General features: G+C 33.2%; 1 protein-coding gene across 2 annotated transcripts; it reads right to left on the minus strand.

Annotated features, from left to right (window-relative positions):
• Positions 1-6,945: 6,945 nt before the first annotated feature.
• LOC134237572 (inhibitor of nuclear factor kappa-B kinase subunit epsilon-like) lies at positions 6,946-19,265 on the minus strand. 2 transcript variants are annotated; one of them, XR_009985845.1, is made up of 19 exons: positions 19,115-19,265; positions 16,985-17,113; positions 16,469-16,598; positions 16,102-16,192; positions 15,874-15,964; positions 15,591-15,748; positions 15,358-15,468; positions 15,052-15,231; positions 14,565-14,791; positions 14,047-14,203; positions 13,462-13,627; positions 12,971-13,080; positions 12,686-12,802; positions 12,449-12,547; positions 11,850-11,943; positions 11,661-11,743; positions 9,660-9,731; positions 7,142-8,058; positions 6,946-7,088 (listed from the first exon to the last, which is right to left on the minus strand). XR_009985845.1 is itself a non-coding variant. In XM_062719671.1 (18 exons), the coding sequence occupies exons 1-18, from the start codon at positions 19,208-19,210 to the stop codon at positions 8,007-8,009; spliced, it is 2,163 nt and encodes a 720-aa protein (XP_062575655.1). In that variant the 5' UTR covers positions 19,211-19,265; the 3' UTR covers positions 7,093-8,006. The 2 variants fall into 2 exon arrangements, 1 of the variants encoding a protein (XP_062575655.1); XM_062719671.1 differs by lacking the exon at positions 6,946-7,088 and having other exon boundaries at positions 7,093-8,058.
• Between the last annotated feature and the right edge of the window lie 37,302 nt (positions 19,266-56,567).

Genomic DNA, 56,567 nt, shown 5'->3' on the forward strand with positions numbered 1-56,567 from the left:
ATTCAAATTTCTAAAACGATTTAGAGTTTAATTCAAAATCCTAAATTTAGTTTAAGAATGTTAATCTAACAGTTCAAAGTTCTAAATTTCAAAAAACTCAAACTGATTTTTTATATTGACATTTAATATTTTAGTTCAAAAATCTAAAATTTCAAATTTCCATGAAAGTTTTAGAATTTAAATATTTTAGATTTTTACCTTAAATGGTCAAAATTCAAATTTCTTAAACGTTTGAGTTTTTAGTCTACCGTTTGCTCAGAAAGTTTACATTTAACAATCTATTGTTCAGTAATATTTTTCGTCTTTTGATTATTTAGAATTAGCTTCATACTTCTAAAACCCAACTCTGAAACGTTTTAGATTTTTAGAAATTTGGAATCTTGATTCGGATGTTCTAATTTCAAATAACCTAAACACTTTGAGTTTTAGAATTTTACTTTAAATATCCAAAATATTAAATTTCCAAATCCAATTTGAATTTTGAATATCAGATTAATATTCTAACTATCAAAAAGCCCTTTTGTATGGAACGCCATCACTGCCTTATAGCATACAACTATGCATTTATTATGTCAATTTATAATTACGTGATGTGAACATATCTTTACGTTATGTCCATTTTTTTAACATCATGTCAATGCTGCATATTACATGAAGTAAATACATCCTTTCATTATGTCAGCACTTCATAACTTGAAGTAAAAAATTCATTATGTGAAGTGATAATGTGTTTACATTGTGTTAAAACTTTATTACATGAAATGAATGTTTCTTTACATCATTTCATTTCTTTAATATGTGAGGTCAAAATTGCATTACGTCAAGTAAATTGTGTTTTATAATTAAACTTATTATTACATGAAGTCAAAAGCCCATTCCTTTTTGAGAGTGTATATTTCTATTATATCAAAGCATTATTACGTGATATGGATTTATCTTTATTTTACGGCGAGGGCATCATAATGAGAGGTGAACACATCTTACCTTTATGTCAGTGCTTTATTGCGTGGTGTAAAAAGTGTATAACATAATGTGAACATATCTTTATATTATATCAATACTATATTACATTATGTCAAAACTCCATTCCGTGATGTGGATATATAATAACGTTATGTCAACTCTTTCTTATGTGATTTAAAAATATCTTTATATTGTGTTTTAAAACTCTTTATTATGTTGATTCCAAAAGTTCATTACCTGATGTTAAAATACATTTACATTATCTCAAAGCTGTATATCTAGTATATAATGAATGTTGACGACCTGTGTTAATGACTGGTAAGAAGGGGGGAGGGGTTCTGATTGATTAGGCACATAATATCAACCCCCCTCTTTTCCCAGACATAACTTTACTATAGAAAATGCAATGTTCATTGAAACTGTACAGCCCCCCCACCCCCACTTCTTGTTGAAGTATAATCCACTAAGGGTATTGTAATATATCTGGAAAAAAATAAGACTGATCGAAGTTGGACCCCTCTCCCCGAAATAGGATTTTCGGGCTTGGACTTTTTTTTCTTGGCTTGTCAAGTTTTCTGGTTGACCTCCTCTTTCAAAAAAAGATGCTACGTCACTGGAGTTAGTAAATTTTTTTAAAATCATTCCAGGGCCAGAATTCTATTACAAAATTACAAAAATCTACCAGTCGCTCATCTAGATCAATTGAATATGCCTTAGTAAGCATGCATGGGCACATATCAGTATATGGTTGGAGACCAAGGACGGAAAGCGGAGAAGCTCTCAGGCTTTATAGTTTTATAGAAAAAAGTTTTCAACTTAATTCAGCTAAACTTAATGTGAAACTAATGCAATGTCCTACAAAGTTTAAGACTTTTATAAAAAAAAAAAAAAAAATTCAAAATAAAAAGAAGAAAAAAAGATTGCTGCACGACTCATAATATTTGATTTATTTAAATATCAGATTAAGGAAACACCATTGAATTTCGACGTGACTTTAATTCGCAGTGTAAAGGCTTTGCATGTTTCAAGATTGTCAATCATTTGTCGCTTAAAGTTTTCATTTAAAGATGTTATTCCGAAATCGCTGAGAATCTCTTCTACGACAGTTTTCTCTCCCGCCATTTTTAGTGCTTGCGGAACGCGGAAAATACGTTATGCTCATATATAAAGGCCGAGGATACCCGTGTTCGCATATCGACATAATGTAGAAGAGTGCGCACAGTAAGGCATGAACTTTTCACATCAGTTAATGAAAACTAAGATTGTCATGAAAAGTAAACATAACGAAATGCAAGTTGACGAAATAAAATTGTAGTATGTGTAAATGTCATAAAGAGTTGACTTAATGTGAAGGAAAGTTGACACGATGCAATAGTAGTTTTGGTTATGTCATAAAGAGTTGACATAATGTAATGGAAAGTTGACACAGTGCAATAGTAGTGTGGGTTAATGTCATAAAGAGTTGACATAATGTAATGAAAGGTTAACAATGCAATAGTAGTGTTCTGCTATAAGGCAGTGACGGCGTTCCATATGCTTAACCTAAAGTGTTTTTGAATTCAAACCAGGTTTGGAAATTGATATTTTGGATACTAGTATTTGGAAGTAAATATATAACCACCTGGCACGTAAAATATCAAAATCGTACAAAAAAAAAAACCTGGAAAACGTCAGATATTATACACCTGTTTACTGGCTATGAGGACAATAGCAAGTTTATCGTCCCCCAAGACAGCAAACTATTTCCCGAGGCGCAGCCGAGGGAAATAGTTTGCTGTCGAGGGGGACGATAAACTTGCTATTGTCCGAATAGTCAGTAAATAGGTGTTTTATTATACCGATGCTGACCTAACTTTTGTTAACTTTTTGGAGTCCAGGGTACACACAATTATGATATTCCATATTATACCGATGCTGACTTAACTTTTTGTTACGTCATAATACATACGCGTCACAATCCGTATAAAACCAGAAGTTTTCCGAGATGAAAAGCGAGGGAAACAGAATGCTGCCGGTGAATAGTTTGATGACTATTTCACCATGGGCAGATAGCACAAAAACTATTTCAGTAGGGGCTGTTTGGAAAAGATAGCATGTTTATTCGTCATGTTTTTATATTGAACAAATTCACAGAGGTATAATAATTCAGACTATTCCCAGACTAGTCCCGATTTTTTGTTGACTTCCATGATAACAGAAGACTTGTTTGGAGAGCAAAGGGGGGAAGATGTGCCGATTGTTGTATTTCTGAGCATAACCGACTTGTTGGAGGTTCGGAGATGATTTGGACAGGCATTAAGTGTTATCTCAAAACTGATCTGCACTTTATTCACTCTAAAAAAAGTTTTACTTGTTGTTTTTAAAATAAGATATTAGATTAAGAAAAACTAGTAATTATTAGTAATCCATTTAGTCAGAATAGCAAGTAAATGACTATCATGGTTAGTAATTGTAAACATAATTAGTAATAAGGATGAATTCATTTACCTTTAAAATGATTTACTAAGTATCAATAGAATTACTTAAACTATAGGAATTATATTACTTTAAGTTAGTAAATGAACTACTCATTTTTGTTAAATTATTATTACTTAATTTAGAGATAATATGCTTTCTATTTACTAAATTTTATGAATTATTACTAAGTAAATGTAATTCTGAAATTAATTAAAATCTAGAATATTATTACTCAAAAGAATACTAAGTAAATGAAAAACTGCAATGCAAGGTACCCAGCCTCTTATATGTGAGTACTACTCAAAGATTTCTTTATCAGAGATCCCTAACTGGGCCCTGTAGATAGTTTAATAGAAGAAATCTACTTATGATGGAAACAATAATACTTTCAATTTCTTTTGCCAATTTCTTTGTAATTCTTTTATTATATATTACAATAAAACATTTGATTCAAACTTCGAAAGCCTTAAAAATTGAATAAGTTGTATCTTTTTAAGGACCATTTTAAAAATGGTTAAACATTTGAAGTACTTAATATCGCATTTTTATTAGTGTGACTTTTTTTTCACATGAAGGAATATTTAGAAGAAAGATAACTCCTCCTCACAGACAATTAATATGACAGCCAAGAATTCAATCCCAATAGTGATAAGACTACCATATTTAAGTAATTACTGCTCTGAATTCTTGATTTAGTAAATAATTTTTTGTTTTAAGTAAATAAATTAAATACAATTTAAACAAGATGTGTTTGTGAAACACCTACGCCCCCGTATGGTAACATAGCAAAGGTTAAACTTTTCTTATATGCAAATTTAAATTATTGGTATTTCTTGATATCTCCAAGGTCAAAATGTCAAGGTTATTGGTATCTAATGAAAGGTCCTGTCACAAAAAATACATAATTATGTGAAATATGGAAACACTTGCATCAACCCTTCAGAAGTTATGGTCAAGGTTATCAATTCTGAAATGTAAGTGAAACTCCAAGGTCAAGGACAAAGGGACAGATTTGGTGATACCCAAAGAAAGGTCATGTCACAAGGATGAACTATGTAAAGTATGAATGCACTAACCCTAATCCTTTTAAAGTTACAGTCAAGGTTTGCTTTTTAAAAGTGGTCAAACTCCAAGGTCAAGGTCAAAGTTCTTGGTATCCTATGAATGGTCTTCTCAAAATGATTACATACATGTAAGTATGAAAGCACTATTTCTTATCGTTCAAAAGTTATGGCCCAGGTTAAGGTTTTTTTTACAAGGATGGAAATCTCCAAGGTCAAGGTCAAAAGTTCATAGTTGTTGGTATTCAATGAAGTTTCTTTCAATAAAAAATATATATGTGAAGTATAAATGTATATAAACTGGTATTTACTGTTCAAAAGATTTGGATAAAGAATAAGTTTGGATTTTTTGTGTATAAGTGAGTCAAACTTCAAGGTCAAGGTCAAATTTGGTGATACTCAGAGAAAGGTCTTGTCACAAGAAATACACATGTGAAATATGAAAGTCATAGCTCCGCTAAATCAAAAGTTATGGGCAAGGTTAAAGTTTCTGCGGATAAACAGACAAACAGAGAGACAGCTAGACAGGCAGCTAGACAGACAGACGGACACGACAAAAACTATATACAGTACTGTACCCCCGAAACTTCGTTTACGGGGGCATTAAAATATTAATTATATATATATAGTAAATAGTGGTAAAATGTAAGTAAAGACCAAGTAATGGTATTACTTATATACACAAATTTAAGTAAATATAAATTACTAAGTAAAACTTTTTAGTGTGTAAGTAAAACATTTCTTTAAAATAAAAAAATCAAGTAAAACATTTGAATCTAGTAATTGACATATATTTCAGTAATTGATTTAAAATTTTAAGTAAATGCTTAGTAATTATCTATTACTTATCTTTGTTATTTCAAGTAAAAAATGACTACTAAGTAAAAGTTTTTTAAGAGTGTTGGAAGCACCCTGGCAGCTTTAAAATACCGGGTTGATATTCTTCATCCTTTTGTTAGACCAATTGCAGGTACTGTGGGGGAGGATTGGATCTTAATGGACTCACAGAGCCCGAATCGAAATGAGGACCTGAAAAGTGAAAAAATTCAGTGCATGGACTTGCCAAGTCGTTCTCCAGATCTGAACCCAATTAACTATGCATGGGACATTCCTTAGCAACGCATTTCAGCTTGTTCAACAGTGAACACGTGCACTTCCGGCAAATCTACAAAATTAAATATATTTAATTTGATAATCCTGGACTTTTTTTGCATACAGTACAATGTATATTTTATAAGAAATTATTCCCTTCTTTTTGTGCTCAATATATATATGCAATATGAACGACTTTAGTTAAATTTTCATCTTCTATACAATCAGTTAGGCAAAAGGAAATTAATTAACTTTTAGTTGCATCAAACAATCCTACGGACCTACTTCCATTAATTCATAAAAAATCTATTAATATTTTTATACATTCTGCGAGGAATAATGTTCTTAGTGTTCATGCATTTATCAGGGTTCTGTCAAGAAATATACAATGGTATCTTATGCCTACATGTATCAACTAATTTTTATAATCCAGTGATTTTACTTTTATATTCTGCAAAGCAATACGAAAGTGAAAGGTACGATCGCATCCTTTAGAATTAACGTAAGGCATTTCAGATTGTGCATGCATGTACATAATGTATATCCCCTCATCTATCATTCTTTCATTGCACGAAACATATGTGTTTAATTCCATAAATCACAGTCAGCATCATGCAAACGTCCTAGGGAGTGTGTTTGAAATATTTAACGTAGACAGCGCTGTATCTCTTTCTCACATTTTGTAAGCTCATACGTATATAAGAAATAGCTTTAATTTTATTTTGAAAAAAAAAGGTTGAACTGTCATCTTCTGTAGAACATTCACTATACAAAATGATTGTTTCAGAAACATATTTTTTTTTTAAAGAGAAAGAACTTTATTTTCCTTTTGATTTTAGATGTCATTCTGGTTACAACAAGTCACTGAGACTTATGGAATTAATTCGCTATATCAGTAATTCGTTTTATCCGTATAAGGAATTTGTTAAATTTATATACATGAGGATCCAAGATGATTTCGCTATATCCGTGAATTCGCAATATCCGTGTGCGTACTAAACAAATTTTACTGTATAGCATTGTCTTTACTAGTACTGTAAGTAGCAAAAGAGCTTACATCTTTTAAGGTTGCATGGCCGTAAGGGGGGGGGGGGGGGGGGGGGGGGGGGGGGCAAGGGGCGTCCTCCAAATAATTTTGACGATATATAGAGTACTACAGAAAACACAGCTACTGTGTGCTTGTGCCCCCTTAGTAAAACGTTTGATGACTTTTTTTTGCTCGTTAAGCAATTTTTGGTACTTGAAAGCTGAAAATGTTTGGCTGTGCCCCTCCCCCCAAACTGAAATCAACCACACTCATCTAATAGTAACTTACATTAGTGCTAGATTATTATATTCTATGTTATATGCCAAAAAAAGGTCCTAAAATTACAAATCATTCACAAGAACAAGAACCTGATTGGTAAGATAAATGTGGATCATAGGTTTAAATGTTAAGTTTTATAAAAATATAGACTGAGAACTTGACCTGAAAGGCCAGGCAAGTAACCATGCAGTTACTAAAAATTGACAACCCTACTATGGAATGTCACATTGTCTGATTTTATTTTAATATATACATAACAAACTTTACTTGTAAAACAAAGTCCACAGTGGTAGTCATTAGGATTACATTTTATCATTCATAAAGTTTTATGCAAGCCGCACTTGTAAAACAGAGTTCCATCACATCATTTAGACCCACTATAAAAATATTAAAAAGAAAATCGGATTTTTTCCACATTATGTTAATTTTTTGGGGGTTTAATATTTTCATCTGGGAATTAAATAATGATATAAATGTACAAAAGCTACAGAACAGTTAATGTACTCTGGGCCAATGCTCAGTAATAAAACCTACACTCTTATGTGTATACACTAGTACAGTTACAGAAAGACACATATGGAGGGATAAACAGGAAGTTGACATCGAAGTTGTACAAAAATGAATCCCATCATATGGCATGCCTAAATAAAGACTGTGCTAAACCTTGAATTTGCAATTAGTAATTGCTGAGAAAAATGCAACAAAAATTTGTTATTTGGACAGACAGACAAAAACACAAGTGTAAAACAGTATCCCCCCTCCTTTGTGGAGTGGGTATAAAAATTACTATACAGTTTATCATGGTTCTGCACTTCTGTTATGTCATCCCTAAAGATTTCCCTCCTGTCCACACAACAACAGTCAGACAGGGGGAGCAGGGAATAAAAATTGTAAAAATTGATTCCACATACATGTGTACATACTGATTAAATCATAAAAATAATTGAAACAAAATGTAAATATATTGGTCCCTCAATGTGTATAAAATATAATTCTGAAGAGATTGAAAAAAAAAAATCATCATTCATTCTGTTAAAACATTGTATCACAGATTGTAAGGAAAGGTCTGAAAACTCAGCCTATTATAGACCTAAGTCAAACAAAATGGCTGGTTCAACAGATCGTGTTCAGCTAGACAGGTCAAATTCTCCATCAAATTCTTCCATCAAAGACTTTAAACTGTAAATAAATAAATTGAAAAAATACTCCAGCTGAAATTTTCATTCAATAAAAAATCACAAAACAATAACAAATTTTTGTGTTGACATTTTTTTTCTAAAAGATTAACCTAAATTTGGAGAAAATTATATTTCCAATGTATATTTACTGGGTTGAAAAGGCTTTGTGTACTTTTAGAAGGGTTTAATTTATATGTTTTCACATGAATAAATTATTGTTTCAAGATTTCTCATTACAAAAAGGTGTTTATATAATAAAGCAATATTAGCTGCAACTTGGACGTCAAAATTTTCTGTTGTGAAATTGTCATTAACTATTTCAAGGACAGAGAAAAAGAACATTTATAAACTTCTATTGTTCATATTTGTAAAAGTATTTACTGTAACAAGCTTTTAATGATGCAAAATTACATTATTGTCATCTTGTACAATATACTTTTCTTATATATTAAATACTTGATTGTACAGATGTCTTTCTTTTGAAACAAAATTACTTACAAAATTTAACATAATGACACATTTTAAAAGCAAAATAAAATTATAAAATTCTCAAAAATGCAGCTCATATTGTTTCACAATTTTGTCTGGTATAAAAAGTTCATTGAATAAAAACAACTAAAAAACAAGTTTTTAACTTGTGAACTGATAAAAGTTCAGTGATGCTAAGTATAGAATTGATGCACTACCTGAAGGTAGTTTCAGAAACTTTCAAAAATCTACTTCTACTAGTATAGTACCAACATCATCACTTTCCTTTTGCACGGTATCTCAAAATATATAAATACTCCCTGCTTTCTTATATCAAAAATGTAAACTTTACACATTGCAATTAGCCATAATCCATTGGACTGAATGAGGCCCAACAATATTGAAAAAATACCGATTGATGCAAATAGTTTTGGAAAAGCTATTTCACTTGCTACCAACTTCCACTCAGATGAACTTAACATTAGGTAATGTATAGTTTGGGGTGGGGTGCTGTAAATACTCATTGAAAGGCTGGTCCCCCAAAAAATGCACCTTTAACTCCCACCCCAACCCTCAAAACAAAATTTGATGTGAAGAAAATTTTCTCCTCCTGGGTGCCACTCAAAATTTTTTTCAGCCATCATTTCCCCCCCAGAATATGCCAACCCCCCTCCCTTTCCAAATTATTCCTATAAAAAAAAGCCCAACATCATTCCTCTTTTTTTCATAGGAAATAAAGTACATGTAGATTTTGAAAAATTAAATGACTATAACTGGACATTTTCATTTAACCTTGCTTTTCTCATTGTATTTGGCTAGGACTTCAGCAAATGTAAAGAAGTAAGATGGCATGAGCTTGTTTCATTTAATCATTGAATCATATTATACATGTAAAACAATTATTGCTGTATTTTCAGTAAATACGATGATTTACTAGTAGCTATTTTAGAAGTAAGTTATACGAAAATTGTACTCTTCAGGTGGCTAAATCATAGTATTGACCTCAAAACAACAATAATGATATAATATTAATTCTAACCTTCTAATCATAGAAATATAGGTGGTATTCATATATCACACTAAAACAATGAAAGTGTGACATGCAATTCTAGAGATATTAAATTAATTAATTACCTGTCCATGTGGCCCCTAGATTCCTGGGCTATCTGCTTTGTCTCATTCATGTCCTTACTAATGTCTGACACACTGGAAGTCAAATATAGAAGTTTCAATTCAAACATAATCCTGTCAATACAACAGAAGACCTCCAACTGTCTGTTTAAGGTTTATGCTCCTTTATTTTCTTTATTTTTATTACATACAAAAAATTTCTAAAATGGGCCAAGCTACTGATAAACAAGTTGATGATAGATGGATGTCAAAATCCCTTTTGAAGTCAACATTTAAAAGTTGCAAAATCTAAGGTGGATTCAATGACTTTGTTTGCCAAAAAAACCTTCAATGACCTTAAAAAAACTATCAAAATCTATCATAAGGTCAAATGTTGACTGACACCTTTCAAACAAATTGTTGCACCATTAATTTCCTATTTATTGTCTATTTTTCCATTCATCACATCATATCAAAGGACAACTTTGAATGTGTGACAGATAAACAAGGGATGCTCATTCCTCCCTGCAGGGCTTTCAAAAAGATTTGAACCAGGTGGTACTTTATCAAAAATAGGAGGTACCACTTGGCGAATGCCGAAGGCGTGAGCCTGCTAGGGGGGTCCGGGGGTATGCCCCCCTGGAAAAATTTTGAAATTTAGAAGCCACCAGACAGCATTTTCTGGTTTCTAGACACACAGAAGTATGCTGCTATCAGTGTTATTTTTATGCCATGTTTCAAAGTTTTTTTTTGGTCAATACACATTACATGTGAAGTTTAGCACTGGATGGGTGGAATTACATAGAAAAATTAGTTATTTGAGCAGAGTAACAATAAGATTTAGGTAAAACTTCTAAGTTCTATGCTATATTTGTTTATATAAATTTGTTCAAAAATATTTTGCAAGGTTTGAGTTGTAAGTGTTGTTTTAAATATAAAAAAAATTATTGAGTCACGAAAGGAAATGAAAATTCAAAATTTAATTTTAATAAAAGAGAAATGAAATTGTATTTGCATTAAATTAAATTCATTTCTGTTCTACAGTAAAGATCAGATTAAAAAAAAAATTAGAAGAAGCACTACATGATGCATAGCATGAACCAATAAATTCAGCATATTTTTCATGCACTGGTACATGTACATATAAAATAATATACATGTGTAAATTAGACAAAGATGACATCAAGACTGGAGACAAAATTTTTTTTAGATACGACTCCCTCACTTTACTGGATATGGTTACAATATTGGGAAGAAAGTAAACCTCCGCAAGGTAATTCTCTTGACCACTAGAAAACTGCTGAATCAAAGGATTAAATGTGTGGCAAAAGAAATAGTTTCTGTTTTATGTCCTTTTGTTTCATCATAAATTTGCAGATATTTAAGACTGTAAGTAATTTATATCGTCAGCTGCGGATTTTGACACTTAAATTTGAAGAGTTGAGGCTATTAAAATGTACAGAGGTGGTCAAAGAACTGTCTATATCTGTCGGGCAGTTGTGTTGAAGACTTTCCGCGGTCTAGTTCCTTGTGTCTTAAAATCTTTTGTGAAACTCATCACCGTTGCTTTAAATTGACACTTTCATTTCTGATACCTGGATTCCTATTTTTTATTTTTTTTTGGGCCGTATTTATTTAAAATATATTCATAGTCATTTTGTCAAAATCAGTGAGGATGGAATTTGATATCGAAATCTACTTTCGTTTTCGAAAAGATCTATAAGACGCGTTACGCAATCTCTTTTGTTTCATTTATTCAAACGCTTTAATGATCTTCTTGACTAACCAATCAAAAAGTTATTAGATACCATTACGGACTAAGAATAATACAAAGCTACGTAACCACAACTTTTGTAAAACATGGTAGGGCCTATCGTATTTTCACGCGATTTTTTTTCTCCACTGAATATTCTGGCCGGTACCGTGAATGAATCCAACCGGGTAAAAGTACCGGGTACCGGCAGATTTTGAAAGGCCTGTCCTAGGCAGCAGATCCCATGTAAATAATAATACATGTATAATTACCCTTTCTTCACTTGCTGTGCTAGATGTCTCTGTTTCATGGATGGCTTATATATGGAAGGCAGAGGTGGAGATTCCTTCAGTCCCTAGACAAAACAGATTAAACTTGATAATGAACTAAATAGATCAGAGTTAGAGAGATGTATATGCTGTTTTACTTTATGACACTAATCTCTTCAGAGTGAGACTGACCTTGACCTCACTAACCACTTCCTGTAGTTGTCTGGTAATGTCTGCCATAGCAGCGTCCACTTCTTCATGTTCCTCCAAAACTTTTATATAGGCACTGTCAAAATGTATAGATATGTCACAAGGAATGTGGAGTGGGCACATAATCTAGTGCACATTTTGAATAGTGATCATCTTAAAACTATCAACTATAACATCATAATAGCTGGGTTTTTATATCAGTTATTAAATTTGGCATTTCGCTTGCTCGAAGGTACATGTATGTGTTAAATGTGAAGAAGGACTAAAAAACAATAATATATACATTGAAAAAGCTCAAATCAGGAAAGACTTGTAATAAGTTATATAAATTGACTCACAAAGAGGAATTAAGTAAACTGATGAAAGTTATCTTTCCTGCAATTATATTAGCATAAAGAATGTTGCACTTTTGTAGACTACTAAGAAACTGCTAGAACTTTAAGTGCTATAAAAATGTAATTTATCCAAAATTAGCACCCTGCTAAAAAAATTCCACCATACAATATTTTGCAAGTTCCATACTTGATGCACATATACATATATAGTTGTATACTAATTTACTAAAGAGATATGATATAAACCTGTGCCATCTTCTAAATGTTGTAAATGTGGCAGCCATGGAATGCTGAACTTTCTTTAAGTAAGACACAGCTCGCTGGTAATGAAAGGATATTGATGTCCTGTCCCAAAAAAATTGTTTATAGATATTTATAGGATGTGATATACACATAACCTGATAAAATGAATATCAAAATAATGTTCCAAAAACTTTTTATTTCTTTTCAAAATTAAATGTTATTAATAATGATGACCCTCACTTGTCAAATGTGTAGAGTTTCTTGTCGTGGTAATTTAGTCGCGGTAATTTACGGTAATCCGAGAACTTCTGCAATATCTCCATCATTTGTTTGAATGTTCTCTCAACCATTGCCTTTCTGTACACAGAAGAAAAGTTTCTCTCAGTCTCAGATACAATAACATATAAATATATATAGTGTTCAATTGCAAGGAATTTGTTCAAGCTTTATTAATTTCAAAAGCAACTTCTGAGAAATATATCCAGTTAAAAATTACTTTGATTCAAGTAAAGAAATCATGCTCACATATTTTCCTGAGTAATGGAATTCATGATTTTGGTCAACTCATCCAGTTTCTTGTGTTTTTCTTTACAAACTTCCAGCAAAGATGTACAGGAATCTAGCTTATTGCTGATCTGAGAGACATAATGATCTTTTAACTTATTCTATGTCAAAATTGATAAAAAATTGAATCAAAATAATTGCACATTTTGTCCTTTTCATTGAAAATTACAAGAAATCCAAATAGTTCATGATCGATATCTCATAGCTGAAAAATGTATTTTCTTTGCTTCCAACCTGTATTTCATTAATTCAGATAATTCAATTTATACAGTTGGCTCATTTCAATTGACTATTGTGGGCATATAAAGGGAGAAATCTTTATCATTAATTTTACATTCATCAATGTTTGAAATGTTTGAATTTCAATTTTCAGTTTAAAAAAGTTGCTACATGCACTCGTACTATTTTATGCATGAAGGTTAAATGTATAGGTAAAACCATGAAGAACAAACCTGTTCAAAGTTGTCGTCAGCGATATCTCCGTCCTCTGTAATGGTAGTAAATAACGCTGTTGATTTCTTGTGATCCGTGTCTACGATTTGTTTGATGTCTGTGTATCGGTCCTCTAAGGTCCTCACACTGCTCCTCAGGGACTTATACTTCTGTCGTACTTCATATCTATAAAAAAAAAATACTTTTAATTCTATCATCAAAAGATATGTTTTCTTTGCTTAAAAACATCAACATTTCAAATATATGCAAAGCTTTGAAAGCAGTGCTTAAATTTTTCAAAACAAATATTGTATACTATATACATATACATGTACAATTTTTGTTGTTTTTTCAAATTGTGAATCACCTTAGATTTGTCTTATTACAAAAATTAAGGGAATTATTTTTTTGGTATTACTTTCATTAAAAACTTCTCTCACTATCGCCACAACCAAATATTCCATTCACTATCCCATATCAAATTTCCCGATTCACTTCTCTGGAAAAATGTTGATCAAATCTTTGCATAAGTTTTTCAAAAACCAAAGCTCACAGACATACATGCAGATTTAGTTACAATGATATAAGGAGTCCCCCTCCAATACCTGCAGTCCCGTGACGTACTGCTCAGCAGCTGAAGAGCAGATGCAGCCTGTGTTACAGCTTTATATATCATGGCCGTGGTGACACACATAGAGCGAGCTGTACGGTAGTCATCATCTCGAGTCGACACGTCATCACTCGCGAACTCCACAGTCAGTTCTGTAATAAATGTAAAACTTTAATATTTTAGGTCTGAGAGACAAAAGTTTGTGTTATATACATGTATGTTTCTATGGATATGTCTAAGGAACACAAGACTTATGCTTCTTAAATGTAAGAAATTAATGTATTTCTCTGCATACACGGTTCTCACTAAAACAATCCTCTGAAATAAGTTGTAAATTAAAATGAAGTATAAGATTTATGGATATGTCTAAGGAACACAAGACATGCTTCTTAAATGTAAGAAATTAATGTATTTCTCTGCATACACGGTACTCACTAAAACAATCCTCTGAAATAAGTTGTAAATTAAAGTATAAGATTTATTTGGCCCATACAAGATATTTACATTAATTACCTTCAACAAGAGACACAATGAAGTCGGTGGGCGTTTTTGTAGTGAGGGATGTCCCCTCCTGTAGGGGGAGGGCTATTATTGGTTCATCAGCTGATGTCGCGGGATAGGACTCTACAGGGTCATCTAATGAGATGGATTCTCCCAGATCATGGTTATGAAGAAGAAAATAGGGTGATTTGATTTGTGTAAACGTCTGCTCCTGGCAACATTTCTGTAAGTCATCGAATCTGCAATAATTCAGGAAAAGTATTTGAATCAATAAATTTGAGTGTAAGTAAACTACAGTCAAACCTGGCTCTCTCATACTAGATGGGATTAAGAAATTTGTTTTTTGATAGACAATAAATTTGAGATATTGAGAGTAAAACAATTTAAAGAAAACATGCTTGGGACATCCGAATCACTTCAAGATATGTATTGTATTGACAATGTTTAAACTGTATATACAGTACATGTGTAATGTTAAAATCCCACAAGAACTCTTTACTTGCTATCTGGGTTCATGTAGATATGATAAAGCTGTGAGTCCACCACAGAGAACAGATGTAGCTTATGTTTCTGGAGGAGATCATCTGCAGCAACAAAAAATCCATCAAACGTCCACATCCTGTGTGTCTGGCACTCCAGAAGTCTCACTAGATACTCTGTCAATGTGTCCTTGAGGTATCTGTAAAAAAGTATGGCGGCACTCATGCAATGGGCTAAGAAAAGTTTCAACTTATAAATAATACTGCTACTCAAAAATATTTTTTGGCAGATGGAGTCAAAGTGACCTTTAATATAATAAACTCACTTTGAAAACAAGCAGGTTTTGGGCAGTTCTTTGAACCAGATAATGGACCCAGTTGCTGAGATCTGCTCTCCAGCAATAACACCCGGGTCCTTCTTTGAGATCATCTGAAACCTAAAAGCACAATAATGCTCATCAGTCTCAAAATTTATTTTTTCTTACTTTGTTAAAAATTAGTGAAATATGCAAGAATTAAGACAAAAATTTCTTTTAGAAGGAAATGTTGGTAAGCTTACATGGTATGTTTGTCCCCGCGCCCATGGTAGGGTTGGAAGGGGACCTTCCCAGTGGCGGCATGATACAGGGTGGCTCCCAGACTCCACAAATCAACAGAGATATCAAACTCTCGTGGACGATAGCGATCAATGAAGGCAGCTTTAAAAATGTCAGGATGCTGAAAAGTTTATCAAAACTATCAATTTAAGTTTCATTACACTGAACTTTGCAAAAATAATTCAAATTTCTCATCTAGTAAATCAATACATAAATACAACAGGATTAATTCTTGATTATCCATACCAGATACTCCTCCGTTCCTACGAGAGACTGGAAGAAATCTCCATCCTTCAGAGGTTTAGCAGTCCCAAAGTCTGATAGCTTGTAGACATGACTACAACAGGAAATGAATGAGCATAGAAGAATGTTAGCAGTCATACTTTTATCAAATATTAAGGTTTATAATATAATGATTTTAGACTAAATGCCTGAAGAATCTGTTAACCTTGATTAAATTTCATATACCATTACCTGCCATCGTCTGCAACATACACCAGAATGTTGCCTGGTTTTATGTCTCGGTGGGAAAATCCATTCTGGCGAAGATGTTTCATTCCAGACACTGAAATTTATTTTACAGGTTTATTGACAGATTGTGACTGAGAATATTTTATTAATCTCCTCTTTTGAATCAATATGATAGAACTTTGTTTGACTTCCTCAGCTTTTTCTTTTATGTCCATGCTAGCTCAAAAGTATTAAAATTTTATTACTCTTATTTGATTTTAACTAATTAAATTAAGCTTCCTATGACAGAACAAAGAATAAAATGAACATAAATAACACAAATTAATGTTAAAATTCTGCAATTATTCAGAATTAACTGAATAAAACAAACCCAGATGACGAAAAAATCGGAGGAATTCGTCCTCCTCCAGACCGTAGGAGTTAGCGGGGTCTCGCAGCAGCTCCAGGAGGTTCCCCTTCTCACACAGCTCCATAACAAGGATTGGTTTGGATGTCTCCTTCTGTTAGAAAAGTAACAAACTGTTATAATTATACAATGTAGCTTTACAAAATTAGTATTTCATTGACTACCCCTGTTCACTACTTTGCCTATTGTTACTAAAGCTAAAAGGAGATATTTAGCAATTTAAATAATGGGTGTGACCAGCAAAACTCAGTTAAAATTTGTTTTCCTTAATATTTAGATTTTGCTTTATTCTAAAATTGGTTAAACCATTTTAGAAAGAAAGCAAAAATGTTCAAAAATTTACCAACAACACATAATGAATAATTTAGTACAGATAGCAAATGTCATCTAGGGGAGTCAGGTGTCCTAATCATTGTATTAATGCCTTCTAAGGGGGTGGGGTGTTCTAACATTCAGTGTCTTTAGTTTGTTTGTCCTTACGTCGTGCTCCAGCTGATGGAACTTTGTGATGTTGGGATGCTGTAGCTGTCTCATGGCCTCTACCTCTCTCTGTAGCTGCTGGGTATAGCGGGGATCACACAGTTTTAACGCGCATTGTTCTCCAGTTACCTGTCAACATAAAAACATGAACATTACAAAAATCAGAAAAATTTGATATATTGTTGTACACTGTATCAAGCCGGGGTCCTGACTCCTGAGTCAACACGTTGTCATTTGACCCCTGGTACATTTCATTCAATATTCAAGGGCTGACTGTATAGGGGTGTGGCTAAAACGCAGAACGGAAAACGGAACGGAAAGCGGAACGGAAAATGGAAAATTTTTGTCAAACAAATAACATAGATTCGATATAAATCAGATAAAAGAGCAATATTCTTGTTGTAAAAATCATTTTTGATAAAAATTTATTGTAAACTATTATATATTCATGAGTCATACACAACTTCCGTGGAAAAAATGGTACTGAAAGAAATTCGACCCCCCCCCCCCCAACACACACGCACGAAATAGGATTTTCGTGTTTGGGCAAAGGACATATCCCCTTTTTTTGGTTTGTCAAATTTGTTGAATGTTGGAAAATTTTTACTGAGCCCCCCCCCCCCCCCTTCTTTCAGTTTGTTTCCAATGTCAATGTCTGTAAAGACAAAAATAACTATTTATGATATTCAGATTATGCATGTGCAGTGTCGAATTCGCAAATCATGAAAGGGGGAGTGGCAGTTTTGGGTCTATGTAGGGGCCCACAGTCACATTAAAAATTGATTTATTAAACCTTATGTATATTTTTGACACAAAAAGGGGGGCATACCTATTAGAACTTCTCAGACCTTTCCGATGAGTGGGAAAACAAACTCATTTTTTACGGGGTCATTCGGGGTCATTCATATACACCCCCCCCCCCCCCCAAACATACACACATATGTACCGCAAACAAAATTTAACTTCATTGAATGACATGAAAGTTTTCCAACTTTGTCTTTCCAGAATTTAAATATATAGAAAATGTCTCTATTTTGAATAAAATTTTAACAACCAGTGTGTATAAGAGATGTTTCTTCGAGCTTGCCGTAAAGGTTTGCCCTAAACGTATTATCTTAATAATTTTTTTTACATTTTATTTCTCTTTCATGGTTCATTTAGATATCAAATATTTGGTCCCCCAGTCATAACCTTTTTACTATGGAAATGTTCGTTTAAGTTGACATCCTCACACTTTTTGTGAATGTAATTAATGTAGTAAGTTATTGTAAAAAAATAGTACTGAAAGATGTTGGAATTGGAACCTATCCCCCCCCCCCGAATCAAACAATTGTTTTCTTTTTATGTGTTATCCCCCCCCCCCCCCCCTCCGGAATCAAACAATTGTTTCTTTTTGTTTTTTTTGCTTGTCAAATACTTTTCAAGTTCGTTTATCACCCCTTTTCAAATTCGATTCTAGGTGACTGCTATATGTTAGTGATTTTCGTAAAAAAAGAGACTGAGCATGATAAAATCAACTTGTATTTAATAGGGGGGATTGAATATGTACAAAATATATCGTTTATGATAAATTTTGTGTATTTTAAGTGCTTTAATCCAAAATAATATATTCCGTTTTCCGTTCCGTTCCGCTTTCCGTTCCGTTTTCCGTTCCGCGTTTTAACAACACCAACTGTATAGTGACGTCTTTTGGAAAAATTACAAATCTTGATTGTTTTTCTTATCTCTCAACCAATCAATTCAATCCATTCTATGATAAACAATTTATAACATGTGCATTTAAGCCAATAAGGTGTCAACTGAATCCTTATTTAACTATTTTTGAAAGTGCTTCTCAATGAGAGAAGCAAGCCCATAGTTATTTTATGATATATGCCAGGGGACCTCTGGCATTGCAAGGATGGGGTGTCCTATATTGTGGAGAGGAGTGCTTGTGAATATCCATTCAAACCTGACTATATATATATAGCCATCAATGGAGAATAAAATTCTCGAAAATTGAAGTAAATGTCCTTTTTTTTTTTATAAGTCTCCTATCTACATTGTCAAAGTATTTTATTATACCACGGTTCAGATTTCACATAAATGAAAATGAAAGTAGAATCAGAGAATCATCTGACTGGTCCCTACCTTATGGACTCCCCTGTACACATCCCCTGTGGCACCCCGTCCAAGACATTCATCTGTTTTATATACATAATTCTCAGTAGCACGATACACATTCATTTTATCATAATTTAAAGGTATAATTCAGTCTTAAATTGTCTGTCCTCCATCTTTCAATAAAGGGAAATTACTTCTACCGATAATGTCTTAAAATAGAAAGTGGGGATTTCCCAAAATTGCGATGAGATTTATAGTACTAAATTTTAAAACGATTTCTGCGATTATATTAAAGGCTGAGGTTAATTTACACCCTCCACGACATACGTAAAACTGCAAATTCTTCTTCGATTGTTTTCAAGCCTTTATTTTTTGGAATAAAAATGGAATAAAAAATTAATTTAAGGTCTCATTTTAAACATGTAAAATGATATCCTGAAGAGAATGGTGGAGAAGACAAAGTTTTGTTGACGCCCTTTCTTCCAAATTTCCTTTACATCTCAGTTGACATTAACTCGGGGATGGGTGATGTATGTAGATGAATATTTTCCCAACTACCCCCCCCCCCCCCGAATCTCGATCTAAGTCTCTTTAAATATTTTGAATTGAATTGAATTAAAAGTAGAATCCCCCCAATAGGGAAAATATCACTATAAAGTCATTTTTCCCCCTTTCTTGCTTGTGTAGCATTTCCCTTTTTTATGAATGCTAAAATCATATAATTAAAAGACAATATTTTGGCTGAAAGTTGTTCCTTTGTAATTTGAAAAGTTTGAAAAGATGCTCATAATTTTTTCATTGCTTGTCCTAATCCCTGTTGAGATTCTGCTAGGCCGTCGCAGTCCAAATATCTAGCCTAGCAGAATCTCAACAGGGATTATGCTTGTCCGAAATATACTTCTCTAATTAATGTACTTTTCCAAACAATACAAAATATTATTGATTGTGATCAGATTGATGAACTTGATTTATTTTTCTATGGTAGTCCTAATCATGGACTAGGTATGAATATTCAAATATTTGATGCAGTACAGGCATGAGGCGCCGTTTTGGTACTAGTTTTACTGGAAAAATGTGATATCACCTATTCGAATTGTTGATATCCCCATTTCATTTCCAGATTTTTATCAGAATTTTACCAGAACTAATTGTAGGTTTGAAAATATTTGAAGTCTTTAACAGAATAAATATGTGCACAAGATATGGTACATGCAAAAGGGAACTGAAGACGATTTCAATATTTGGTGTCTCCACTATCACTGATAAAATCAAAAAAAACTTTACAGTCCATGATTTTATAAAGAAAAGTGTTTTTTTTTTCGAGATACCATATCTCCATTGAGCATATTCTCTTTCAAAGTTTGAGTAGCCTTTGTTTGAGAGGCCATTTTAAAAAGGTATCGTTGGACTGCGTATCACTCTGATTAGGTGAATAGAATTCAGTATCACAAAGATATTGACGACTAGCTCTCAAGGCTTTTTGATTTACAATGAATTGCATGAAGACTTATATAGTAAAAGCCTGTGCTAATTGACGTTTACTGAGAATTTGCATAAAATCATTGAGTAGAAGGTTAGGGGGAGATAACTTGATTATCTATTATAGTAAGGATATGAAAATCTTGAGAGTATTGATCATTTCTCTAACGTAAGCTGCACATAATCATTTGTAAAAGAATTTTACCAGAGAACTAATTGTAGGTTTGTACATATTAGAAGAGTTAACAGATTAAATATGTGCACAAGATATGGTACATGCAAAAGGGAACTGAAGACGATTTCAATATTTCAAACTAGTCATTCGATAATAAAATTATCAATGCATAACTTTGTCGAAAGAGTCCTTCGACATAGTTCCTTGATTTGCATGAAAGAGAAATAGTCATTATATTAGTTAAATTTGAATGAAATATTTCATTCAATCTGTTCTTAATTTCCTTTCAATACACCAAATAAAAGAAGGTTTATAATCATATTTTCAATTCATTCTATTGCAACAAATTGACTACCCTTACCAAAGTAAAATTATTGCAGCAATATTACTGCTATATTGCGGCAACATTGCAGCAACACATTTTTGTCACCAGAAACAATTAAGCTTTTTGGGTTAGTGAAATATCACCGCTAGCTGCAACAACTTCTGGTGACATTCTGGCAATACTGCCAGAAAAAAAGACTTTCTGGCAGTATTGCCAGAATGTCACCAGAAGATCTAGGATTACCTATTAGGCATTTGTGAGCATGCTCAGTCATTTATCAGTCTTTTTAAATAAAATGGAGGGAATTCAAAGGTAAGCATGTTTTGCTTCATTATTGAATGGTATCAAGTTAATTGGAGTTGTTATTTGTGTACAATAGGATTATAGACATGATGACTAGTAAGACTGAATAATGTGGAATAGCCAGAAAAAAAGAATTTCAGCAGTTTCCATGGCATGACCTTTTGAAAGAATTTTAGGAATGTCTAACTCTGTTTTCATGGTATATATATCAGACTTGGTGAGTCAAAACCATATTCTTTTTTAGGTGAATGATTCTGTGGAGATAAAATAGGAAACATTATATTTATTTCAACTAGTGCTTGTGATGCATGTATACTATACTTGTATGTCTATATATATATATATCATACCATGATTGTTGCAGGAAAAGATGAATGCATGTTATCAATTAAATGCATGAACATGTATAATTAATTTATTGCATAAATTTGAATACCTGCAAGAAAATAATGATTCTATAGATATGTTAAAATTACAAACAAGCTACATATTATACATTATACTGATTGGCATTGGGGAATATGTGATGGGCAGCTAATTAAGGTTATTTGAAAAATAATGCAGTGTTGCTGGACATTTTCACAGTGGCATATTAATATTTTTTATATACACATTTTTTATGTGCCCGGATTGATAGATTGGGGATGCATATTGTTTTTGTCCTCTCTGTTTGTAAACTTTAACCTTCGCCATAAGTGATAACTTTTGAACCAATGAGAGGTAGAGACTTCATATTTGGTATGCATACTCCACTTATTAAGACCTTTTCAAATGACACCAAGGCCAATGACCTTGTGACCTTGACTGTGACCTATATGCTAAAAATAGCTTTTTTTTGAATATTCACCATAATTTAAGAACCATGAGAAAGAGAAACTATATATTTAGTATGCATACTCAACTAATTTAGGTCTTTAAAATTACACCAAGGTCTTTGACCTTGTTCCCTTGGCTATGACCCATAACTTATAAAGCTTAAAACAGATTTTTTTAACCTTCGATCGACATAACTTTTGAACCATGAAAGATGGAGACTTCATATTTGGTATGCATACTCCACTAATTAAGTTCTTTTAAATGATACCAAGGTCAATGACCTTGTGACTTTTTCTGTGACCTATATGCTAAAAAAAGCTTTTACTAACTTTCGCCATAACTTTTCAACCATAAGAGATAGAGACTTCATATTTGGTATGCATACTCCATTAATTAAAATCTTTCAAATGACACCAAGATCAATGACCTTGAGACCTTGACTGTGACTTATATGCTAAAAATGGTTTTTCAAACTTTGTTTCCGCTGGGGGCAGAGTGTTTCAAAAACACATCTTTTTTCAACAATTTTTTTCTTATCTTTCCAAAGAATAGCATAACCTTAAGTAGCTATTTCTTATTGACTCTGTAGCTTATTATGCTATTGATTTTTATGTTTCTCAGCACAGTTTGTTAATTGTTAGATTGATAGATCATTATTTCTATTAAATACCAATTTATATAGGTAGTACTGCAGTGTTGCCCCAATATTGCTGCAGCAAAACCTGAAATAATACATGTACTGCAATTGCTTTGCAGAAACATTGCCGAAGCACCTTTCTGGCAATATTGCCGCAAATCTAATTCACAAACGAAAAACGATATTGCTGCAATATACTGCCAGAATGTTGCTACAATACATACAATTGCCGCAACACTTTTCTGGCAATATTGCTGCAAATCTAATTTACATACAAAAAACGATATTACCGCAATATTGCTGCAATGTATTGCCAGAATGTTGCTGCAGTATTGCAGCAATAATGCCAGAAGATGATGCCAGAAGGTGAGTATTTTGGTAAGGGTAAGCTTATTTTGTTTGGATAACTTGCTAGGCACCACAATGTGTTGCAATGCTAGGCACCACAATGTGTTGCACTGCATTGCAGCAGAGTGCATTATGGTGCAGTTATACTTGTATTTCAACAAGCACAAATATTTTACTACTCAATGCTTTAGAAACATTCCCCACCATCCAGCCTCCAAAGTTACCCTTTATATACAATTTTCTCTTGCGGCTGATTCTAAGTGGCAAAATTTGCATAATATAAGTTTATTACAAAGTTCGATAATCAAATTATGCCCCTTTGAACAACGTAGACAAAACGATTATGCAAATGTTCAGGCAAAATTAACGAATAACAGGCTTGTATACTATATAAGACTAGAGAGTCACTCACTCATTAGCAATGTCGCATATTAAGTTAGGTCTTACAATATTTTAGTGAGTTTATCTCACTAAACAAGTACTGCTAACTGGCTAAGCGGTACAGAACAGCACCTTCGATTGTTCTACGGGGTATTTATTGAGCGCTTTGTTTGATTAAGTTTCAGACTGTTCACTCATTTGGCAAACAGGAAAAGTCGTTTTTTTTCTTAAAGTTGAATTTAATAAAAATAGACCATGTATGTTTTATGGAGACAGTACGTTAAGCAATTACAATGAGATGCATTGCAGTGTAATAATTTTATGTCAGAGCATTCAGTTTCTTTTCATAGATTTAAAAAAAAATTCTAAAAGGTTTTTCTTTTCAACCTTATCTGTAATTCAAAAAAAAAAGTAAAACAAAATTGCACTTATTAATCTTTGATTGACATTACATTGTGGTGCAATATAAGAGTAGGTAAATTCTTAATATTGAGATAAGAAGCATTAATATGTGTGCAAATAAAAATCAAATGACTCAACAGTCACATAGGAGTTCATTTCTTTCAAATATTTTTCGCGTACCCAAACTAGTCGCTCGATAAAAAATTATCAATACGTAGCTTTATCGAAAGAGTCCTCCCACATACATGTAGCTGCTGAAGTGTTAATTGAGATTTGTATGAAAGAGTACAGTCACATATAAATTAAATGTAAATAAAATATTTCATCCCCTTTGTTTTTTTTGTTTTTAAAGATATTCAAGATACTAACTGAAATGAAAATTCGAGGATTTTTTTTTGTGCATACCCAAACTCGTCATTCGATAATAAAATTATCAATGCCCTACTTTGTCGAAAGAATCCTTCGACATACACGTAAGTGCTGGAGTGTTTATTGAGATTTGTATGAAAGATAACAGTCACATATCAATTAAATGTTAATAAAATATTTCAGCCAGTTTGTTTTGTTTTCTAAAAAAAGATATATTCAAGGCACTAATTGAAAAGGAAATTTAAGGATTTTTTGTGCATACCCAAACTAGTCATTCGATAATAAAATTATCAATGCGTAACTTTATCGAAAGAGTCCTTCGACATAATTCCTTGATTTGCATGAAAGAGAAATAGTCAAATATTAGTCAAATATTAGTTCAATTTGAATGAAATATTTCATTACACTCTTCTTAATTTCCTTTCAATACACTAAATAAAAGGTTTATAATCATATTTTCAATTCATTCTATTGCAACAAATTGACCAAGCTTATTTTGGTTGGGTAACTTGCTAGGCACCACAAATAGTTGCACTGCTAAGCACCACAATGTGTTGCACTGCATTGCAGCAGAGTGCATTATGGTGCAGTTATACTTGTATTTCAACAAGCACAAATATTTTACTACTCAATGCTTTAGAAACATTCCCCACCATCCATCCTCCAAAGTTACCCTTTATATACAATTTTCTCTTGCGGCTGATTCTAAGTGGCAAAATTTGCATAATATAAGTTTATTACAAAGTTCGATAATCAAATTATGCCCCTTTGAACAACGTAGACAAAACGATTATGCAAATGTTCAGGCAAAATTAACGAATAACAGGCTTGTATACTATATAAGACTAGAGAGTCACTCACTCATTAGCAATGTCGCATATTAAGTTAGGTCTTACAATATTTTAGTGAGTTTATCTCACTAAACAAGTACTGCTAACTGGCTAAGCGGTACAGAACAGCACCTTCGATTGTTCTACGGGGTATTTATTGAGCGCTTTGTTTGATTAAGTTTCAGACTGTTCACTCATTTGGCAAACAGGAAAAGTCGTTTTTTTTCTTAAAGTTGAATTTAATAAAAATAGACCATGTATGTTTTATGGAGACAGTACGTTAAGCAATTACAATGAGATGCATTGCAGTGTAATAATTTTATGTCAGAGCATTCAGTTTCTTTTCATAGATTTAAAAAAAAATTCTAAAAGGTTTTTCTTTTCAACCTTATCTGTAATTCAAAAAAAAAGTAAAACAAAATTGCACTTATTAATCTTTGATTGACATTACATTGTGGTGCAATATAAGTGTAGGTAAATTCTTAATATTGAGATAAGAAGCATTAATATGTGTGCAAATAAAAATCAAATGACTCAACAGTCACATAGGAGTTCATTTCTTTCAAATATTTTTCGCGTACCCAAACTAGTCGCTCGATAAAAAATTATCAATACGTAGCTTTATCGAAAGAGTCCTCCCACATACATGTAGCTGCTGAAGTGTTAATTGAGATTTGTATGAAAGAGTACAGTCACATATAAATTAAATGTAAATAAAATATTTCATCCCCTTTGTTATGTTCCCCAAACGAAGTTGGGGAACATATTGTTTTTACTCTGTTTCTTATTATTATTATTAAGGTCTTCCGTCTTCACGGAAGACCTTATAGTGATTCTATTGTTTCTTATTATTATTATTATTCTTTTTTTTTCGACAAAATTTTGTGCAGACGATTTCTCGTAAACTATTCGGTGGATTTCAATGAAAATTTCAGGAATTATAGGTCATTATATGAATTTTATATAAAATTCCGTTTGTTGGAAAATTCGCTACAAGTGCCAAGTTATGGGCAATTTCCTGATTTTAAAATGCATTTTTGTCTTCGAATGTTCTCGAAAACGGCTCAAGATATTAACTGGAGACTTGTTAGAGATGATAGACCATGAGTTATAGATGTGCAATTTTGCCTTCCTTTGCGTCGTCAGTACTTCCGGTCGCTACAGGAAGTGAATTTAAAATGTGCACTTTTTCAACTTTTTTTGTTTTTCAATATTTTTCTTTGATATAATTAATGGTAATTAAGATCCTACTGGAAAGGCCAAATATATAATTTATTTAAGAATTGATCAATCCACACACTAGATATTCGCATTTAAAAATCTGAAGCGTGTCCAAGATGGCGGCGGTCTCCGTCAACTCCGCCATTAAGCAAGTCGGGTTCTAGAAGGTCAGCTGAGCGTTTAGATGAACCAAACTTCTACCAAAAAGATTTATGAAATGTATAGGATTCTTTAGATTGCTACATCGCAATTACGTTGCATTGAGTATAATTTTAATATGAGGTTTCCACAAACTTCTATTGAAATTGCTATTGTCTGCATCTCATAGTAGAATACAGCATGACTTCAAGTGGAAATACGATGACTACAGTCTTTTGTTTTGCACCAGGGAAAACTTATCCTAAACCATGGTTATAAGTAATAGCTTTTCAAGAAACTTGCCTGACTTAATATTCACTATGTTTCTGAAGTATTACTTGACTTCTGTTTATTTTACCTCGCACGCTTATGACATATTAAATGAATAGAAAAGACAAAAATAAGAAAAACATTTTTTTTTTTAAAGTTTGTTTATTAAAGGTTATATTGATATTCTTGTAATAAATGCAAGTTATCGAACATGAAGAGTATCAGATTCCTCGACCGTCGGAGGGCGAGTGATTTTTTTTTTTCAGTGAATACATTCCAGTCTTTTCTTGAACGTATAACTCATCCCCACTTTGGGGGTAAACAGGATACAAAATTCGTGGAAAATCTTACCGAATTCACAGCTTTAGTGTTACTTGGCCGTATACGATATTATATTTGTATAATGTGATAAATATACTTTCTTACGCTCGAAATTCCGGTTATAAGAACTTACATTTCTAATTTTCATTGAAGCTATCAGATCCATTAAATAGATCAAACATTTCAAAGGAATAGCGTGAACAACTACTTGTGACCTTTGGCACGAAATAATGTATCATGGCCGACTTCAGTAGTAGACAAATGGCGACAATAGTGCAGAAATATATAACATTGGCATGCCTGTATGTGGTTTTGCATGGAATAAAAAGTTGAATACATATCGAATAAAGGAAAGAAAACAGTATCATCTGTTCATCCCTAATAGATTATCTATCCTAAAAATTACTGTTAAAACTCAAGTAACAAATTCCGATGTGATCATCTTGAGCAAGTTTGGCGCGAAGATTTACTCGTGGCGTTTAACGCAAAATTATGAATAGTGACCGCCTTTCATTATTCTAAGACAGAAGAATTGTTTCAGAAGTAATATACAACTAGATTTATAGATGTGGTCCCAATAGCGTAACAGTAAGCGCTTTGTATTTCCATGCTGGCGACCCGGGTTCAATCTCCTTTGTTTCCATAAAAAGTTTTATCACTTTTTCAGCTCGATTTTGCGGGTTTTTTTTTCAGAATCGGACGGAAGACCTCTCGTTGCTCGCAACGAGTTTCTTTTCTAGTTATTATTATTTTTCTTCTTCTTCTTCTTCTTCCTGGGTACTTTTTTGTCCGGGAATGATCTCGTAAACTATACATCCGACTAAGGTGAAATGTTTTTAGGGTCAGTAGACATGTTATGTAGATTTGCGGAACGAAGGTCATTTTGCGCGCACGTGCTTGCAAGAGCGTGCACGTGCAACATGTGAAATGACCGATTTAATTGATATAGGCGTAACTTTTTAAATTTTTGATGAAATGTTTTGAAACTTATAATATGAGGATATATTAGAAGCATAGACAATATGACATAGTCAAAATAGCAAGATCTCACGCGCATGCACGTGCGCTTTGCTCTGATTGGCTGAAACTAAAGTCTCAATATCTTTCTTATTTTTTGATGAAATCTTTTGAAATTTTGAAAATTGCCATGCATTAGGATATCCTACAACAAGATATATAGCAATTATCATGAAAACACGTGCATGCACGTGCGCTGCAATCTGATTGGCTTACACTTTAAATAGCTATAACTCCCTTGATTTTCAACCAAACAGGATGGGATTTGGAACATATATAGATATACTAGACTACTACAAGAAAATATGGTCACCATGCACATGCATACACGTGCATGTTCATGCGCTGCAATCTGATTGGCTGAAACTTTAAACAGCTATAACTCCCTTGGTTTTCAACCAAACGGGGTGGGATTTAGAACATAGATAGATGTAACGGACATCTACAAGACGATATGGTCACCTTGCTCATGTATGCACGTGCGTGCACGTGAAATGAGCAAAATCAAAAACACACTTGAATGAGCGTATCTTTTTAATAGTTTTGGATTAAATGCTTTAATATTTAGTATATAAAAATATATAGATTGTGTAGACAAGATGATATGGTCATTATGCACATGCATTCACATGCGCACGCAAAATTTGAATGAAATTTGTACACTTCTGGGTAAACGTTATTAAAGTCTCAAATGCATCGAGTTTGTCTTATTTAATGAAGCTTACAGGGAATATGGCACCAAAAGGGAGTTGGGGAGCGTTTGGGGAACATCTGTAACGGTCCCCGTTACAATTAGCACTAGTTTTTTTTGTTTTTAAAGATATTCAAGATACTAACTGAAATGAAAATTCGAGGATTTTTTTTTGTGCATACCCAAACTCGTCATTCGATAATAAAATTATCAATGCCCTACTTTGTCGAAAGAATCCTTCGACATACACGTAAGTGCTGGAGTGTTTATTGAGATTTGTATGAAAGATAACAGTCACATATCAATTAAATGTTAATAAAATATTTCAGCCAGTTTGTTTTGTTTTCTAAAAAAAGATATATTCAAGGCACTAATTGAAAAGGAAATTTAAGGATTTTTTGTGCATACCCAAACTAGTCATTCGATAATAAAATTATCAATGCGTAACTTTGTCGAAAGAGTCCTTCGACATAATTCCTTGATTTGCATGAAAGAGAAATAGTCATTATATTAGTTAAATTTGAATGAAATATTTCATTCAATCTGTTCTTAATTTCCTTTCAATACACTAAATAAAAGAAGCTTTATAATCATATTTTCAATTCATTCTATTGCAACAAATTGACCAAGCTTATTTTGGTTGGGTAACTTGCTAGGCACCACAAATAGTTGCACTGCTAAGCACCACAATGTGTTGCACTGCATTGCAGCAGAGTGCATTATGGTGCAGTTATACTTGTATTTCAACAAGCACAAATATTTTACTACTCAATGCTTTAGAAACATTCCCCACCATCCACCCTCCAAAGTTACCCTTTATATACAATTTTCTCTTGCGGCTGATTCTAAGTGGCAAAATTTGCATAATATAAGTTTATTACAAAGTTCGATAATCAAATTATGCCCCTTTGAACAACGTAGACAAAACGATTATGCAAATGTTCAGGCAAAATTAACGAATAACAGGCTTGTATACTATATAAGACTAGAGAGTCACTCACTCATTAGCAATGTCGCATATTAAGTTAGGTCTTACAATATTTTAGTGAGTTTATCTCACTAAACAAGTACTGCTAACTGGCTAAGCGGTACAGAACAGCACCTTCGATTGTTCTACGGGGTATTTATTGAGCGCTTTGTTTGATTAAGTTTCAGACTGTTCACTCATTTGGCAAACAGGAAAAGTCGTTTTTTTTCTTAAAGTTGAATTTAATAAAAATAGACCATGTATGTTTTATTGAGACAGTACGTTAAGCAATTAAAATGAGATGCATTGCAGTGTAATAATTTTATGTCAGAGCATTCAGTTTCTTTTCATAGATTAAAAAAAAAATTCTAAAAGGTTTTTCTTTTCAACCTTATCTGTAATTCAAAAAAAAAAAGTAAAACAAAATTGCACTTATTAATCTTTGATTGACATTACATTGTGGTGCAATATAAGTGTAGGTAAATTCTTAATATTGAGATAAGAAGCATTAATATGTGTGCAAATAAAAATCAAATGACTCAACAGTCACATAGGAGTTCATTTCTTTCAAATATTTTTCGCGTACCCAAACTAGTCGCTCGATAAAAAATTATCAATACGTAGCTTTATCGAAAGAGTCCTCCCACATACACGTAGCTGCTGAAGTGTTAATTGAGATTTGTATGAAAGAGTACAGTCACATATAAATTAAATGTAAATAAAATATTTCATCCCCTTTGTTGTCCCCCGCTTGAAAAGTGGGGGATATTAATTTGGGTTTGTCCGTCCGTCCGTCCGTCCGTCCGTCCGTCTTTCTGTCTGTCTGTAACGTTTTCGTTTCCACACGATATCTCGAGAACCCTTTGAGCTTTTGCAATGAAATTTAGCATAGCAACTCCCTATGGACTAAAGAAGACCCCTATTGATTTTGAGGTCAAAAGGTCAAAGGTCAAGGTCAGAAATAAGCAAATTCTGTCTGTTAAAACACTTTCGTTTCCACACGATATCTCTAGAACCATTTGAGCTATCGCAATGAAATTTTACATAACAACTCCCTGTGGCCTAAAGAAGACCCCTATTGATTTTGAGGTCAAAAGGTCAAAGTTCAAGGTCGTAAATTTATACATTCTGTCTGTGTGTAACACTATCATTTCCGGGCGATATTTCAAGAAGATTTTGAGCTTATGCAATGTAATTTTATACCAAAACTCCCTAGGACGTCTCTCGCCCCTCTCAAAGTGCCCCGCCCCGTTTGTTTTATTAGTATTTATAGTATTACATGTCGCTATTTTTAGCGCAGGGGCATGAGGAGAGTTATTGCGTATAAAACAGGTTCTCGGCGGACTTTATGTTCTTATTACATCTATTATAACTGTTTAATAAAGGCTAAATAAATCAAACACCATGGATTGTGTAAAATTTTGAGAATACCGAACATGAAAACATGAATATATACATGTATGTGACTTCAGTTCTGCATATACTTCACTTCGTGTAAAGCGACTCCGTGGTCTAGTGGTTATGTCTCTCGCTTCCGGTGTGAAAGGTCCCGGGATCGAATCTCGGTCGAACCTTACTTTTTTTTTCAAATACTTTTTTTTTACTAAATGATAGTATTCAGCATGTGAAATGAAAAATTTATGAGGTTATAAAATCATCATTACAGTGTGATAAACATTCCATATAAAAAAATCTTCTATACACATAATAAAGAATAAGCAATCAAATCTTTATATGCATATTGACATACATGTATTTTATTTCCTTCAGTATACATGTATACATTTAATAATTCTACAAATTCAGTCAGGGGGAGCCGACTTTTTCCCTAAGCGGGGGACACGAATTCTCTGAATTAGCTTGTTTTTTTTGTTTTTAAAGATATTCAAGATACTAACTGAAATGAAAATTCGAGGATTTTTTTTTGTGCATACCCAAACTAGTCATTCGATAATAAAATTATCAATGCCCTACTTTGTCGAAAGAATCCTTCGACATACACGTAAGTGCTGGAGTGTTTATTGAGATTTGTATGAAAGATAACAGTCACATATCAATTAAATGTTAATAAAATATTTCAGCCAGTTTGTTTTGTTTTCTAAAAAAAGATATATTCAAGGCACTAATTGAAAAGAAAATTTAAGGATTTTTTGTGCATACCCAAACTAGTCATTCGATAATAAAATTATCAGTGCGTAACTTTGTCGAAAGAGTCCTTCGACATAATTCCTTGATTTGCATGAAAGAGAAATAGTCATTATATTAGTTAAATTTGAATGAAATATTTCATTCAATCTGTTCTTAATTTCCTTTCAATACACTAAATAAAAGAAGCTTTATAATCATATTTTCAATTCATTCTATTGCAACAAATTGACCAAGCTTATTTTGGTTGGGTAACTTGCTAGGCACCACAAATAGTAGCACTGCTAAGCACCACAATGTGTCGCACAGCATTGCAGCAGAGTGCATTATGGTGCAGTTATACTTGTATTTCAACAAGCACAAATTTTTTTTTTGAATAAAATATTTATTGCACATATACATAATACAAATTATGTAAATTTATAAATAAATAGATATGAAATTAACAATGTTACTTTGTGACAAAGTATAAAATAAGGTTAAAAATCTGATAAAAACAAACGTGACACTTACTGACCTCTACAATCTACAACACAGAAAAACATGAATGAAACAAAAACCGGTTTGACAACGTAGAGTACGGAGTACGACACAGACAATACAAGGAATTTACACACTGATGTTAAGGTTAAGGTCACCGTTATCAATGGAGCAAAACAGGTGCGTGGAAGCCCAGTATTTGTGAAATTTATTTACATTAAATCGGTGAAAATCAGCTTGTATTCTTTGAATTAATTTATTGATGTACGTTTAAATCATTCTGTTAGAGTTTATATCTTTCTTTTCAAACTTAATAACACATCGTACTTGCCAAATAATAGAACACATTAATGAAATTAAATATAGACACAAGGAATCAGTTTCCGTACTTAAAAACGTTATTGGAAAATCATGAAAGCGAATATGTGACAAGTTAAATCTTGAAAACTTATTGTTTGTTATAATATTTAACCAGTTTTTAACAATGGAAATCAAAGGCTTCACAAAAGTACATTCATAAAAAAGATGACTTATAGTTTCCACATGAATTTTACAAAGTGCACATTTATTATTTTTGTAAAAACCAATATTATGCATATAATAGGATACAGGTATAATTTCGTGTATAATTCTGAACATTATATCTATAACATTTTTATCTATAAAATCATCATTCAATCTTTGAAAAACTAATTCAAAATTGACACTAGGAAATATATTGATAACACGTGGAGTTGTAACAATATTTTCTAATAAAATTGTATAATAAAATTTTGTTGTCATGTTACCAAAGGAATACAAATAATTATCATTTTTAATCTGTAAAAAATGTCTTAAATCTTTTAAACATTCCTGATAAAATTCTGGTATAACCTCTGAATGGGGCCTATTATTTCTAGCAAAACTTGGTTGAAATGTTCGTAAACTCAAACCAACCCAATAAACAGTAAAGAAAACATATTTTGAAACATCATTTTCTAAAATGTTTTGCAAATGCTTTAACCTTAAAGACTGTAATTTTAAACCAATATTAACAATTTCCAAACCTCCGTTTTTTCTATAATTATAACAAACAGTTCTTCTTAATGGTTCCGCCGTACTGGGCCATAAAAATCTAAAAATAGCTTTTTCGAATTGTTTTAAGTAATGATCCGGTAAAAGACAGACAGATCCTACATACCATATTTTAGAACAGGCTAAAACTTTTACGACAATTGACTTTTCTACAAAAGACAAATACCTCTGTTTCCATAAATTTAAAGTTTTAATAAATTTCTTACGAACCGGTTGCCAAATTTCATCAGAAGTAAGATTATTCCCAAATTTAACCCCTAAAAGTTTACAATTTTCAACCCATGATATGCCGAAAGGATGGTCTGACCTATTTTTCCATTTCCCTAACCAAATACCTTTTGTCTTTTGTAGATTGAGCCTTGCACCCGAGGCGCGTCCATACAGCGAGCACCAATACAGTACTCGCTCTACTCACAGGTACAAATAGCCAAACTATCATCTGCATATAAAGATAATTTACTAGTTTTAGAAGATCCTGGTAGCTTGATGCCTGAAATTTGTTCGTCTTCCCTAATTTTGATGGCGAACGGCTCTAAAACTAAAACATATAATAATGGGCTCAGGCTGCACCCCTGGCGCACCCCCCTATGTAACAAAATAGGTTCCGAAATGTGATTATTAACTATAACTGAGGAACATACATCAGTATATAAAGTTTTAATCCATCGAATGAGAGAAGGCCCAAAATTATAAGCCGAAAGTGCTTGAAACAAAAAGTCATAATTAACACGATCAAAAGCCTTCTCTTGATCTAAAGAAATAAAAGCCACCGGGGCTTGTTTTTGCTCACAGTAATCAATAATCACTGTATACAAAGTGCTAATCGAAAATCTACTTGATTTGGATCACTAGCTATATTTGTTTGGGTCATTCGAAGTTTCTGTCTGCACATTTAGACAAAAAATGTGCTTTTATATACGTTTTCTTACTGATAATAAAACTACTTCAACCAATATGAGACTTCTTCTTGGTATATTTAAAGATAATCATATTTTTGTTTCATCTACCCCTCCTTAAACATCTGTAGCACGCGTTTTTCACGCATCTAATGGTCATTTTTCGACTAATCATCCTCTGGAATGGACTGTTGACATTATTTCAATAAAACATTTATTTTAATGTTTAATATAAATCTTTATCAAACGTAAGCTATCAAATTCGACCACAAGGTCTTCTTTATAACCTGGCAGTTACATCAAATATGCACCTACCCAATTTTTCCAGAACTATATTATGTTTGCGTAGAAAATATCCAGAAAGCTATCTTTGTTGTCATGACAGCTATACTTTTTTCGAGTATACATATAGCATTTAGGCCTAGTGCAATTAGTAAAATAATTTATTGACGTTACTTTGTGTTTACAACAGTACAATATTTTCTTCCCAAGACTCCTCTTACATTTCAACAATGGCCCAGTCCGTAGGAGGTCCATGTGTCATATGCTCACCTTAAGCATTTTATGCTCAATCGGTGAGTGTGATACATATGTATTTATATAAATTATAGAAAAAGTAGTGTGGCCTCTTGGTAAGTTACTTAGGAGAGTACAAACACACAGGCACCTGACGTTACTTATTTTTCTTTTAATAAAATAAATTATACCCCTATCTGTAACATTTTGAACCTTTCGTGACAGTATCTTTTTTTTTTAATTTCTAATGGAAGCAACTGTAATGGCGTTTTTATTTCGTTAATTTATATGTTTAGTTCCATTTTTTTCATTCCGGAATAAAGGATTGCTCAAGCATAAATTTCTTCGGGAAACGGGAGGGGGTTACATTGTTGTCCATAACACTAAAAGATCCCAACACAAAAATCCTATTTTATGGTTGGGGATGGAGTCGGCTTAATAGAGAAACACCGACATCTTACGAACGAACGTAACTCTCCCTAACTTCCCGTATCTCGTTAGTTTTCTCGGGACCACTTGATTGTACCCATATAAAGTTTAAAATCGGAAGAAATAAGTATATGTGTAAATATAGAACGGATAGTGTTTTAACTACCTTGTATTTGAAAATTGCTCATATAAAATTTTTTTGTAATCACTTACAATGTTTTAAAAAAGCGAACAAATAGAAGAAAATATACCATAATACTTTAGACGGATTAGGAAACACGTTTGTCATGCGTCAGTGATTAAACGTATTCAAACTACTCGTAGTAGAGAAACACCGACATCTCACAAACGAACGTAACTCTCCCTAACTTTCCGTATCTCGATAGTTTTCTCGGGACCAGTGATTGTACCCATATAAAGTTTAAAATCGGAAGAAATAAGTATATGTGTAAATATAGAACGGATAGTGTTTTAACTACCTTGTATTTGAAAATTGCTCATATAAAATTTTTTTGTAATCACTTACAATGTTTTAAAAAAGCGAACAAATAGAAGAAAATACACCATAATACTTTAGACGGATTAGGAAACCCGTTTGTCATGCGTCAGTGATTAAACGTATACAAACTACTCGTAGTGTGCGCCTTGTTCATATGGGGAATTCCGAAAGGTTACTTTTTAAAGCTTGAAAAAAACCCCAATAAATCCGTGCAATCAAGTAAATAGGTAGTGCGCTTTATAAAATGTCGTGTAGAGAGAGAGAGAGAGAGAAGAGATTCTTTTTTAAATTTATTAATATCACTTCAAAGAAATAAACGAGCATTCATGGTAGACGGTATCTTCTTAATTAGATGATGTATTAAATTATCTTGGGCTGCTTAATTTTATTATATATATACATGTAAGTAACAGGTCTGAAGCAAACAATTTCAGTTGGGGGGGGGGGCACAACCAAAAGTTTAGGGTCACTACCAAAGAATTCCTTGGGGACCGAAATGAAAGCTTTTTTTGTTGAGGGGGCACAAGTATACAGTAGCTAAGTTTTCTATAATATAACATTGTTTATTTATCGACTTCATTATGGGGGGGGGGGGGGGGGCTTATCCCCAACCCCTCAACCCTGTTCCTATATACGACCGTGTGTACATGTATAGCTGTTTATATGTGTGGATTATAACAAAGGCTGAAAATATGCATTTATGTAGGGTGGTGCATTTTTCTTAGTAAAGTTCTTTTCTTTGTCTTAAAGTTGTGCTCCACTATTTCATTGTTTGTTAACCATGCATTATTTGTCAAAATATAAAATTAGAAGATACACTTTGTACTTTTGACCACACACAGAGTTAATTTGACCGAAGATCCAATATGCATATAAAAACTATAACCGATATTATAACTGGCTTCATTTGTAAGCAAAAATATATTCACTATCCTGCAGTTGTCAAACAAAAAAAAAAGATTGATTCCAGAATACCAACAATAATATACGGACTTTTAAAAGTGTGAATAATATAAAATCGTAGTTGTCACTTAGTTGTCATGGCATCCTTCAAAAGTATGTGCACACATATGCTTATCACAAGTGCTTGTAAACCAAACAACTTTCCCACCCCCACCCCCACTCCCGCCCCCAATATACATACCGGGTCCCAAGATATTCATATTTGTCTTCTTTCATAAATTAACCGTCTAGTACATATTTACAATGTATTTCATATGAAAAATCCAAAAAGTACATAAAATTCACTTTTGTTTTAAAAAAAAATCATGCCCGTAGTATCTTAAATCACCTCTGACTTTTTAACTGCAGGTATCAATTTTGTATGTTGTAAATTGTAAATGTTATTAATGAAAGAAAGCCAAAAAAATGTCTTTGGACCCGGACTTACATATATTCCAGGGGTTGGGGGAGGGTGCATTATGATGGCATGCTAATATGGAACTTGCTCTCATATATCTTAAATTATGTCAAAAACATATTTTACTAAACTTCCATATGCCCCCCCCCCCCAACGTTGGGTATATTAACATTGCCGTCGGTCTTTTTGTAATTCTGTCCGTCTGTTACACTTTTGTTTCCAATGTCCAAAGTTGAGCTTTTATATAAATAAAAAATAGCTTTGCGGCTGATGTTAAGGAAGGGGGGGGGGGGCAAAATTTGAGAATTATATGAAGATTTTTACAAAGTTCGATAATCAGAAGCTTTATCAACCCGAATTTTGAACAACGTAAGACAATACTGTGTATTTATGCCATTTTAATTTTATTTTTCGCAGCAAAATTAACAAGATTTTTAAAAACAGGCTTGGGTTTTTGCAATTTAATTTTAGACCGTAACTCCTATTCGTCGACCGCCCCTCTTATACTCATTAGCAATGATCCGCACATACTATTATTTTTTATTTGATGCTACAGAATGTTTTAGTAAATTTATCCTTTCATTTCCCTTCTCGAACCCCTGGCTAAGCAGTACAGTATTGTAGCGTCACGGTAGCAACTACGACAATACGAGGCTTTGAGGTATCTTGTGGGGCTTTGTTTGACTGAGTTTTCAGACTGTTCAACCATGAATACAAGTACAAACAGGACAATGACTGATCCCCGCTTTGGTTACGTTTTCGTAAGAGTCGGTGAATCGGTGGACAAGCTACATTCTTCCATATATACCATGTATTTCCTATCAACTTATGACAGTCATTCATCAACAAAAACATACCAAATTAAGAATTTTCATTGCTCACCAATTTACATGTATTTTAAAATTTTAAAGATCGATTTCTTTTCATAAATTTAAAAATAGTTTTGTAAATATTTAGTGGTATATTTTTCAAAGTTTTGGTTTGATAATTTAATGAAAAAACCGCATTCAAAACAAATCTTAATGCCGCTTCGTTCATTTACTAATTTCAATTACCATTGAAGAGATTGCAATATAAGTGTAGGTAAATTCTCAAAGAATTGAGATAAGAAGCATAACATATCCGTGCAAAATCAGTGAACTTCCGTAAATGATTCTTTCAACAGACTGACTGTTAAGAGTTCGTTTCTTGGGAAAATATTTTCGCGTTACCAAAACTAAGTTTTAGTGAATTTGAATAAATTATCAGTACGTAACCTTTATCCGCTTTTCTGGATCTGTCACATATATAGCTGCTGCAAATTTTAATTAAACTTTTATCTTCATAGATTCTGAACTTAGTTTTAAGTTCTGATGTCTGATGATAGTTGAAAATGTGAAATAAAAAAGTTGCATTATAAACTCTTTGTTTTGTTTTTTTTAAGAGAAAAAAAAAGTATACAAGGCGAGGACAATTGAAATGAAAATTTGAGGAATTTTTTTTGCGTTATGTCATCTTCAACATATTAGATTCATATATTGTTCTGAAAGGCATATTGATTGAAAATTGTTTTTAGACTTATTTAGTCGAAAATGGGTACGTTTATATTACAATTCTAAAGCTATAAAGATTTATTTTTGAAAGAGACCAATATTCGAGGTATTGTGTTTAAATTACGGAAATGAAATAGTGTGTTTTTTTAATGGCGTCTGAACCCATTTCCTAAAAGTTGAATATTTCCGAAATGAAAAAAAGTGAGGAATGAGTTTATAATCAGCATGAGCAATTCAAACATGTGGGCAGGGCTATATGGCGGAAACAAATTGACTAAGCTTATTTTGTCGATCGGTAACTGCCGTGCACCACAATGTGTTGTAGTGAACTAAGCACCACAATGTGTTGCACTGCATTGCAGCAGAGTGCATTATGGTGACCCAAGATAAATTAAATGATAGGTTGAAAAACCTTATTTGTCTCAACAAATCAATTCTTTTTAAGCAAACTAACACACAAACAACTTTAAGAAATTTTCACCGTAGCATATTGTGGTAAACGCATTTAGTCTTATGAGCTTTGGAAAAAATTCGATTACTTTGTGAAGCGCTTTTTTCCGTTGTTACATACCTTTAAAACATAAGTAAATATATTACGTGTATTCATCAATAAGTTATTTAATGACACAAACTTGAGACAGTGTCTTTGGATTATACTCCCCCTATATACGCCTTCATTCTTCAAGAAGTATTCTACTCAAATCAAACATAGCATTTCTGTATCAATCGTGACAAAACGCAAATCAAGTATCGCACAAACACCAGCAATGTTAGCACATTTCATCAAATTCTATATTTATTTATTTCTATTTAACTTCTTTCGACTGATAAATGTTTCAGACTGTGATAATAAATGCCAATACCTTTTTCAAAACTGTTTAAATCGCGATAATTTTATCAAGAAACAATAAATCTTAATTTCATGCAAATCACAAAAGGATCCGAAAAAAGTATAGCCATCGCAAAAATATGTTGCAAACATAGTATAGCATTCACTCAAAACAAGGATAGCCCAATTTCTCTAAAAAACGTAATTGCATAGAAATCAGATGATTTTCTAGGTAAAGTTGAATTTAACTAAGATACAATAACTTTTACAATAGAATATAGTTTGAAAAAATTAAGAACAATTGAAATAATTCAAAATGAGAAAATCCCATTTTAACTTGTAAATGAGAATGGTTTCGAATTTAAACTTGTTTCAACTTAAACATTTTCTCAAATAAATTTACATTGATTCTATAAAGGTTTAATAAGTTTTCTAATTGCTGAAAGTTCCTTTTACCCATATTTTGCCAGCAGAATTTCTTTTTTACCCATAATGCATCAACCCAAAGCAATATAGCAAGTGATCCAAATCAAGTAGATTTTCGATTAGCACTTTGTATACAGTGATAATGTTCCTCATTAAATGTAAATTATCAAAAAGTGCGCCCTGGCATGGCGCAGGTCTGATCAGGATGAATAATTGTTCTAAAACTTTTTTGACTCTATTTGTAATTACTTTAGATATCAATTTATAGTCGTAATTCAACAATGAAATAGGTCTATAATTTTTAACATTTTCAGAATTGATCTTTACAAAGTAAAGTAATATAAGATAATTTCTGACTAATAAATGTCCTTCTTGAAAAGTACAATTCATAACTTCTAATAATGGGTCAATAAGTATATTTATAAACGTAGAATAAAATTTTTTGTAAGACCGTCTGCACCGGGAGACTTATTGTTGTCCGTATCGCGAAGTGCTATTAAAACTTCTTCTTTTGTTATGTGACCTTCACAGCTGGCCGAAATATCATCAGGTAATTTTGGCACGCGTTGTAAAAAATCGTCAGCTAAATCCTGATCAATACCCTCGTCCGTGTATAATTTAGAATAGAAATTCTTAAAAACACCCAAAATATCGCCGGAATTTGTATAAGTATTGGAAACTCGGTAATTTTTGTAATATTTCTGTTTGGCTCTTTTAATTTCCTGTTGAAAAAAGAATGGACGGTTTTTCCTCATTATCATTACCTAGGCACCACAATGTGTTGCACTGCATTGCAGCAAACTACTTGTATTTCAACAAGCACAAATATTTTACTAGTTAATGCTTTAGAAACATTCCCCACCATCCACCCTCCAAAGTTATCCTTTATATACAATTTTCTCTTGCGGCTGATTCTAAGTTGCAAAATTTGCATAATATAAGTTTATTACAAAGTTCGATAATCAAATTATGCCCCTTTGAACACGTAACAAAACGATTATGCAAATGTTCAGGCAAAATTAACGAATAACAGGCTTGTATATATATAAGACTAGGAGAGTCACACTGTCATTAGCAATGTCACATGTTACGTTTGGTCTTACAATGTTTTAGTGGGTTTATCTCAAAATAAGTACTGCTAACTGGCTAAGCAGTACAAGAACAGCACCTTCGATTGTTCTACGGGGTATTTATTGGGCGCTTTGTTTGATTGAGTTTCAAACTGTTCACTAATCTGTCAAACAGGAAAAGTCGTTTTTTCTTAAAGTTGAATTTAATAAAAATAGACCATGTATGTTTTAAGGAGATAGTACGTTAAGCAATCACAATGAGATGCATTGCAGTGTAGTATTTTTATGTTAGAGCATTCAGTTTGTTTTCGTAGATTTAAAAAAAAAATTTCAAAAGAAAAATAAATTTTAAAAGTTTTTTTTTCAACCTTATCTGTAATAAAAAAAGTAAAACAAAATTGCACTTATTAATCTTTGAATTGACATTCGATGTAGTGCAATATAAGTGTAGGTAAATTCTTAATATTGAGATAAGAAGCATTAATATGCATGCAAATAAAAATCAAATGACTCAACAGTCACATAGGAGTTCATTTCTTCCAAATATTTTTCGGTTACACAAACAAGTCGCTCGATGAAAAATTATCAATAGTACAAATGAACATACACGTTAATTGAGATTTCTAAAAGAGAACAGTCACATATAAATTAAATTAAACCTACAATTAGTTCTCTGGTAAAAATCTTTTACAAGTGATTATTGAAATTCATTCGCAATGCATCAACACAATTTTTTGATATGATATATTTAGACACCTAATGACTTAATTTTTATTTCCTTGCAGAAGCAAAATACATGAAACCTGCAGAATATCACAACAAATAGATCAAAATAACACTCTTTGAAATGAATTATGAACAAACAGTTTTAAACTTGCAAATATATTTTATGCATGATCATTTGTAAAAGAAAGGAACTAATTGTAGGTTTGTAAATATTAGAAGTTTTAACAGATTAAATATGTGCACAAGATATGGTACATGCAAAAGGGAACTGAAGACTTTCAATATCTGCAATTGATTGATAAAAGCAAAAAAAAATAAAATAAAGCCTGTACAGTCCATGATTATATCAACTGTGATACTACATATAAAATCACTGAGCTGTATGTTGACCTGTAATTGAAAAAGGATCTCCCTCACACTTTTCTTTTGTTTGGTTGAATCTCATTAGCAAATGCATCAATAAAATTCTATATTTAGACACCTAATGACTTAGTTATGATTTCCTTGCAGAAGCGAAATGCACGCAACCTGCAGAATATCACAAATCGATCAAAATAACACTCTTTGAAATGAATTATGAACAAACAATTTTAAACTTTAGGAAATATTCATTATTAGGATAAATGCAAACCATGACAACATGAATAAAATTATAACTTTTTCGACCGTTATCAATATAAAGTGACAAGTTGAAAATCAGCTCATTTACCTATCAGCATAGTAGAAACGTCCGGAAAAAATGATATTTACTACGTGTATCGACCATTTTATGACAGAGACATAAACATTCTATCAGACAACTGATTTTGATTGACATTTGCGAATACGTTTTTATGCATAATATTGATAAAGAAAAGGACTTTTTCGAGATGCAATATCTCCATTGAGCATATTCTCTTTCGAGGTTTGAATGGCCTTTGTTTGAGTGGCCATTAGAAAAGGTACCGTTGGACCATGTTATCACTTGGATTAGTGAGTAGAACACAGAATCACAAAGTTATTGAAGACTGGCTCTCGTGGCTATCTGATCTGCAATCGATTGCATGAAGACTATATAGTATAAAGCCTGTGCCTAATTCACGTTTACTGAGAATTTACATAAAATCACTGAGTAGAAGGTTAGGGGCAGATAACTTGAACAAGTATTATAGTAACTGAATGAAAATCTTGAGAGTATTGTATCATTTCTCTAACGTAAGCTGCACATAATCATTTTAAAAGGATTTTTCCAGAGAACTAATTGTAGGTTTGTAAATATTAGAAGAGTGAACAAATTAAATATGAGCACAAGATATGGTACATGCAAAAGGGAACTGAAGACGATTTCAATATTTGGTGTCTGCACTATCACTGATAAAAGCAAAATAACTTTACAGTCTATGATTTTATCAACTGTGATACTTCAGATTTAGGTACATGTATGTTGACCTTTAATTGAACCAAAGTGTTGTCGAGACTGTAGCTCTACTGGTTTATACTTATAAGAAAAGAAAAGAAAAGTTGCAGTAGCATTAAATAGAATAATTATCCTTGATAAAGTCTTTTGGTGGCAATATTGCAATAAGACTACAGCTGAAGGAGTAGCTTTTAATAAAAAAAATTTAAAAAATTTCAATTTTAGTTACCATGGCAACACCGTTCATCGAAATAAATTAAAAAACAAAATAAAGACAAAAATGTATATGAATGTAGTCTATTACTAAAACTATGTTTGTGATAGCATTTTGAAAGCATTTCACAGAAGTTTGATTTAAAAGCACCATGACACGTTCATCGAAATCAAATACCCATGCACAGAAATCGGACGGTATCTTAGTATAATCTACTTGTGTGCAAAGCTATATTGAAATCGGACCAAAATCTGTAAGAGGAGTAGCATTTTGAAAGCATTTTACAGAAATTCCTATTTTTAGCAACCACGGCACCGTTCATCGAAATCAAAAGCCGATGCACAGAATTAAGTATCTTAGTATAGTCTACTTGTGTGCCATTTTATATTGAAATCGGACCAAAACTGTAGGAGGAGTAGCATTTTGAAAGCATTTCACAGAAATTTCTATCTTAGTAGCCGTGGTAACACCGTTCATCGAAATCAAAAACCGATGCACAGAATTATGTTTCTTAGTATAGTCTACTTGTGTGTCAAGTTATATTGAAATCGGACCAAAACTGTAGGAGGAGTGGCATTTTGAAAATTGTTTACAGACAGACGGACGGACGCATTACTATCGCACAAGCTTTTCTGGTCTCTGACCAGTAGAGCTAAAAAGGATCTCCCTCACAATTTCTTTTGTTCGGTTGAATATCATTAGCAATCAATAAAATTCTTTTAATATGATTTATTTAGACACCTAATGACTTAGTTATGATTTTCTTGCAGAAGCGAAATGCATGAAACCTGGGTTTGAATATATATATTAGAAGTATTTAATAGAGTAAATCTGTGTACAAGATATCGTACATGAAAAGAACTGAAGCAATGCATCAATAAAACTCTCGCCTGTTATGCAAATTATCCCAAGTTTCTTACTATCGTTGATGCCCTGGCATACTACTAGTATACTAAATAGACAATGATACCTTAAATATCCATAATCACAAAAACAAATTGTAAATATATATAATTGAAGAATCTAAGTATGGACTTGCTTACGTTTCCTAAAATATTTCAAGAAAGTCGTATAAAGTTTAGTGTGGATCATGGATGTAATGAAGACATAGTTGTTTATTTAAGGAATATAAGTCTAGTTAGTATATATAGTTAGACAATCAACGATAGTGTGAAACATGGGATAATTTGCATACCAGACTTCGTCCGCTATGCAAATTATCCCATGTTTCACACTATCGTTGATGCCCTTGCATACTATACTAAATAGACAGTGATTCCTTATATTTCCATTTCATTGTGAAATAAAATTGTAGATTTAGATTTTTAAATGTAGACATAGATTTAAATTACACGCGGACCCCCATGCCAATTTCAATAGTCCTCGCCCACTGGCGTCAAATACAAAGGCAGCCGCACGAGATTTACATGCATATTTGGCCTCCTTATTTATAGCATCAAACACAGAGCCAGATGCGCACGAGATTTGCATCCATACAAGGTCTCCTTAGCTCCTGACCTATCGACCTGCCTAATTTACATTCCGGTAGAATTATCAAGAACTCCGCTAACTTTCAGTTATCACAGAGAAAAAAAAATAGAAATAGAAATATTAATGTAAGGCAGAAGTGGCGTCGTATATAATACACTTTCATCTAAATTGGTTGAATCTAAATGTGTCTTTAAATAAAGTTTGATTTACTTTTCATAAAGGTTACCCCTCCTAATAACTTCAGAGTGAGAAGAGATAGGGCTTTTATATTTGACATGTGCATTGCCTTTAACAAGATATTTTCGATCATGCTATGATTTTTTTTTACCCCTTGACCTTGATAAATAAGTTAAATAACCTAATTTCTATAGGCCCTATTTTTTTTACTTTTAACCTGATTAATTTAGAATGACGTATGATCAGGCGTTCATATTTGACACAATATGCCATAAATAATGACATCCCATCCACTAAGAGACTCAAACCGAGGGACCACAATTCTGTGAATTTGCTTGTTCAGAAATTCTTTGATAAAATCCATGTTTAAATGTTCAGTGATGTATTGTTATTATCAACTCATTTGTTATTATCAATATCATTTCCTTTCTAACACGGGGACATTAAAGGGTTAAAAGCTTGTTACCTATGTGATTGTGCAGATTGAATTTCAAGGGAATTCATCAAATAAAATCTGCACAATGCATAATCATTTTGTAACTAGAGATGTTTTATAATATCAACTTTACTTCTTATTCTTTTATGTTTAGAAATCAGCGGAGTGTAAGAGGAGTGAAACAAATCGATCCAGCAAATTTATTAATACTATTAATATCAATAGAATTTATGGTCAATGTGAATTAGGAAGCGGGTTTATTATTAATTATTTGAGGAGAATTTTGAATTGGCGTGCCAAAGATTAAGATCAGTGGAGAATCGCTTGGCAAAATAAAAAAAAGTAAAATTGAAACGCAAACTTTGATACGAGATGAGTCTGTCAATCTACCCATCTTTAATGATTTACGTTGTATGATCATCTGAACTGGGAATAGTTCAGGGGTTCTGTTTCCCCATCTAAAATAGGAATTCACGTGTATACCCGTTAGGGACCTATACAATGTGTGGGTATGACACAGTAACCCCATATAACAGAGATCGAGAGGAACTATACTGTCCCTCAAAAAGCTTAAATATATCTATTTAATTTCATTAATTGACCTTCGTCCGAAAACTTCAGTTCAGAAATGCATCTTCTACCAATTTTTCTTTCTTTAGCTTTTGCGTTTGGTAAGGTTTGGGGTACAAATGAATGCGTTCAGTTCGAAAAGTATCGGGAGGTATCGGACCCCGACTCTTTTCAGGTGATATCTAACCACTCGGGGGCTTCTAGAGAGAGAACTTGTTGGACTGTGTGCTCCGAGGTGTTTGAGGGACATTGAATGTAACGCGTTTGACATTTGTTCCGGGAGTTTACAGTGTGGAGCCATCAGAGGGTGGACACCAACCGGCTCTGTTGGTCAATCTGGAAATCTGTGCCAGCGCCACCACATTGTAAGATAACAATTCCTTCAAAGCAATTATTGTCTCTGGAACAAACTGTAGTCTACAGTAGCTTACTGTAGTCTGAACATCGCGCCATAATTCTGATAACATTTCTTTTTTTTTTAAATTAGGAATGTGGAGAAGGGTATTATTATAGCAGAACAAACGGAAGCTGTCTCATTCACGGTAACCTCATGCTACGAATGTTCTTTATGCTCATTTACTTCAAATAGCAATAAAAAAATTATGACAAATGTTAAATAGTCAAATTTTAATCAAAAACCTATTTCAATACTGATGCGCAATAATTTAAACTTCAATTCAAGAGATGAATGCATGTTTGCATGTTTAGTTAATAAGATCTTGAATTAATTAATGACACTTGTATCTCCAGTATATTTAGATAAAATAGTCTTTAATTGAATTGTTATTCTCTTAAGGGTTTATTGGATTGCTTCACCATGCGACTCGGTGTTGTAAAATTTCCCCGTAAATTTAATGTCTTATACTCCTCTGGGATTTCCTCCCAGGGGAGAACTCTCAATAGAGCCAATTTCCCTCTTTCTTTCTCAGAGTGGGGATTCCTCCTTTTTTTATCAATGCTTACCCGGTAAATCATATAGGCAATATTTCAAAATGGCAAATAGTTTAAATGAAAATCAACTTCCTTTTAAATGGAATATGAGTGTTTTCTTCTGTAGAATTGTCAAATTTAGCATGAAATCTTAAAGAAAAAGTTTAAATCAATGAGTTAATGCTTAAAATTTTTTCAAGAATTATTTCATTAGTGGTTGAGAGTCCATTTCAATAACAACCATAGGTTTCAACCACTATTGAAATACGACCACTATTGAAACTAGGGCTAATTGTAACGGGGACCGTTACAGATGTACCCAAACGCTCCCCTACACCCTTTTGGTGCCAAATTACCTGTAAGCGCTATTAAATAAGACACACTTTTCCCCCGAAGAATACAAAATATATTTAAATTTTAGCATTGCACGCGTGCTTATCTGAATGCATGTGCGTAATGACATTATCATGTTGTCTACATTATTTATATATTTTAATATACTTAATATCAAATCAATTAATCCAGAAGTATTAAAAAATACACTCATTTAAGCGTATTTTTAATATTACTCATTTCACGTGCATGAGGACTATACCTTCCTGTAGAAGTTTATATTAAAGCATTCAGTCCAAAAGTATGGAAAAATCACTCTTTCAAGTGTATTTTTCATTTCACTCGTTCCAAATGCACGCACGTGCGTGCACGTGCATGATGACCATACCTTCTTGTAGGAGTCCCTTACATCTATCTATTGTAAATCCCATCCAGTTTGGTTGAAAAACAAGGGAGTTATAGCCATTTCAAGTTTAAGCCAATCAGATTGCAGCACACGTGCATGCGCGTGATTTCATGATTTTTTTCTACATCATATTGTAGGATATCCTAATGAATGACAATGTTTTAAATTTCAAAGCATTTCGTCAAAAAACAAAGTAGATATAGCCATTTAAAGTTTCAGCCAATCAGATTGCTGCACGCGGGCATGCGCATGCTTTCATGAAAATTCTTATATATCATGCTGTAGATCTTCATAATGTAGGTCTATGTTCAAAATTTCAAAGGATTATGACAAGAAACAAGAAAGATATTGAGACTTTAGTTTCAGCCAATCAGAGCGAAGCACACGTGCATCCGCGTGTGATCTTGCTATTTTGACCATGTCATCTTGTGCATACTACTAATATATACTTACAAAATGAGTTTCAAAGCATTTCATCAGTAATTTTAATAGTTACGTCTGTATTAATTATATTGGACATTTCTCGTGTTGCACGTGCGAGCTCTTGCAAGCACATGTGCATGCACGTGCTTTCATATTACAGGCTGTAGATCTCCCTAATGTATGACTATGTTCAAAATTTCAAATGATTTTATCAAAAAACAAAAAAGATATTGAGACTTTAGTTTCAGCCAATCAGAGCGAAGCACACGTGCATGCGCGTGCGATCTTGCTATTTTGACCATGTCATCTTGTGCATACTACTAATATATCCTTACATTATAAGTTTCAAAACATTTCGTCACAAAATAGAGAAGTTACGGTTATATCCATTATATATTGGTCATTTTAAGTTTTGCACGTGCGCGCTCTTGCAAGCACGTGCGCGCAAAATGACCTTGATTCCGCAAATCTACATAACATGCCTACTTACCCTAAAAAGGTTTCACCTAAGTCGGATGTGTAGTTTACAAGATCACTCGCGGACAAAATTTTCCCAGGAAGAAAAATAATAATAATAAGAACTAGTGCTAATTGTAACGGGAACCGTTACAGATGTTCCCCAAACGCCCCCAACTCCCTTTTGGTGCCATATTCCCTGTAAGCTTCATTAAATAAGACAAACTCTATGCATTTGAGATTTTAACAATGTTTACCCAGAAGTGTACCAAGTTCATTCAGATTTTAGCATTGCACGCGTGCGCGTGTGAATGCATGTGCGTAATGACCATATCATCTTGTCTACAAAATCTATATATTTTAATATACTAAATATTAAAGTATTTTATCCAAAAGTATTAAAAAAATACTCATTCAAGTGTATTTTGGATTTTACTCATTTCACGTGCACGCACGTGCATACATGAGCATGGTGACCATACCTTCTTGTAGAAGTCCATTACATCTACATGTATCTTTGTTCTAAATCCCACCCCGTTTGGTTGAACACCAAGGGAGTTATAGCTGTTTAAAGTTTCAGCCAATGAGATTACAGCACACGTACACGCACGTGTATGCATGTGCATGGTGACCATACCTTCTTGTAGAGGTCCATTATCTATCTATGTTCCGAATCCCATCCTGTTTGGTTGAAAATCAAGGGAGTTATAGCTATTTAAAGTTTCAGCCAATCAGATTGCAGCGCACGTGCATGCACGTGTTTTCATGATAATTGCTATACATCATGTTGTAGGATATTATAATGTATGGCTATGTTCAAAATTTCAAAGGATTTTGTCAAAAAACAGAGAAAGATATTGAGACTTTAGTTTCAGCCAATCAGAGCGAAGTGCACGTGCATGCGCGTGAGATCTTGCTATTTTGACCATGTCATCCTGTCTATGCTACTAATATATCCTTATATTATGAGTTCAAACCCTGTAATCTCTATTAAATAAGAAATACTTTATGGAATTTAGACTTAATGAAAGTCTTCCAGAAAAATACAAAATATATTTAAAAATAGGCATTGCACGCGTGTTCATTTGTGTAACGACCATATTATCTTGTCTACACTATCTAAAATTTTAATATACTTAATATCAAAGCATTTAATCCATAAGTATCAAAAAATACACTCATTCGAATGTATTTTTAATTTTACTCATTTCGCGTGCACGCACGTGCAAGCACGTGCATAATGACTACACCTTCTTTTAGGAGTCCCTTATATTTATCTATGTTCTAAATCCCATCCTGTTTCATTGAAAAACAAAGGAGTTATAGCCATTTGAATTTTCAGCCAATCAGATTGCAGCACACATACATGCGCGTGATTTCATAAATTTTTATCTTTATCGTATTGAAGGGTATCTAAATGAATGACTATATTTCAAAATTCCAAACATTTCGTCAAAAAACAAAGGAGATATAGCCATATAAAGTTTCAGCCAATCAGATTGCAGCACACGTGCATGCGCGTGATTTCATGATTTTTTCCTATATTATATTTTAGGATATCCCAATGCATGACTATGTTTCAAATTTCAATGCATTTCGTCAAAAAACAGTTTCAGCCAATCAGATTGCAGCATGCGCGCATGCGCATGCTTTCATGGAAATTTTTATATATCATGCTGTAGATCTTTATAATGTAGGACTATGTTCAAAATTTCAAAAGATTATGACAAGAAACAAGAAAGATATTGAGACTTTAGTTTCAGCCAATCAGAGCAAAGCGCACGTGCATGCGCGTGAGATCTTGCTATTTTGACCATGCCATCTTGTCTATACTACTAATGTATCCTTATATTATGAGTTTCAAAAAAATTCTTCCAAAAAAAGAAAAGTTACAGTAATATCCATTATATTGGTCATTTCTCGTGTTGCACGTGCGCGCTCTTGCAAGCACGTGCACGCAAAATGACCTTCGTTCGGCAAATCTACATAACATGTCTACTTACCCTAAAAACATTTTACCTTAGTCGGATGTATAGTTTACAAGATCACTCGAGGACAAAATTTTCCCAGGAATAATAATAATAATAACTAGTGCTAATTGTAACGGGGACCGTTACAGATGTTCCCCAAACGCTCCCCAACTCCCTTTTATAGTCATATTCCCTGTAAGCATAATTAAATAAGACAAACTCTATGCATTTGAGACTTTAACAACGTTTACCCAAAAGTGTACTATGTTCATTAAAATTTTATCATAGCACACTTACACATGTTAATGCATGTGCGTAATGACCATATCATATTGTCTACACGATCTATATATTTTAATATGCTAAATATCAAAGTATTTAATCCAAAAGTATATAAAAAAAAACGCTCATTCAAGTGTATTTTTTATTTTACCCATTTCACATGCACGCACGTGCATACATGAGTATGGTGACCATACCTTCTTGTAGAAGTCCATTACATCTATCTATGTTCTAAATCTCACCCCATTTGGTTGAAAACCAAGGGAGTTATAGCTATTTAAAGTTTCAGCCAATCAGATTGCAGCACACGTACAGGCACATGTATGCATGTGCATGGTAACCATACCTTCTTGTAGAAGTCCATTATATATATCTATGCTCCAAATCCCATCTTGTTTGGTTGAAAATCAAGGGAGTTATAGCTGTTTTAAGTTTCAGCCAATCAGATTGCAGCGCAAGTACACGCACGTGTATGCATGTGCATGGTGACCATACCCTCTTGTAGAAGTCCATTATATGTATCTATGTTCCAAAACCCATCCTGTTTGGTTGAAAACCAAGGGAGTTATAGCTATTTAAAGTTTCAGCCAATCAGATTGCAGCGCACGTGCATACACGTGTTTTCATGATAATTGCTATACATCATGTTGTAGGATATCGTAATGCATGGCTATGTTGAAAATTTCAAAGGATTTCGTCAAAAAACAAGAAAGATATTGAGACTTTAGTTTCAGCCAATCAGAGCAAAGCGCATCTGCATGCACGTGAGATCTTGCTATTTTGACCATGTCATCTTGTCTATACTACTAATATATCCTTACATTATGAGTTTGAAAGCATTTCATCAAAAAATAGAAAAGTTAAGTCAATATACCTTATATTGGCCATTTAACGTGTTGCACGTGCTCGCTCTTGCAAGCACGTGCGCGCAAAATGACCTTCGTTCGGCAAATCTACATAACATCCCTAGTGACCCTAAAAAGGTTTTACCTAAGTCGGATGTGTAGTTTACAAGATCACTCAAAGACAAAATTTTCCCAGGAATAATAATAATAATAATAATAATAATAATAAGAAACAGAGTAAAAACAATATGTTCCCCAACTTCGTTTGGGGAACATAACTAGTGCTAATTGTAACGGGGACCGTTACAGATGTTCCCCAAACGCTCCCCAACTCCCTTTTGGTGCCATATTCCCTGTAAGCTTCATTAAATAGGACAAACTCTATGCATTTGAAATTTTAACAAGATTTACCCAGAAGTGAACCAAGTTCATTCAAATTTTAGCATTGCACGCGTGCGCATGTGAATGCATATGCGTCATGACCATATCATCATGTCTACACAATCTGTATATTTTAATACTCTGAATATTAAAGTATTTAATCCAAAATTATTAAAAAAAATACGCTCATTCAAGTGTATTTTTGATTTTACTCATATCACGTGCACGCACGTGCATACATGAGCATGGTGACCATACCTTCTTGTAGAAGTCCATTACATCTATCTATGTTCTAAATTCCACCCCGCTTGGTTGAAAACCAAGGGAGTTATAGCTGTTTAAAGTTTGAGCCAATCAGATTGCAGCGCACGTACACGCACGTGTATGCATGTGCATGGTGACCATACCTACTTGTAGAAGTCCATTATATCTATCTATGTTCCAAATCCCATCCTGTTTGGTTGAAAACCAAGGGAGTTATAGCTGTTTAAAGTTTCAGCCAATCAGATTGCAGCGCACGTGCATGCACGTGTTTTCATGATAATTGCTTTATTTCATGTTGTAGGATATCATAATGCATGGCTATGTTCAAAATTTCAAAGGATTTCGTCAAAAAACAAGAAAGATATTGAGAATTTAGTATCAGCCAATCAGAGCGAAGCGCACGTGCATGCGCGTGAGATCTTGCTATTTTGACCATATCATATTGTCTATGCTACTAATATATCATCAGATTATGAGTTTCAAAGCATTTCATCCAAAAATAGAAAAGTTATGGCTATATCTATTATACTGGTCATTTCACGCGTTGCACGTGCACGCTCTTGCAAGCACGTGCGTGCAAAATGACCTTCATTCCGCAAATCTACATAACATGCCTACTGACCCTAAAAAGGTTTTACCTAAGTCGGATGTGTAGTTTACAAGATCACTCCCGGACAAAAAAGTACCCAGGAAGAAGAAGAAGAAGAAGAAGAAGAAAAATAATAATAATAAGAAACAGAGTAAAAACAATATGTTCCCCAACTTCGTTTGGGGAACATAACTAGATGAGATCTCGTTGCGAGCAACGAGTAGGTCTTCCGTTGAATTTCTCGATAAGATGAGATGTGATTTTGACTGAGATATTTGTTAAAAGAGAATGACATTAAGTTTTCCTTCAATGAATTTAAAGTTTCTCATTTTTATCACGATTTTCTGAACATCTTTTGTTCAATATGGCTTATAAAAATACCCCCCTCCTTTCAAGACGTAAAGCATGACAAAAAATAGCATTTTGGCCGCATTGCGACCCCTTATTACGTAAGATATGGCCAAAAATTTATATTATATTGTTGCAAGTCGTTAAGATGTATATCTTTGCTTCTGTAATGTATCACAAAATATTGATCATTTGAGAGTTAAAGATGAAAGACTTTTGGCCCCTCTGAGCCCCTAATTTGAGGGGTCAGCCCCTTTTTCTTGATATCAAATGAAAGGCCTTGTGATTTCAAAGACTTTTTGTTCAACACCTATTCAGAGATTTCTTTTCGTTGTGGAGATATGCTTCATATTGATATTTAGGGGCCACCCCTACAAGTCCTTAATGGGGCCATTTTTCAAAAATTCAAAGTATGCATATTGTTTAGAATATTATTCTGACCATCTTTTGTTCAATATTGCTTATCAAAATATTCCCCATTTTCAAGATATGAATCGTCAAATATTTAGCATTCTGGCCCTTTGTTACCCCTAATTACGTAACATATGATCCAAATTCTATCATATGTTGTTGCATATTGTTAAGATGAATACTTTTGCTTCTATAATGTATCACAAAATATTGATCATTTAAGAGTTAAAGATGAAAGACTTTTGGCCCCTCTGAGCCCCTAATTTGAGGGGTCAGCCCCTTTTTCTTGATATCAAATGAAAGGTCTTGTGATTTCAAAGACTTTTTGTTCAACACCTATTCAGAGATTTCTTTTCATTGTGGAGATATGATTCATATAAATATTTAGGGGCCACCCCTACAAGTCCTTAATGGGGCCATTTTACAAAAATTCAAAGTATGCATATTGTTGAGAACATTATTCTGACCAACTTTTGTTCAATATTGCTTATCAAAATATTCCCCCTTTTTGAGATATAAAGCGTCAAAGATCTGACATTCTGGCCCCTTGTGACCCCTTATTACGTAACACATGATCCAAGTTGTATCACATATTGTTGCAAATCGTTAAGATGAATAACTTTGCTTCTATAATGTATCACAAAATATTGATCATTTAAAAGTTAAAGATGAAAGACTTTTGGCCCCTCTGAGCCCCTAATTTGAGGGGTCAGCCCCTTTTTCTTGATATCAAATGAAAGGTCTTGTGATTTCAAAGACTTTTTGTTTAACAACTATTCAAAGGTTTCTTTTCGTTTGGAAGATATGCTGAATGGAAATACTAAGGGGCCACCCCTAAAGTCCTTAATGGGGCCATTTTACAAAAATTCAAAGTATGCATATTGTTTAGAATATTATTTTGACCATCTTTTCTTCAATATTGCTTATCAAAATATTCCCTCTTTTCAAGATATGAAGCGTCAAAGATTTAGCATTCTGGCCCCTTGTGACCCCTTATTACGTAAGATATACTTAAAAGTTGAAAATATGTTGCTGCAAATGGTCTAAAATTAATAAAAATCGAAAAATCGAGCAGAGAAAGTGATAAAATTTTATGGACACACGGGGGATCGAACCCGGGTCGCCCGCGTGACAATCCAACGCGCTAACCATTCGGCCATCGGGATCGCCGCTTCGCGTTTTCAAATGCAAATATCTCGAGATTGGCTTTTTCGATTTTCAAACAAATTACATATTTGGCTTCTGCAAAAGGATCTCTATTCAATTCTAAAACAAAAATATTAAAAAAGAAAAGTTGAAAAATTACGTTTTTTAAATTCGCTTCCGGTTTCGACCGGAAGTACTGACGTCGCACGAAAAGGCGATTGTGCAACGCTATAAGTCATGAACTATCATCTCCAATTAATCTTCAGTTCATATCTAAAGCAGTTTTCGCTACTAAATCAAGACAAAATTGCATTTTAAAATCAGAAAATTGTCCATATCTCACGACCGCAAGTGACGTCATCGACGAAAAAAATTTCCAATAAGGTTCAGATCAGTACCTATCAGATGTGAAAGTTTCATGAGAATCGGTCCTGTAGTTTACGAGGAATCGCGTGCACAAAATCGGTAAGAATAATAACGGTCAAATATTTCATCCACAGGTCCAACATCTCACTCGGCGGTCAAACGTCGATTTTTTTATGCCTGCTCAATATAGCATTAGAAATATTGGCCTTTTTTTCCCACAGGCACCTAGCACGTTACTTATTTTCCTTTTAGGTAAAAAAAAAATATACCCATACCTAATAATAAATTATTATTAGGTATGCATACCTAATGATAAATTATTATTAGCTATGGGTATATTTTTTTTTATTAAAAGAAAAATAAGTAACGTCAGGTGCCTGTGTTTTTTCCGTATACAGTATATTAATATAGGAATATTTTTTAAAAATATATAACACCACATTTTATTCCCCAGGGTATATTTTTTGCGGAAACTCTTCAGTGTTGAAGTTTCCAACCAAATTTATACTAGAGAACCTGACGTTAACATTTTAATGAAAATTTTCTGAGGGTTAGATAGCACACATCAGGGGTAGAGCTTGCTATATAAAACCTTTCAGATGTAAATAAAAATACATGCATAACTTTAGTCTTGACCTTTATATATGAAGTAACAGAAACAGGTAACACATAAACAGGCACGTAGCAACAGGGGGCCGAGGGGGGGGGGGCTGCCGCCCACTTTTTTTCCCAACTTACTTTTACTATTGGAAATGTTGACAGTTCATTGAAATGCTGGTTGCCCCCCCCCCCCCCCGTGTACTCCAGTAAATTGATACCAGGGAATTGTAGTGTTGAATACAAAAAGAAATGGTACTGAAAGAAATTGGCATTGAAAAAATTTGGCCTATACACCCGCCCCCCCCCTCCCCACCCCCACCCCCAACAAAGTAGGATTTTCGAGTTTTGGCAATTTTCCTTTCTTCTTTTTTTGTCCCCGATTTCGCGAAAGCGAAGAACATTAAATCTCATTCGTCTGTCCGTTAGTCGGTCAGTCTATCTCTCCGTCCGTCACAAAAACTTGAACCTTGCCCATAACTTTTTATTTAGTGGAGCTATGACTTTCATATTTCACACGTGTATTCCTTGTGACAAGACCTTTCTTTGGGTACCACCAAATTTGACCTTTTGGCCTTGACCTTGGAGTGTGACCCACTTTTACACAAAAATTCCAAACTCTTACTTTGGTCATAACTTTTGAATGGTTGGTACTGGGACTCTCATATTTCACATATAGATTTTTTATTGTAAGACCTTTCATTGAATACCAACAACTTTGACCTTTTGACCTTGACCTTGGAGATTTACGTACTTATGAAAGAACTTTAACCTTGA

Source organism: Saccostrea cucullata, unplaced genomic scaffold, assembly GCF_032062105.1.
Source record: "Saccostrea cucullata isolate Sc308-1 unplaced genomic scaffold, CSIRO_AGI_Scuc_v1 ctg4862, whole genome shotgun sequence".
In the NCBI taxonomy this organism is placed as follows: domain Eukaryota; kingdom Metazoa; phylum Mollusca; class Bivalvia; order Ostreida; family Ostreidae; genus Saccostrea; species Saccostrea cuccullata.

Coding starts and splice junctions, on each gene's coding strand:
- LOC134237572 (XM_062719671.1), bottom strand. CDS start 19,210: ATGAATGTGTATCGTGCTACTGAGAATTATGTATATAAAACAGATGAA. Junction 14,204..14,564: donor CATTGTGTCTCTTGTTGAAG/GTAATTAATGTA, acceptor CATTTATTACAG/AACTGACTGTGGAGTTCGCG. Junction 8,059..9,659: donor TCTAGGGGCCACATGGACAG/GTAATTAATTAA, acceptor ATTTATTTACAG/TTTAAAGTCTTTGATGGAAG.